Source organism: Rhea pennata, chromosome 3 (genome assembly GCF_028389875.1).
Source record: "Rhea pennata isolate bPtePen1 chromosome 3, bPtePen1.pri, whole genome shotgun sequence".
Lineage (NCBI taxonomy): Eukaryota > Metazoa > Chordata > Aves > Rheiformes > Rheidae > Rhea > Rhea pennata.
The window spans coordinates 5,239,945-5,311,634 of record NC_084665.1 but is presented as its reverse complement, the minus strand read 5'-3'; the positions used below and the strand labels follow the sequence as shown (position 1 = coordinate 5,311,634).

The window sequence follows — 71,690 nt, the reverse complement described above, 5'->3', positions numbered from 1 at the left end:
TTCCATGCATGCTCGGTTTACATTGGCTAACTGCATTCAGAAGCTACCGCTGAACGCTTTTACACACAGTGTAAGTCAAAGAAAACCAAGGCTTTAAATGTTTCTGTTCAATTATACTTTGAGCCAAATGCTCAAAGTATTTGGCTCAGATGGGAGCTTAAGACGGGAGACCGTGCTGCAAAATTTATATTTGAATTCTTTGGTCTCCAGATTTGAGGGATTATTCATGTCTTCACTTGGGATATAAGCCCTACCAGAGTTGAAATCAGACTGTTTCCAAAGTGGGCCAGATTTTCAACATGCTCTGCTCCCAGTAGTTTGTGTTGGTTTTAGTAGGCACAGACAGTCTGTGAGCTTCTTGGAAGCTTTGATTCTTCAGGAACAAGGGAGAGCATGAACCAACTTTAGAAATCTCTTCCTGGAATCTATTAGCTGAATATCTCCTTTGTTTCCTCTAAATCAGGAAATTAATCTTGAAATGAAGGAAGCCTTGAATGGGTAAAAACTATGTGGAGTAAAATCCTTTTGCTTAGCATAGTGTTATTTTTTTCTAAAAAAGAAAAAGTGAAAACAACCAAAAAACTGTCCCCGAATTACCTGATTATGTTTAGAATTGGCTGTGATAAAACCAATATATTTTTAAAAAACATAAGTTTATTGCCTACTCAGAAAGAGCCTTGAAATACTTCAGTATTGTGTGAGATAGTCTTTGTCTAAACATATTTCACAGAAATGCTTTTTCACAGCCAAGTTGTTAAAAATGTTATGCAATGCCTTCTTTTTGTGTCACAATTAGAAATGTTTGCCCCACCTTGAAAGAACATTTTGTACTAAATATTCATATGTTGTCCATGTGAATTTGCACTAACTTATATTATATATTCTCTCCCCGCTCCTTGACTAGCTTGAGAAGAAATAGGCGTAATATTGCTAAACCAGTTGAATGTAACATCTGCTTGAGGCACAGCATCTTTCTCGAGGGTTGTTTCAAGTAAATTGTTCAGCCTGAAGACCAAAGAGAGCGCCTGATTCACCCTTCTGCTCTGCCAGTCTCCCTCCCCTGTCACTCTCCTGAAGCGAGGCCGAGAGGGAAGCCTAGAGATTTTAACATGTGGGAGCAGCGTTGCGATTTTATCTTCCAAGACTTAAAACTGGTAGCGTTGTGGCAGCGTAACGTAGTATAGCCCTTGTGGCACGTGAGTTCGGAGGAGAGGTAGTGGGCATTTCAGAGCCAGGCAGGAGCCCAGGCTGTGGATGGGGTGGAGTTTCCCAAGGATGTGCATCTTACATGCTGCTAGCTGCCACTTTCTGCAACTCGGTATCAAAGCACACTGCAAACAACAGCACGACCAAAGCCTGGAAGGCATGAGCTGGCTCTATGTTCTTATCTTCCTTCTTTGAAAGTGGCTCCTAAGTAAATAACAGGAAAATTTAGAGGCAGCCATGCCGCTAAGGTATTCTCTCCTGCAGACAATCAAGCCGTGTGATGGACAGAGGGCCTGTCCTGCCGCTCGTTCCTGAGCCACAGCGCTGCTGTCATCGCTGAGGCTGGTTACAGGGACCTTTTTATACAGAAAACTACAGAACTGCAGTTCTGCTAAGCCCGTCAGTGGCAGCTCTAAGCAGCCTCCCTGGCCCCCATAGAACTGACACGGCAGCACGCAGAACGAGCATCAGGCTGAGGGCAGCCCTGTACGCTTACCACGGTAAGTGTAGCAATTAGGAGAAAAAGCTGTGTTTATGTCCACACAAATCTAGAAACAGTTAGTGACCTGAGCAAGTTTTATAACTGTGGGGTTTGTTCTGAGTTTCTCACGTGGACCAGAAAGCTTACAGGTAAAGGTCACTTTGCACTGAATGGTGTGTGGGGTCAGAACTAGTGCCCGCCCAAACAGGGAGAAGAAATGAGCTGCAGACGCCGTATCTGGCTTTGATACACCCTCCCGGCTCCGCCCAGCAATCACTGCTGTTAAGAACATGCACAATTACTATAACCGGGAGATTCAGCAGCGTGTGCAGCATCAAAATAATAACCTTGCACTTTGCCACAGGTCCTCCCTAGCTTCAGTTGCTAGGCTACTGGATCCATCTGTCAGCAGATAGATAGCTACATCAGGCTGCTTTTAAAGCCCGTAGTAAAACTCTCTTAGACTTCAATGGAAATGGGCCCACAGGAAAAGGGGCATTTCCAACCCTCCCTTTCCAGTCTATATTTTCAGCTGGGACCTACTTTGTGTCCATGCATTCATTCTCTTGAGTTCATTCTTAAGTATGACTAGAGGAATATTTCTGTCTGCATTACCTGTTTGAGTAGAGTCAACACGAAGTACAGTCTCTCCTTGTTGCAGTAACAGTGGATTCACAGTTAGCCAATGAAATGTTTTATGTTTGTTACCTTCTGATTTTAAAAAGTGAGGATGTGCACGATATGATGTGGCAATAATAATAATAATAATATGTATCATTCACCACAAATTTATTTTTATGTGTTGTGCCAATTTGATAATGAACTTTTAATAACAATAAAATGTGAAATCTTCACTAGGTGGTTCTGTCTTTTATCTAAATTGCTAATCATAATTACGCACCTTCTTTTTTTCTTTAACTTCTGGCCTCTTTTATCTTCTGACTTTTTTTCAGATATAGCTAACTCTTTTGCTCATAAAACTAGTATGAAATTTTGGAGTGAGATGTACAGCTTTATGCAAAACTACTTCTTGGTAGTAGAAAAATCAAACTTTATTAGAAGAAAGAATAGCTTCCTTGCTTACTCATGCAAGGTTCCCGCTGATATCACTGAGCAGCGTAAGCCTCGGGAGTTAACATGCACAGCTCTGACCGTAGGGCTGAGACATCAGGTTTTTTGACACGGACACCTGATCACTTCTGTGTCAGAAAAAGCAGCCTGTCCCTGCAGTGCAACTCGCACACAGTCCAGCTCACTCTGGTGGGACTAGGTTCATGAGCGAGGATTACATGGTGAGTAAAACCACAAAAACCAGCTCTAGAGATGTGGTGTTATGAGATCCAGCATTTCACTCTTGGACGTGATCCTGACTAAAGTTCACACTGACCTGAGCAAATACAAGGGGAATTTTCAAGGTCTCAGCTTCTTCTGCCTAAAGCTATCGGAAAAAATTCACGTGACCTCAAGTAGGAAAGGATTATGCCCAGCATCTGATTATAGTTATAAGAAATGAGTCAGGTTTCGGAGGCAAACCTCAAAATCTGAAATAGCAGAGGAACAAGATCTGAGTGTAGCTAGTTCTATTATTTTCTCCCCCAGTGAAATGGTAATGGGTCAGGTGCTCCCCACACAGTTCATTCTAGCTTTAACCCATCAGCATGGATCTGTGGCCATGCCTGCTCACAGTCAGCCTGAAATTACCCCTTTATTTACTCTGCACAAGCTAAACAAAGCCAAAACAGGGTATGTTAAGACATCTAGGGAACCCAAGCTAAAGAATAGTGTCAAGTAACCCAGATGCAAAGCAAAAACAAGAAAGACAGAGATAAATACACATGACAGCCAGAAATTTGTACAGCACTGACGTGGTGCAGAGCCAGCAGGAATTTCTCAGAGACTTTGATGGGCTTTAGACAAGGTTTTACATTTGAGGGCACTTCCAGTAGCCTCAGCATGGTCTACACAAGTGAGCCAAGGGCAGTCTCTAAAGGAAGGAGCCCTCCCACCATGTAGAGCAGCATCATACAACAAACTTCAGGCTTCAATAACCTCTTTGCAGAAGTGTGGCTCGGGGGGGAGGTGTTGCAGAGGTGCAAACTCACCTTGCCTTCCCTCAAACCTTCTTTGTGTCAGCTGCCTTGGGGGGGGTGTCTGTGCTCTGTGACCCCAAAAGCAGTTTGTATTTTGTTCCTGCATATAACTTTCAGCTGAACAGGAGGTGGCCTACTGCCCTACGGTCTTCTGATATTGCCTCCAGCGGGCAAAAACTTCCCTGGTTGAAAATCACCTTCGTTATACCTACCATAGATGACGAAGCTGTAGGTATGGATGCTCACAAACCACCCTCTCACTTAGCGATACAGTCCTCCGCAGAGCAAGCCCTGTTTGCTGTTTCTGGGTGTTGGATTTTACATTTGGCACATAATTTGAGCAGGAAGATAAATAATACCATACCCTCCTCACACCAAACCACTCTGAATTTTGTTTTAGAAGAGACGCAATCTAAGCATCGCTAAGGAGTGTGTCCCAAACAACTCTAGCATGCCCAGATATGTGGAATACAAGCCCCAAGCCGCCCCTGCTCGGTCAGCCCACACCTATTCACTATTTTCAGGCACAGGCACGTTAGAAACGCCTTTGCAGAAGGTTTGAAGCCTGGCTGTGCCTTGGCAGAGCACCCACCACGCATAAAGGCAGCACCTAGCTCCTGCTGGACAGCAGGGCAACAGTGGGGTAAGCGCCTGGAGGGATTTTCGAAAGGAGGAGTGTATACACCCAATATTGCTGTCTTGCAGCAATTCCCTAGTGGCTAACTCCCACAGAGGCCTGGGGAAAGCTCTCGTCTTGACCTGTAAAGTGTAGGCAAGCGTTTCGGGGGGAGGAAGGGAAGTGGTGGTACACGCAGAGCACCCCATGCAGGCACTTCTTTCCCATTCAGGTCAGTACTACGTACATACACCTCAGAGCTGGGCCTTATTTTGACGAACTGTTCCTGAGCTTGAAGCCAAGCCAAGGTTTTACTCACAGAAATACCATGAATACGACTCTTCGCTAATACTGCACTGGATCTTATTTTTACATGATGACTTAAACAACTCTTCTAAGAATAGCAGCTGGCTCTGAAACATCACTTGGCTCCAGCCGTCTCCAAAGGTTATACATTTCTCATCTCGTTCAGTTTTGAAATGTTGGTTTCCACACTGGTCTTTGCCAGACCAGGGCTGTAACGCCGGGTGGTCACCCTGCAAAAAGCCCTGAGAAAGACGTATCGTCCCGCAGCTCTGTCTCAGGTGCCTGAAGGAGCTCTGCGAGTCTCCCTTGGCAGGGAGACACAACGGCAATACAGAACTAACCCAACTCCAGGACTGCGATACGGGGCTTCCTCACGACTCTGAAAACCAGGAACAAAAGCTTGGTTTATGAGCAGAAACTTTCGCTGAAGCTGAAGAGCAAATTTCAGCAGCAGAGAAACGAGGAGGACTTCAGCATTAGTCTACCAGACGCTAATGGCAAAGAGCCGCTCTCCCGTGGTGCTGGGGGTGCAAGCAGACGTCGCTCGGAAGGAGCAGAGAGGTGGACCCTCGTGCTGCGGAGCTGGCTGTCACCAAGCGCTGGTGGAGACGCCGGGCTGGATGTGCTCAGTGGCTCTGTCAGCATCTAGCCCCTAAAGTCCTTGTGCAGGGAGAAGAGCCAGTGCTGACAGTAGTGTAATGTATGACAAGCTACGGTAGCAGCTCTGGCATTGCATGCTCAAAGAGGCACAGAGGATTCTTTCTTGGCTGCTCTCTAAGAAATTTTCTATTTAATGGGAAAGATATTCACTGCCTAGAAGAGATCCAGATCAGAACTAAGGAGAAAATATGACTCTCAGTAGAAGATACATTCTTGGCAAAGCAACAGACTATCACAGTCTCCATGGGAAAATGAAATATTTGAATTTAAAAATACAAGGGCTGTATAGAGGAGAGCAAGATTCCTTTTACACCCCAACTTTGGAAAAAAGGTACAAGGAACTGTAACAGCTAAAAACCAGAAGACGAGGGGCAAAGCTGGCGCAACTCTGGATTATTGCATGGGTGCAGTACACAGGTTCCCCCCCAACCCCCTTCATTCCCACTGCCTTTTCCGAATTGGGGCAGGTCCTCTCCACAAGCAAGAACTCTTGGTGGAAATCCCATAATCAGAAGAGTTCACCTGTGGATCCTGACCTCAAAGGTTTGGATGTCTTTGATGGACACAGACCAAGGTGTAATTGATTCAGCACCACCCACTGAAAAACTCTGAAGCACCAAGAAACTTTACAATTCATATTAAATCAGGAACACTCCTGGCCATTTCCAGCATTAATGTTGTCAATCTATGGACAGGGAAAGTGAAGAACAAGATGTAACAGGAGTTTCTCAGCAGTCAGTGCTGTAACTTGGAATATACCTATTTGTACACATCTAATGTCTCAGCACTGTGACTTTTGGCCAGAACATAAAAGCTCAAGCTCCTAGGCCCTCCCCTCACTGATCGGGCAAATGTTATTTTGGACCAGAATATTCACTGTTAATAAGGTTGAATAATGCCATACACTACAAATAGCTCATCTGAGCTCAGAGGGACTATTGTAACACAAAATCTTTTCGGAATAATGGTAAAAATTGAATTTGACACTCTTTTTTTTTTTTTTTTTTTTTTTTTTTTTTCAGCCTCCACTGACTCACAGTGCTTTCACTTGCAGTTTAAATAATGCAGAAGAGAAGCTGGAACATGGAAGATCACGTTTCTGAGCATGGAGTAGTTTGCTGCACCTTGCATTCAGAAGTTGGTGTGCATACGCATTTCCTTAGACAAAACACACCATTCGATCCATTGATTTCAGTGGAAGCACGCTGATTGATAGCAACGGAGCACCTGCCACAGGAGGGACCGCTTTAGGGCTCTCATACCAGACCTAACCTCTTCACGCTATTCAAAAGAGGCTCTCAAGCAAAACAACAGGATTTTAATTAGCCCATGGAAAGGGAAGCATGTGATCACTTTAATGCAATGTTCAGCTGAAGCTGCGATAATGCAGGCTACAAGATGATGTTTTTAAATGAAAGGGAAATCAGCTGCAATTATAATTGTTGTTGTTGTTTTTATGTATTGCCAGCCATATTGATTAGCTTCATCCTGCGTGCCACTGGCAACTAGGGAATGTGATACATTACCTCTTGCTGGTATTGGAGGACAGCAGAGATTAGTGTATTTTTAGAAATGGAGTCCCATAGTGTAATTGTAGCAATTGGATGATCACACACATGCATATTAAAATGCCAGCAGATGAATTCCTGGACAGTGCCAGGAACTGTTTTACTGTTTGGGGGAGGAGGAAAGGGCAGGACTGAACAGCTCAGAAATTCAACAACTGACAAGCATAGAGCTTTTACCTCTTAGGGTGTCCTCTGAAAACTGTGTGGTTCACTCTGGCCAGTGTGGAAGGGAAGTTGGTGAAAAGTAGAATGACGCTTTCCAGGTTGAAGAGAGGGTGCATCTGCCGATCACTGTGTCCATACCAGGTGTGGCCACAGACTTGTCAAGCCTCAGCTGCCTCTAAGCAGAGTTGGCTGGGATGTAACCAGGAGGCACCTGTGTGGAGCAGATGTGCAGCAGCATCTGTTGGGAACCCATATGTCTCATAAAGCATTTACAGGTCTTGTAAAGCAGAACAGGCCGTTTCAGACTGTCTGAGGATAGTATCAGCCAGGCCAGCAGCCCCATCATTGGGCTGGTTCAGGCAGAAGTTGTACACTACTCATCAAGGTCTTAATTTTTTTTTTGACTAAGAGCCGATCCAAGCCTCTCAAATGGAGCAGAACTTGAGTTCACTTGGCAGAGAACTAAACGCTGCACACTCGAAGCATCCAGCAACCATTCAGGTCGGTGTCAGAAGCCTTTCAGATGCCATCCACTTCCCATTCAGGTATCTCCCTTTACTTTTCAGCCACATCAGGACCCGGGCTCAGGTCATAAGACCCGATACATTTTGCAAAGGAAGTTCCTCTCTGTCCAAATTTAGCGTATGATTTCATTAAATGTCCTTTAATCCTATAATAGCTGGATGAGTAAAGAGCAGCCTCTAAACTACCTTCTCAGTATCATTTATCTTTTTATACTCTTTCACCGTGTTTATTATCACCTGCTTCAAGGTACACAGAGATTTTAACCTAATAGCCAAATACCAGACAGGAAGCTTTTCTAAAACATTATAGTACATTGCATCAATCCACATGATAAGAATTAGCAGTCACCAGAGTTGGAGTAAATTGAAGGTGGTGGTATATTGCCTAACATCCGATGCAAACGTAAGATTAAGGCCTACTCCAAGGGGCGTAGCATAGCATGAAATCTAAGTGTATAGACTTTGTGTATCAAGTTTTATCTTCATTTCAGAAAAGACTCTAATTACGCCTAAATGTATGCTTTCAAGCTTTCATACACCTGGCTTCACTGTAGCCCCCAAGTTAACTGCAGCCAGTGACCCCTACCATTTTGTTCCCTGCCCACAAGGGCTTTTAGACACCAAATCTACTCAGTTGTGGCACCAGACTGAACGGACCTTCGTCTCCTCAGCCTGTTCCCACCTGCCTCTGGCTAGCCTGCAAACATTTTTTGTCACTTCCTTTATGTTCAAGCCAGCTTTTTCCATCTGCAGTGTTGGAAGGAAGTAGCTAGATTTGGCCTCCAAGAACATACCACTCCACTGGCACTGTCTCGGTCTGGGGAGGACACGGCAGGAAGAGATGTCCCTCGCAGGTTCCAAGGCAACGCAAACCAGGTCTCAAATGAAAGGCCGCAGTTTTCGCTGCCAGAGGCTGCCACCCATCTGGAGCACCTAGTAGCTTTGCTTGCCGCCTTCTAAGCTGCTTGATTTAGGCATCGAGTAGATCCAAAGGGAAATTCTGGGTATCTTCACAGGTGAACTTCCATATACGGCCATGGAGCCACAGGCTGAAATGGCTGGCATGCAGATACATATCAGCATGCCAAAACTTCCACAGCAACATGTAACTATACACAAACACAATTACACATGCATTTATTGGGAGAAGACGGGAGAGTGACTCGAACGTGTGTCAACAGCTTCCCAGGGAGAGGATTTCAAAGAGCTATTTGGTGCAATAAAGACTGATGTTTAAGACACCATTTTCCACAAACACTGTTTTTTTGCTTATGCCAGCTGAGTGCCTACTTTAATGGGAAAACTAGAAGTCTCTTTGTGGGTGAGTGGTAGCTGAAACTGTGGGGTATTCACATCATTTACTGTAGCATCTAATTTCAGCTATGGTAACTGAGTCTGGTATCTGTGGGTTCCCTATATAGACAGTGGAAGGACAGACACTCCTCCAGAGGATAATTTATAAGAGCCAATTTTGATGCCCTGAATGGCCTTCCTGAGGACCTAACTCCAGTGTCTATAAAGAGACCTTCAGGACTCCTGCCTTCTAACAAACACCCGAATGTACATGCCTGATATCTTTCACATGGGTGTATATCCTGTAGTTGAGGCATTAAAAAAAACAAAAAAAAAGGAGGGGGGAGAGAGAGAGAGAGTGTGTGTGAGCTGGCACAACAGGCCAAAGATAGACAACTCCAGACATTTCCTTAAGCACCTGTTAATAGGAAGGAAACTACCATCCTGAGAGGGTAAAGAACTGCAACAGCTTCCACTGCTGAAGGCAGAGGGTTATGCATCACTCACACAACAAAAAAGACATTTGCAATTCTGCTTTCACAGGGGTTCAGCCATCCTGCCAGGCTTGGAAAGAGCTCTGAACAGAAAGCTCTGCAAGGAGAAAGACGCTTAGGATAGCAACTCTACTACATTCCTTTGCAGCACCCCACAGGTGACGCAAGCATCTTCTGCACGTAGGAGTAAGAAGCACAATACTCTATCACCCAGAACTGCCAAAGGATGTGGAAAGGGCTCTATAAACATGTGGCCTTTCTTTATTTTTAATAACTTCCAATGCTGCTTACAGCAGTTTCCTAGGAGCCAGATCCAAAGTAATTATTGGTTATGGGAACCTTCAATGGCTTTCACCTAGGGGCTGAGTTGCCAGAAATAGGTGGCAAGAGGAAAACACTGTCAGCCTCCCCTTCCACCAAAAGTAAAACCAGATAAAGCAGAATTGAATTTCGGGAATGCAAATTTAGCATTTTACTCAGACTGAACAGGCTAATTTTCATCCCTGTCCTTTTGAAGCCTTACACTGCATGTGAAAAAAGTCACAGAAGAACACCTCAGAAACTGAGCTACCAAACTCAGTGGCTGGTGGTTTCTTTGAAAAACAGCTCTAGTGATACCAACTTTTTCAATATTCAGCCCTCATTCCTTAGCAGACTCTACTCTTACTGCCAGATTCATCCTTGCTGGCACTCTGCTGATGTTACAGTAGCAGATGAATCTGGCCTGAGCTGTTCTGGGTCCCCAGTTTTGGGCACAACTTTAAATTCTGTCACTCCAAAACAGCTGAATGCCAGAGATGGGTGAAAGCTCACTGGATGCACAAAATTCATGAGTCAGTCCATCAGGTGTTTCGGAGTGCTTTACCGAAAGATATAAATAACAGGTATTAATTATTAAATGACTGCCCCTGGGGGATGAGACAGAAACAATGTGTTGGGCTCAGTCTCAGCTAGCACCAACGCTATGATGTATGTGAAAGTGTTCACCCTCCCATAACGCTGAAGCCTCTAACAAGGAGGGAGGAATGAGCAGAGCGCCGGGAAACAGAAAGGGAACGGGCCCGTGTTTCAGCACAGAGATAACAGCCTTCCAGCTGATTACTTAGCCTCAGTCTGGATGCATCCCACTGTGCGAATCTGCCAGCACACAGGGAAAAATCACGGGCACGAAACCCCTTGCTCAGCAGACACAGGACACAGGCTTTTCATTTTCTAAGACAATATTATTTTTATATGCAGTCTTAGCCAAATGCAGGAGCCCTGACGTGTTCTTACTCACTTCAATCTCTGTATCTGCTTTGTCCAACTAAACGCTGAGCAAAGATTTGGGGATAAAGGCTCTGTGAGGCCACAGAAATAGTGACTACAATACGTTAACACATTGTGTTAAATCGGAAAAATTCAAATACAAGACTTCCCATTCACATTTATTATTATTATTATTATTGCCTGTGGGATGCTGGACAGCAAGGCCTTCAGAGCTTAGAGATTCAGAGCCTGAATCTTTTTTCACTTCTGCCTATTTTATGCTCTTCATATCAGGATAGTCACTTTTGATACACCCCAGTGCCCAATGGAAATGAGGGAAAAATCCACTGATTCCCGATTGGGTTAGAACCAAACTACACCTTCCAGGAGCAAAGATCTGGGCAACTGTGGTCCTATTTAAACAGACTGAGAGCTCTCAGGATGTAAATTAAAGATAAAGCAAGTCAAAGAAGGAAATGTCAAAGAATGACTGGGACACAGTCCTCTGGGTTTTAGTTGCAGTTGGCTCTTCTGGCATATCTTGTGAAGGAATTTTACATGGGAGCAGTCCACTAGCTTTGGAAGACCAGGCACTTAAGTCTCAGAGAAAATATTCATGCAGACAAATAGTATTAATCACCAAAAAAGCAGGCATCACATTAATTTCCTTGTCCTTTGTAGGAAAAGTGTAAACACATGCATGCAGATGCACACAATTTTATTCTTGACCTTCAAAATATTTTTAATGCTAATGAGTCCAAAGCCTACGTGTATGTGCATTAGATAGATATCGCTGTAGTTGCTGCATTTTGCCAACAGAGCAATTTATCACTTATACTTCCCTGGGTGATCCCTCTCTTCTGGCAACTATTGCCTTGGTAAAAGGGATTCTGCTTCTTCATAGTCAAACGATACCAGTGCAATGAGAAATGCAAGGAGTACCTTCATGCACTGGAAAAGGGCATGCGGGGGCAACGTTTGCTTTCTGGCATGTGAAATGGCCAAACTCACCATCAAAGTATTTGATCAGCTAGAAACACTGGAATAAAATTGACGCTTAGAAGTCCCCACAAATGCTGTATATTTTCCACAGACTAGCACTAGCTGCCATAACTGCAGAGGTTATCTCCTACTTTTCATGGGACTCATTCATTCACCATCGTATTTATTCTAACCAAATTATAACTCCTAAGCAAGACTTGGAGACTTAACAGCAGAGCCGTACTGAGGGCCAGCGTTGGACCTGGGCCTCGCACAGCTCCAACCTTCTGCCATCTGCCTCCTTGTACCAGTTCCAGTGCAGGAGAAGAACGGGTCTTTCAGCTCAGGATGTAACAGTCCAGCCTCTGCTACATCAATCCAGGCCTGACACTTCTTGCACATGAAGCTTTCCTACGGGCAAGAACGAGCCTGGAGAAGCTCTAGAGATAAGCATATAATGCTGTGATGGTTCCTTCTAGGCAAACAGGAGAGAAAAATGCACCACAGGCACTTACTGCACTGGGCCCTGGGGCGTGCTTGTAACTGTGCGATGCTACCAGCATACACGTTAGCAAACAGAGCAATAATAAGGTAATATTGTTAAGAGGGAAGAAACCTATCTGCTCCATTCCTAAACTCAATTACAGGCATAATGATAACTTGCATAAAACAGAATCTGACTCAGGCGAAACTGGCCCAGCTCTGTAAAGGCAAACCAGCCCCAAGGCAAACCCGAGCACAGAATGGCTCGTTGTCACGCTTTGCAGAGGACTGGCATCTCTTTTATTTTTTTTTTTTCTTTTTCTAGGTAGCACAAAGTTGTCTGCAACTCCGACTGAGAAAGAGGCATTCTCCAGAGAAGCGTCCTAGCTAGTAACAGCATATAAATAGTCAGCCAAAATCAGAGATGTGTAAGTAACATCTGAAGGCTCAGGCAGTAGGGTAATTCAAGCATTTCTTGATGGTTCAGAACTGCAGAGTGGAAAAATCTTCTCAGTGTAACCTACTGTCACACTGCATCTGAAGACATTCATATAGAAAAAAAGAAGATACCCTTTGCAGCTGTGAAGCAGATGTACCATCCACCTGGAATTTGCCTATCAATCGGCAAGGGAGAAGAATAAGCCAGTTTATGGCAGCCACCCCAGCAGACCTGGTTTATGCTCTCCTCATTCCTGAAGTGACCCTGCAAAAGGACATCTGATAGAAATTGAGCTCAATCTGCACAGTTCAGATAAAATCATCCCAGAACGCATGGGAAGACTTGCTAGAGGGGGAGCAGTCACGTGTTAAAATGCCTGTATCGTTTTTGAACGAGAGCTGGTTCACATCCCACCCTCTCTGAATATGCAGGAGCAAGCCCCCAACTGGCGAGAGAAGTCCTTAATTTCTGCAGTGCTCCAGAAACTCCCTCCTGCCCCACCACACGACAGTATGCACAGCATGTCCATGCTCCTCAGAAAATCCAAGCTATTGCCAAGAGATTTTGCACCAGGAATTAGTGCTGCTCAGAGAAGTGTGAATGATCTTACAAGCTGCAACATCTCCCAAATGTGCTGCGTTGCCAGGGAGGCAACGGTTTGACTTTTGGTGATAGCTGCATACTAGGAAGGGTTGTGCCCCTTGGCTCTGCCACAGTGGAGAATTTGTTGGGAACTCTACTCAGTACGGGGTAAACTAGTGAGTTACTGAGACTATGCTCTTTGCCCAGGGGATTTCCTGCCAAAGGAGACAACAAGACCCTTTGCAGCAAAATATGGATAAATATGGACAAAATACGGGTTGTAGCCAAATTTGGATATAATTATATCTGCTCTACTCATATAACATTCCACAACTGGCCAATGGAACAATGCCATTTCCATGCAAACAGATTATAAATAGCAATCAGTCTTTCATTTAAATGCACCAAATTGCTACTGACTAAGCAGACAGCAAATACTGCCCGGTCTACATTATAAACAATTCCGTAAATGCAGGAAAATGAAGACAAAGTTACTCCTTTGAAGCACCTGACAATCTGCTTGCATTGGGAAGACAGGTCATGGCACTTCTGGTGCTGTTTGGAGCTGTTTCCCACTCATCAGCACTTCATAGGTGGATAAACAGGTGCGTGAGAATTCCTCAGGATCTACTTTAGATTTGATCTGTTGGGTCCTTCTATAGCCAGAGGTGACCATGGAGCCCAGCCTGGGTGCTCTGAATAGCCCTCTCGTGAGTATCATGCAAATCTACACTTCTTGTAGCTAGGTTAGCCCACATAAATCGATAATGTTTTATTCTACTTATTAATTTCAAAGGTTTAAAACCTGAAAAATGTTGGCCAAAATCACCACTAATGCACACTCCATGAATAAGATTAGAGAAGCAGCGGCTGTAGCCCATTTCTAAGACGCATATATACTTTCTTTAGCTAACACAGGCTGTATCTAGGCTGCATGGTGGCTGTAGAGATGCAGTGAATGACAAGGGGAAGTGCACCCTGCCGAAGGCTCCTGCAGGGCACATCAAGGACACCAGCTAAACCTGCAGGTATCCTTCGCACTTACAAGAGCAAAAGAGCTGGCTCAAAGACACACCACCCTTATCCCATCACTGAAGCCCAGAGTTAATCCTGATCCAGAAAGAGGATTCCTTCACCTAGATCCCGGGAATTCAAGCAGATGACTCGGCCCTTCCTTATCTCATCTTCAGCAGCTCTCCTCACTGACCTGATCCTGCCACTTTCAGGAGATCTTTGGCTGATCTTCCTCAGTGGAGCAGGTGGGAGAGGACATTAAAAGGCATGTTCAGCAATTCTAGCCTTCTGTCAGACTTGACTGAAATGAGTCAGCCAGCACCATTGCACAAGCTCCATCTTCCCACACAATCAAGAAATAAAATGCCCAGTGGCCAGCAGGATGTTTGTGCTTGCTAGTGGACTGACGATTTGCCCGGCTGTGTGTCACTAGCCCAACTCAAACCATCCATACCCCTTCGCACTTTGCAGGGAAGCATCTGCAGGAACCCACCATGCCGCCTGCCAGGCTTCGCACCACGCCTGGTCCGCCCTTGGTGACTCGGCAGTTTGGCTGAGCTCACGCAGTCCCATCTGAACAGCAGAAGGTGTCCTTCTCCCCAGGTCGAGCCTGCATGCTGCTGCTCAGCAAGTATCTTCACTTTTCCCATTTCCACTATATTTGACTGCTCGGATCTAGACAGCTGCAAGGCTTTAACTTCTGCCAGGATGGACAGAGAGCCAAGATCTTTCAGCCAAGATCTTTCTGCCTGTATTCAGGACTTATATCATGTTATGCCAAGTTACCTGTCTGGGCAGTTTCAGGAGGCATCTGAATTTCCCTGACCATGTTGACATATAGATGTGAGAAGACCTTGTGCAATTATACAACATTGCAGGTCTTACTAAATACAGGAATATTAATAAACACAAAAAAGAAAACCAATTGCAGAGGTAAACTGAAATGTTGCTAAACCTCCAAAGAAAACTCAACTGTGTTAAGATGCGAAAAGCCTTAAAATTAATGTTAGTAGAGATTATGGGCATGTGTTTTATCACCCCAAGTAGCTCTGTATGAGACCACTGTAACAGTACTCATCATATACACAGCACTTGCACCTGATCCGTGAAGGAGTTTGGTAGCTCTTGCCTCCTGTCTTCACAAAGAGGAGGTGAAGCACAAGGCAGAAGGAAGATAGCTATAGAAATCAACTCTTTGTCCAATAAATAAATTATGAACTGTAATATTAAAATGGAATAATGATCTTCAAACATTTTTAGCACTTTTCATCTTCAATATGAAAAACTCACAAGCCAGCCTCTTATATTTAAGCAAGTAATTTTGAATTGTTTTCTTATTGGCTTTCTGTATTTAGAGCTTTTATTGAACAAAAAAAGTCACACTGGCAAGCTTTGCTCTGCCACCAAGAGAGCTAGAAATCTTCTTGCTTTCCTGTTGACAGTTGAGATGATCCACTCCCAGAGGATGAGATTACATGAGAAGTATTGTCAGACCTGGGAGAAAATGGTAAGTGTTGCCAATACATCAATTCAGATGTCCATTTCTCAATAAACTGGTCATAGCTTTGTGGGCTGCTACACTTGTCAGCTGTTTTTTCTCCCTGCTTGGCTGAGTAACATAATTAAATTATGGCTGAAGTCAGATTGTTTTCAGTCTGCACTTCAAGTTTTCTGCTTCTCCCTCACACCTGAGGAAGTGCCAGCATCCCTGAAAGCTCCTAAGTTTTTACCAGCGGTATTGGTTTATCTATTGCCTCTTTTCACAAGCTTTGTTCTCTCCATCAAAATGTACATACACTAAAATAGATTCTGCGCGTGCTGCTGACAAGTTACATACAAAAGTATGTTGAGGCCGGGTGCACGCAAAGTGATACCTCACTCACTCACTAACTTCTGCCACTTTGAGGATACAGGGTAAACCATGGCAGGGAAAGTGGGACTGTTTTGGCCATCGTGAGCTGGTTAATCCACTGGGAAGCCCTCCTACAGCAAGAATGAGTGCCTACATGTTTGTTAGAGGCTGTAACCCAGCTGTGTGCACAGTTGAGACTCAGAAAGCAACTCCTCAGGAGGAAAAAAAAAACCCACCCCCCCCCCCAAAAAAAAAAAAAACACCAAATAGTGTCAGCAACCCCATCCTTGCATAAATAAACCTGAGCAAAGTCAAAGAACCTATGGACCTTTTGGATGCAGGAGGTTTCTAAGACCAACACAAACTAACTGTGGTTACATCTGTTTTGTGTAACTAAAGGAAGGTCTCTGTAGTTAACACATCCAGGATTGTTTAAGCAGTTGTGGGATTCTTAATGGCTTGTGATTCACAAGAGACTGGACTGTTGATGCAGTTATGCCTTACAGCTTTCAAATCTATGACTCTCTCAAAGATAACTAAGAAGATCTGTATAAAACAGTAAAAAAAAAATCGCAGCCCAAACAGCAGTTTTGAGTGTTGCAGGTTTAGTACTTTATGCCCTTGCAACTAAAACAGACGGAGACAGTGCCTTCCTTGAAGGGCTGGGGAAAGCAGAGACATTTTTGTGGGATCCCCAAAACAAGAGAAACACGTGCCTGGTTATTCTGCATGCCCAGAGGTCAACACTAATGGGAAGTAGCAGCAATGCAGAAGACACGAGCATTCAAGATGTTCAGAAGAATATCTCAGTGACTGAACAGCTGAGCAAGGAACTCCAGCCCCAGGTTCTTGGGCTGAGAGGTTCTCCTGGGTCCTTCACCTGGCACAGATGGGTGCTCTGAATTGCCTGCAGAAGAGCTGAGCTGTCTGCACCGATCGTGGATGAAGCTCAGGGACAGTAACCATTGTTCAGGGGGGCTGGGGGGAATTTCAACAGCTGCTCAGAGATCAGTTTTACCACCTTTTTGACGCTGAAGGATAGATCAGTAGTGGACTTCAGGAATTGGCAGCTCATTTCATTCTCTGCTTTGTTTAACTTAGGTCAACAGTAACTACACAATTTTCTTTCACTAACTGTTGCCTGTTTAGAAGCCAGAAGAAAATGTATATGAATTATTCAGCCAGCTTTGACAATACTCACCTTATGAAATCACAGTCAGAAGCAATTTTGATGTAAAGCTTTTCACGTTGATCAGTGAATTCAGTCAGACACTCTCTGCTTGATAATGCTGCTATTTCAGCTGTAACAGTCAGTAAAACTGCATTTATTTTGGAATTAAAAAAAAAAACTTCATAGAAATGTCAATTCAGTTTCATTTTAGGAGGCAAAAAAGTCAAAATTCTCTTAAGATAAAATGTGTTGGCTTGATTTCCTGTTTTAAGTTCACTTTTTACATTTCATTTCCATGGAAAAAGTTTAAACTACTTCATATTACATTGACAATAATACAAACTGACTAATGCTTTGGCATTAGTGAAATGAAATGATCTGACAGGTCCAAAGAACACTTTAAATTCATTCAATACATTATTTCAAATCTTCCAATGTCCAAAACAACTCCAAAAACAAAAAGAAGCAAACAGTACCAACAACCAAGCATTACAATTTCTCAGGAAACAGAATACCTAGTTTCTGATCAGTAGTGTTGCCGGACTCAGCAGAGAATGAAGTAAATTGCCTGAAGTTTAAAGATTTATCTTGATTACAACAAGCCTCTTCCCCACACACTGGGCAGCGAAGCCGGGAAAAGCCTGTGCTGACAGAAGCCATGCTATACTGTATATATTTTACAAGAGAACAGAACTGCACCATGCACTGCCAGCAATCTAATACTTTTCAGAAGATATTTTTTATTATACAGTATAAAACATAGTGTCACTTATACTATAGCTAACCATGTAGTGATTCCCCTATAACTGTACTGCAGGCTCCAAAAGGAGAAACAAAAAACAAAAAGAATGGTTTTCTTATAAATAGTTCATTTTCTTGAGAATTATGAATGACTGCATTTTATGAAAGATACGGCTGTAGATTATAACAACTACTCCCTGCCATCCTCAGTTCCCAAACCAGGAAGAGTCTCTGAACCACCAGACTGTACGATTTTTGGCAGACTTTCTGAATCACCTTGACTCAGACATCTTTTTTTTCCATTTGGGACTTCTTGGAAGGCTGCGCCCTCTCCTGACAGATTCAGATTTTGCACGAGTAACTGATAAAGCTTCTTGGCTGCAGCTAACTCAAGGTAAATCTGAATTTATAATTTACCAAGACCAGTTCCATGACTTAAAACCTCTGTTGTCCTATATGGATAGGGTTTTACATTGAGATCGATACCTTAAGATTACACTGTTTCTTCACCCTGATGCTCTGTAAGAAAAGAAATTGCTTGGAAGTACTTTTTTTTTTTTTTAATACATATTAAAAGTATATTTGTTTGAAGATTTACTGAACAACACTCTAGAAATCTTCAGATAATAGTGTCCCAAATCCATGTTATTCTAAAAAGGAAATTTTCAGGTGTTGAAGGTAGCTCCATTGAAATTAGGGCTGAAACCCACAGATTCTATGTCACGGAACAAATACTTAATATGATTAATTCTATTATAAAGAGTCATTCTGTCTTTACAATAAGTAACTGTAATCTCTTTCAGTCAGCAAAGCTTACACAGGAATGATTAAAAACCTCATACATCTTGTCAATCATTCACACTGTTTAAAAGAAGTGAAGATCACTTCACTTTTCAGGCAGAACACTCACCACTCATCTAATCCTGCATTCAAGTTATATGAATTTTACAGACCCACAACTACATACTGATTAAAACTTCTGGTCCTAGGAGCTACTGAACATCACTAAGAAAAAAAGAGAAGGAAATTTCCTTCTGGTCAGACTGTCAGATACCCTTTGGAGAGATTTTTTTTTTTTTTTAACCTTTTTTTTTTTTTTTTTTTTTTTTTTTTTTTTTTTTTGTAGTTTACAATATGACTCTCCTCCTCAAATCATCTGGGAATTTTACTCAAAGTTCCTTCTATTCTAGGGCCTAATTAGTGATGCTGTCAATCTTTCTGGCTCTCTTCCTGTGGCACACAGTTGTGCTTGTGACATTGATCTTTTCCACAGAAGGCTTTACATTTGTTTTAGAGTGCTGGAATTCAGATTACTGCCTGGGTTGTTTAGGGCACAGCATGTATGTTCAGTATATTCAATCACATCATTGCTACATTGGTGGTAAAAGATGAGACATCTATTGAAATAGTCCCTCTAATCCTATTATTTACAATGCTGTTATAAGACTGATTAACCTTTATGGCCACTGACCATTAACTAAACACAGCGGAAATGGTGAACGATTCCTCATAGTCTAGTAGCACAAATGAAATGTTTTGGGCCCCTGGAATTTAACAGCCACTACTAAATAGGAAGTAGTGATCTAGTATTTCTGTTGCTTTACAACAAAGTCTTTCATGCTTTTGCAGATTCTTTTCTTCACCCTTTCAATTTGTAAAGCACAATGTTCACGCTGAGCGAGGTAAAAGATCTTTGATTCCTAAACTGCCTGTCTTCCTGTCTCCCCATTGCTTCTTTCTGCCCTGCCAGGTCAGTGCAAGCTTTATGCTGCATTTCTGACGCTATGCTGAAAATAGAAGACAGCCACCAGGCGGCGAAATGTAATGTAATGTCACAGAGCCTTATTAATAGTCACACAGCTTTAAGAGTCACACAACCTCATTAACAGTCACCTGTGACTATTTTCAGCTATTGTAATGAGATTCCTAACGCAAATGAAACATTGTATTACAAATAATTTCCACATCCTTGTCAAAGACTTTATATTAAATCAGCAGATTCATTATTGCATTTTTATTCCAAAACCTATCTCAACCATGAGAAGTTGTACGTGTAACCACGTTCTAAGCCTTCGTCAGCAGAACTACTGTGTGTTCAAATATACACTTAAGTCTCTGTAGGAACAGATCTTTAATATTATACTTTGATTACTAACTGCTGTGTTCACTGCAGTCAAAGGACATATGTCTCATCTTAGGACATAATTTGCACATTATTTAAAACCATGCTACACATTTTTTTAATGTCTAATGTGCTTGGAGTTGTGGCAATATCTACCAATAGAGTGTAAACAGGTAACAGGAAAAAAAAAACAACCAAAAACCAGAAGTATTTGTATGCTGTTCTTTTATTTTTCAGCACTTACTGATTTTGCTGTGAATGTTCTTTAATTCATGAGGTCAAATCATTGCCTGCTTGAGTTTTCTTTGGGCAAAACAGCAAATAAGAGATATATACAACATTTGCACTCCCTGCATCGTCTCTTTGACGCATTTTTCAACTCCTCTCTATGGAGCTGGCACACTCAAGAAACCAATGAAGCTGTAAAATAACACTTTCAGGAAGCCAGTTCAACAACAGCATGATTTGACTGTTGTTGCACTTACATATTCAGCTAGAGCACATAAACACCTTCTCTATGAAGTGTAGACATGTACAAATCTCATTTTCCAGAAACAAATTTGTACCAAACTGCTCTTCGAAGATGGTAACACTGGAAGACCCTAATGCTTATTAACTGAGGCTTCAGCTTGATGCAGACAGGCCCTCAGGGATCCCACTCAGATTAAGTGGTTAGCAAACACAGATGGTCAGGAAATTTGCCCCCCAGTCATAAAGAGACATAAAAGGTGGAACAGCAATATGCAGTCCGTTCCAGAGAGGGATTTGGAAACAGGATTGTGGGATCACACATATGGGATCAACCCCCCCCCCAAGCAAGCTTCAGAGAGGCAAAACTTTGCAGTGAACATTACCTTCGTAGAAATGTCTTTACCATCAAGAGCGAGGAAAAAAAAAAAAAAAAAAAAAAAAAAAAAGATGAATTTCCTGACCATCCGAGCAGTAAGGCACAGGCAGGATTTGTTAGCTCCTGAAGATCTGAGTCCTCACGGACGTCGCATCCCGAACCATGGCTTGCAGCCACGCGGGCCCCTGCAGCCGCGCTCACCTCGCCCGCTTCCAGCCCCGCTGACGCCCTCGGCCGCCGGCCAGCCCCGAGCCGGGCCCGCGCTTGCCCTCGTTCCGCGTTTCCACGCCGGGCGCTCCTCCGCGGCGGCCTCGCCCTCGGCCCTCCCGCAGCGACCCCGCGCCGCTAGGTAAGGGCGCGGCCCCGGCAGGGCCCGCCGCACCGAAGGCGGCAGCCCCCGCTGCACCCCGGGGCACTCCCTGCGACACCCCCTGAACAAAAATCATTTGAATTACAAGCCTCTCGCGTCCCCCTTGTGTGGGGGCAGCAAACGCCGCACGCACCGGGGCTGCCCTACCCCCCCGCCCCCGCCCGCAGCCCGCCGCCAGCCCCCTCCCCGCACCGACTCGCGGCCCCAGGCGCGGGGGAGGCAGCGGCGCTCCGCGCCGGGGCACCGTTACGCCGCAGTAACGGCCGCCCGCCACCGGCGCCGCCGCCGGCTTGCCCTCATCCAACATGGCGGCCGCGGCGTCTCCGCCTCGCCCCAGACCCAAGATGGCGGCGCGGCCGCGGCGGAAGGCGCTTACCAGCACTCAAGATGGCCGCCGCTCTGGCGTCGGGGCCGCGCTCCTCGGTAGCCTCTCTTAGCGGGGGAAGCAGCTTCATGGCAGCTTTGCTCGTTTATTTATTCGTTTGTCCGCGGCCAGGCCTCCCCCTCCCCCTCCCTTCTCCCCGCCCCGGCCGCGGCTGGAAGTGACGCCGCTCCGGGGGCGGGGGCGGCGCGGTGCCTGCCGGGAGGCGCTGGGCCAAGTGGGCGGTGGCGGCGGGAGGGGGCCGGGCCGCAGCGACGCGGTTCCTGCCGCCGTGACATGGGTTCCCCCGCCATGGCGGTTGCTGCGGGAGGCCTCAGATAACCGCTCGCGCCCCCCTCCCCGTCCCCCTTCCCCTTCCTCCTGCTGCCGCCGCCGCCATGCCGGGCCGGGCCCCGCCGCTGCCGCCCGTCGCGCAGCCCGCAGGTAAGGCCCGCGCCCGCCGCCGGGCCTGCGCGGGGACGGGCCGCTGCGCCCGCCGCTGGGGCCTGCCCGGGGCGGCCCGCCGCTCCCCCCCGCCCGCCCTCCCTCCCTTCCACCGAGGCGGCGGGGGAGCAGCGGCCGGGAGCGGGAGGGCACGGGGACGGTGCCGAGCTCCGGCCCGCGGGCGGCCGCCGGTTGGGGCTGCGCTCGCCGCACCGCCGGCGGCCCCGGGGCTCGCTGCGGTCCGGGGTTGTTGCGGCGAGGTTTCTTTTTAGCAGGTGTCGCGGATGTCAGTCGCTAAGCACCTCTGGAAGCGGCACGCGCGAGCGAGAGGAGCTTCTGCTGCTTTTCTTTCTTTCTTTCTTTTTTCCTTTTAATCTTTTCTGCACTGGGATGCAGCTGCTGGAACGCTTCATCTTGCTAAGTACCGGTGCTCCCGTTCGCCATTGCGAGGGGCTACCTGATGAGCCAAAATAAGGGTTTTCCTTGCGAAGGTGATTTCTTAATAAAGGGTTAAAGCTCGGCGGGTGAGTGAGTTAGCTTCTTGCTGGTGGCTGCCCCTTTTCTCCAGCTTCTCTGCACAGAAATTGGGAACTTTCCGAAGTTTGGTGCTTCTGTTAAAGTAAACTTGCATTCATAAACGAACCAAGTTAGCAGAAGAAACCTCATTAATGAGAGCTGTACAGCGTTGGCTGCAAAAAGTTATTTGTTTTCTTGTCAGCTTTGCAGCCATTTCTTTAAAGCTGATTTCTTTAACCGTTGAATTTGTGGTACAGTGAATTTTCTGGTTGCTGCTTTTTGGTTTAACTGGGCTTGTCCTTAGAGGTTGAACTTCATTAAAAGTGCTTTTTTTCTTGTTTTGTTCTCTGGACCTATAAAATAGATGTGGAAACCAATTAGCCTACTTTAAGCATAAAAATTTTAGGTTTTTATTGTCAGCAGGTGCAGAAGTCTATATGCACACCTAATATGTAGATAACTTTTGTCTTAAAACTTACGTGTAGCAGTTCTTCCTGAAGCTGGAGAGGTATCTAGCGGAGGACAACATTACTGGTGGGAGATGAGAGGAAGAGATGAAGTAACTGTGGTTGCTCTGTGGGGTTTCTCTTTTTCAGTAAACATTCCTTTCGTATGTGTGAAAATAAACAGTATAAATGCAAGGGTATGAAAATGTAAATTCAAATGCTACTCAGCTATATAGTATAGAGATTTCAGAAAAGGTAAGGTGAATATGGAATTTCCATTCCACATGATGTTTGCATCATATACACATTATATGACCTTTTTAAGGTCATATGATAGTATGAACTCTGCCTTTGACTTCCTTAATTTGCTTCAGAATAAGCAGTTGAAGGCTCTGGGCTTGAATGCTTCAGTTTGGACTGTGTTTTTTTTTTTTGTTTTTTTTTTTTTTTCCTTTCCCTGGAATCATGGCTTCGTTTCACAGTGATTTTTCATAAATCTACAGAATTCAGAATTTTGTGGTGAATCAGCTGACTTTGTTTACATTTTTCCTATTAAGGCAAGTCTGTAATCTTATGTTTATACTTAAAAATCAAAAACTACTTTAGTAAATTACTAAGTTAATGTCAGCCTTTTAACACTGTAATTACATAAGAAAATTCATATTCTGAAACTAGAAGTACTTTCAAAAGACTTGTCTTTCACAGTGGTAATAATAGGCCAGCTTAGATGGACTTCAGTCAACTCTTTGCCCTTTCCTTTTGAAATATTTATAGAGTTCTCCTTACCGTTGCAAATATATAGTGATAGTGGGTGGAAAAGCTGTGATAAAGAAATTAATGCTAGATCTGCTTGTTTTTGCTACCCTCAACAGCATAATCATCTTTCAAATATTCATTATCTTTTTCTACAGAGTGTTCATTCTTTCTGTGCTATTGTAGTATCTGACAGCTTAAACCATGTCTTTGTGAATGCTTCAGTGCAGTGACATGATAACCTTTTCTTAGGGACTCAAAACATTCAACTTTTATCGGTAGTCCTAGGCAAAGTGTCTTTCTCAGATCCTATTCATCATTAAGTTTCAGAAATTGTGTTTATTAGTTTTATGTTTCCTTTGTGCAGAAAACACAATGTGTAAGCTGTTCTTGAGCATAAAAAAGACCTAACAGTGCCTTGTTTTAAAACTGAGTTTCATTTCTAGTAGACTTTCTTGGATTCTGATGTCTTTAGCATGTCTTTTTGAATTGGTCCTTCAAGGACTTTCTGTATTGGCACCAGTTGCAAGGTGACTTAGTGAATTTGCTTCTCTAAGGCAAATGTTTTAGATCTTTAAAATTCAAGAATCTTATTTTGGAACAGCCAGAAGGAAGGCACATTCTTTGCTTGCTTTAAGACCTTGTTTTGGAGTAGGTACCTGTAGGAAAGAAATGTAAGACCTTGAGTTCATATGTCTGTTGGAAGATGATGGAAAATAGATATCCCTCATGTATTTTTTTTTTTTAATATGAGATAGATGATGGATAATATAAGTTTGTTTGTGGTAAGTATGTTCAGTAGTTTTTGGATTTTTTTTTTTTTTTTTTTTACTTCATGTTTCTCACATGCTTGTTCTTTTTATGTTGAAGATAATGTTTGTTCATTTAAAAACAAGCAGGAGTTTGCAGTAGCGGAGGGAAAAGCTGAAGTTGCTCTGTATGTATAGCTGTATCCTTCTGTCAAGCTTTGTGAGAACCTTTCAAATAACAGTACACCTCTAGGCCATTGTAATTTGCTCTTTACTGTAGGATACATTAAGTTTTGATGGGTTTATGTGTAGTATAGAACATTCTGCTCTGTAAATAAACCTCTAAGAACAGTCAACCTTAGGCAATCTAGTTCTCATACTTTATAATCTAGCAGTTTTTCATCTTAATTTGGAACAGATTGCCAAATAACATTTTTCAAGGTGATGCACAGAAGCAATTTTTTCACTGAGTTGAAAGCTGTTTAAAAATTAATTTAAGAAATGATAATGAGTTTTATGTTACTTATGACATCTGTGTTTACACATTTTATGGATGTGTACTGTATGTTGGACACAGATACAGTATTCCATAAACCACATTTTAAGGCAGATGAGCTTTCTGAGTTGCATGTGCTTGTCTGTATGAAATAAATAAATTCTCTCATAACATTTTCCCCTATGTCTGTTTACAGATTTTAGATACAGACAGCATCTTTATCTGCAGCTTTTAAAGAAGTGAGTCCATTCATTCTGAGTGGTAACATTAAGCTTTTTGGTCATAGTAAATTTATAAAATAACCTGATTTTGTTTTGAGGAAGTGATGATATTCGTGGTTAAAAAGAATTTCATGAACTAGCACAACATTTAGGCTCATGTTTTTTAAACCTTCTTTCAATTCCTTTGCCTAACCTAAATAGGGAAAAGTGAAGTCATGCAGCTAGTGAAAGTATACATTTTATTTAAAATTTCTTTATGTAATCTAGCAAATAATGGACTGATGAGAGGAAGCACTGTTGAAGAGGTTTGAATCTTACATATCCTGAACTGTTAGGTAGAGGATGCCTACCATTTACTGACAACATGGCAGAGGTTTAGATGCCGGAGATAAGTGCCTGAATCCTGATGGATGTCTCCTGAGTTTTGTTACATTTAATGTTCTTTTTACAGTACAGCAGTTCCTGATAGGAGGTGTCTAGAGTATTTCATGTTTGCTGAAATCACGGTAATGTACAGTGGTATTGATTAATTCCAAATGTTATTTAATAAGAACTGAGGCTTATGATGATGTGTGTGTGTGTGTGTCTATAGATAGATAGATACATGCATTGGCCGTACTGGTACTGGAGAACATTTTTCCTCAACTCACATTTGTCCAGGCAAAAACAGTGTTCTAAAACTCCTGCTATGGGTAATGGAGCATCTGACTGTAGCAGCATTAGATTCAAAATAGAGAACATTGATTTTGATAAGACTTTGTGGAATAAACATTTTCTTGTGGTATCTTGGTTATCCGTAACTACTTCTGGAAAGAAAAGCAAGCTTAATAAACCAATTTAGGAACATAATCGATTTCAGCGTGGGCAGTGACTGTCTTTCTAGAATGGACTTTGTGTTTTAAAATAGCATTCTTGCAACCAGACTTCCCTCATTTACAACAGCCCTTCTAGAAATAAGTTCTAAGGTGCAGTGTGGAAAGACTGTAAATCCATTATCCATTGTTAATAAGTCAATTAAAAGGCAACATTATAACAGAAAAGGGCAGCTTTTCTGACTAGAAGCCAACATTTTGCTGTAATGGGGAATCTAAATCTGGTCCTTACTGAGGTGTTCTTAATATTTGTGTGAGGAATTCCCTTGCAGTAGAGCAGCTAAAACCTTCTTGGACAGAAGAGATACTAGCTGCTAATGACTGGAATCCATCTCCTTGGCCTTCAAGCTTTTTACTCTAAGGCATTTCGGTATCATTGTACTTGCTGTTGTCAAAGTCTTGATCGTGCCTTTCGTGGTTATTTAGTGTTTTCTTCTGAATCTTGTTAAGCAATGCGTTGCTTAACTCTCCTTTCAGAATAATGCGCAACTGAGAGGTTCTCTATTGTTTTGCTAATTTTACTTGCCTTAAATTAAAGGAAATACCTTCTCTGCGAAGAGCTTTTTCCTTTGAGTTTTCATGTCTCAAATGTTTCTTTATTTAGAGATATTCTTTCTTTGTGACCTCCCAATTTTTTAGGCCTTTTTTAAGAATCAAACGTGCTACTTCAAGTTTTGCCTTAGCAAATGCACAGGCAAGGAACTATTTATGCCTGCTTTTGTGTGTTGTAATTGCATTGTTCTCTTTGCTGCTACATCTTTGTTAGACTATTGCTATTCTGCAAAAACGAAACAAACAAGGATGTGAACTTTGTATAGGAAAGCAGATGTTATATACTGCAAGCAAATAGTAAAGTAGCCTGGTTTCACAGTAAATGTTTAGAAACCTAGATAGTGGCTTGAAGTCAACTACTACTTACATTTTTGCCAACATTACTGATTTCTGTTTTCCCTCTCTTGTTGAGTGTTTGTGTTCTGAATTAATTTGAGTTACATATTTAACTGCTTCTGACCTTAGAAAAAAGGTGTAAACTAAGAGCTGCTGTAAAAGAATGTAATCTGAACAATTTAATCAGCAGTGCTTTTTCTTTAAGATAAGTTGTTGATATGTACTCTATTGATTGATTAGGTTTATAGCATGTCTTTAACAGTGGTCTTACATCTGCATTATTGAAATTTGTTCATGAAATTCCTTCAGAACGAATGTCAAAATATGAATATAAAAACACATGTAAGCAAGAATTTATCTAGTATTTTTAGCTTTTTTTTTTTTTTTTTTTTTTTTTTTTTTTTTTTGGAAGATGAATATAAGATTGCAGAAAACTACATCCTGCACAGTTCTTTATGTTTTTTCCTGTGGAAGATGTTGGGCAACTGAATGTCATGAAGAATTAGTGGACATCTACTATCAGTCTCATATTGCAAACTGTTGCAATTCAAAAAGCCTTGCTGACACCTGTTGACATAAGTCTGGGGTTATAGCTAAAATAATCCAATATGAACAGTTAAACACTGTAAGATTCTTCACTCTGAGATGAAAACTCTACTGCTGGAAATCTGGGTTCCTATGTATTACACGTTACAGAAATAGCTGCTCTGTTATCTATGAATAGAAGGTGGTATCATTTCCCTCAAAGAAGACTCTTTATTGTGTGGACTGCTGAAAAATTGGTGTCTTCCATTTGTTTAAAATTTGCTTATTTCCAGAGTTTTTAAATGAACAGATAAATACAAAAGCCCTTGTTAACTTCTTAGCTCACATCTAAGTTTTGGAGTGAATTTCCTCAAAAGTGAGGAGGAAATTAGATGATCTGCATCTTGGTCACAGATTTGTTCAGAAGGTACTTTGAGAATAAACTCAGGTTTTGCAAATAAATGGTTATAATATGTTGGATCTAGGCTCAGTGTGCCTAGCAGTGTGACTGAGAATATTTGATTTGGATATGGAGTTCTGTATTACAAAAGATGAAGCCACAGTTACAATTCTTGTACTCTTAAGTTGTAGTCACAAGCCCATACAATTGATTATGCGCTTAGTTTTTATAGGTTTAACTAATTCAACTGATTTGAGATACAGATTTGAAAATCCAATCACAGCTTTGATGGTCTGTTACAATTAATGTTTGGTCCAGTTGTGGTAACTGATCTTGAAATCTGTCTGGAGCACACTGTTGTGGTACTGGACTGCTGTTGTGTGAATCATCTCTGTGATGTTCTAAAAGTGCTTTGAAATGAAAATCGAAAGAAGTTTCTTCTCCTTTGTGGTATAATTTGCACAAGTGAAAATTTTTAGATGGTAAGAGAGTTTTCCTACAGGTTTGATGGAGCTTTGACTGTCTGCTTCAGTCCTCTTGTAGCCTCTTCGTTATCAGTGTTCTGTGTTACTGCTGTTGTTTCTTATCTTCCTCTTATTTGTCTTACTGGAAAGAAAAGCAGTCTTCCCGATAACTTCTCTTTCAGTGGAATTGCTTGCTTCTCTCATATAATTTGCTTTAGTTGTTTTCTGAATGCTGCAATTTGTTTTTCTAGATTGCCCTTTCCCCTAAGAACTTTCTCAATTCTGCTGTTGCTTGAGTTATGTTTTATCCTCGGCTGAGGTGTAGATACCGATACAGTAGATGGTCAACAACAAAGACAATATAGTTCTTCTTGTGGAAGATAGTGTGTGGAAGTATGCCCAGTACAGGTTAAAGATTAACTTTTGTGATCTCTTTCTTCTCGTGATGTCAAGTGGTGGAGCAATGGTGGAGTATTTGAGTGTATTATCAAAAGGGGGCAAATGAGAAACAGCTTTCACAATCTGTGGATTAAAGTGATTTCTCCCCTCAAGTGATCTTGGCCTATATCGTGCATAACTTTAGCACTGTGCCCTCTCTAATCCTTATCCATAAAGGTATGGTATTGAGGCAGGCCACATTGCACTGAAATAGCTAGGGCCTCTTTGCTGAGCAAAAGAGCTGCAGTTGAACCAAGTACTTCTCAAGATTTTAGAAATCTTTAAGCTGTAGGAATCCAGTGTGAAATTACTCATTTTGTGAGTTCAGTAATACAACTGTACTTTAATATCATATTCTATGTGCAGAGCTGACTTTTTTTCCAGTTAGGAACAAATTTTAAGTTGTATCTTTCCATTCTGCATGACTCCTCATCAATAAAATTAAGGTTTTGGGGAGGGGGGGGGAGCTGGTTGCATGTCTACCTAGATTTTTTCCTTTTTATTTGATTATAATTGCTTGTGTGACTTGATGATTTTTCCAACTGTTTCTAAAGATGAAAAATCTGATATGTATCCATTAGGAGCTATTTAAAGTTGGTCTTTATTTCTCATGCTGCACTGAAAGCTTCAAGATTAGATCTTCTGGACTTGAGAAATCTCGCTTTCAAAATTAGCTTCCTGACTTTAACTTATGGCAGTGTGCAAGCATTTGACTTTTAGTCATATACTGTTTTATAGACTAATTGTTTGAGAGTAATTGAAATATTTAAAGGTTTTATTTGAGTTTCTGCCTCAAATTTCTGTGTATTTATCTGGGTGGGTTTTTTTCCTTTCCAACATGAATCAGCAGTCTGTAGAACTGTCATTTTTCTACTTTAAAATCTTTTCTTTCTTAAAAGTGGCTTTAGAGATATATGTTAGAAGGTTTGTGCATCTCTGCCTATTAAAGAATATGTAAGAGGTATGCTGGTTTTAATTTTGTGCTGCTGAAATAAGCTGTTCAAATTTTAGAACTTCTAATCAGATGATAGGAAATTACTGTTCAGGTTGCAGCAGCTTGAATCATAGTACTGGGGTTTGATCAAGGAGCTACTTATCCCACCTTCCAGTATTATTCCCAAGAGGCTGATTTTTAATTTAATTTTATTTTATATATCTATTGTTTTCCCCTTCTTTCTTTCCATCTATTTCATAGTTTCTGTTCAAGCTCCTTTTTCTTTTGAGATGATAGTTTATGTCCAGTCAGCATAATCCTTGAAATAGTGTTTTGGGGTTTTTTTTTGTTTCAAGAAATATTTTCTTGCCTTTGCAGTCTCATCAGCTGTTGTCACATGGGATAAGATAATAAATCTTGTGTCAGCTGAGATTTCCAAGTAGGTGTATCTGTTCTTGCAAATTTCTAAGAGGTTTAATACTAAATTTATGCTGTTGTCTACAGAGATTCAGCTGGAGATTCATGAACTCAAATTCAGTTACAAGGGAGGATTTGGTATAGCCAAATATGCCAATTCTTTTTTTCTTCAAAAGAAAAAAAAAATCAAAACCCTTCCCTTCTCCAGGACCAGTCAAGGAATTGGGAGGGGAGTGAATTCCTTTTCCATTGATGCATTGCTCCCTCCTACCAGACATATCATTGCATGTAACATATGGATCTTCCTCTGCAGTAAAATACTCAGAACACAGTTTGGATGTGTTTGGTGTTTAAGATTAATGTTGATGGCTGACAACAGGAGATCTGGGGAATTTGGATGTAAACGCTGGCTGCTTTGGTAGTTACAAGAAAGAAACTCTAGCATTGGGTTTAGTGGATTGAAAATCCAGAAGTGTAGAAGGCAAAGAGGTTGGAATAAGCTCAACAAGAACTCAAGGGCAGACTCCACAGTCATCGTGGAAAGGGGCTTTACATTCATGCATAACACGTACCAGCAGCAACTGAACTGCGGTGTGAGAGGGAATGTGCCCTGCAAGATGAGGCCTCCAAGGCAGAAAGTAAAGCTCGCCTCTCAACTACTTTGTTAAACAGTTGGTTCTGAGTTAGCCTGTGAAGCGAGTCAGTCATAGGTATGTTACAGACACCTTAAAGATAACAAACTTTTCTGGAGGATACCAAGAGTTGTTTGGCAGAAGAAAATTTGCCAGCTGCTCAAGTGCTGTGGCGTGTTTGCCTGCAAAGAACTGCAGTGCTTCGTTTCTTGCTGTTACACCCTTCATGTGGGATGCTGCTCAGGTGTTTATACAAAATAGTTTGTCAAAGGCTTTGGAACTGCTAGGGAACTTTTTTTTTTTTTTTTTTTTTTTAATATATATATAAAATATATATATATATTTGTTTTTAGAATCAGTATTCCAAAGTGTGCACTTATTCTAGCGAATAGAAATTCAAATACTTGCTAATAAGTTTAGGTATTTTCCTCTCTTTTTTCTTCTGTAGGTAAGATTAATTATGTTGTTACGATTTGTGTCAAGTGAAATGTAAAGAGCTGTGTTGCAATTCTCTTTTTAAGAAAGAGCTGCAAGGTGGAAGTACAAGCTGGTTAAGTGATATGTACAATTGGGAATATATAAACTATAGTATTTATTGCTGCATTTATTAAATGCAATATTGAAAAAAATCAAAACCATTTTTTATGGAAAAAAAATTTGTACCTTGACTGTTACTATAGTAATTTGGAATGCTAAAATGGAGTCCGTCATCTCTGTTTCTGTCTAGCCATGAGAATACTTTGTGTATGTGATTTAATGACTTGTGCTTAAATATTTGACATATAATTTCGCTCCATTCTGCTTTTGAAGATAAGTTTTGGTGGAGAAGTTTGTTCTGCACTGGGGTCTAATGGTGCTCATAACAGCATTTTCCAGCTGGTGGTTTGTAAGATAAATCAGGTGGGCAACAGCAGCTGTGGAGATGGTGCACATTGGCTCAGATAGGAGTTATGTGCGATCTCATAGAAGCCCAAGAATTGGAAAAAAGTGATTTAAGCAGTAGGACAGCAGATCGAAGGTAGCAATGATGGCAGCACTTCCTTCCTCCTATCCTTCACTGCTTCAAAGCTAAAGAAGCATCTGTAGAAGTCTTGGAGCTACTGTTGGAAGGTGGCTTAAGTACCTGACTTTCTTAAGGTGTAGACCATCAAATGGCATAAATTCTATTTCCTATCATCTGAGCACATAAATATCTGGGATAAGATGGTCCAGGCTATTTTATGAATCAGTGGTGACAGCAAATGGAGAACTACTGGATTAAAACTGTTGTTGTATAAGAGGTTAAGACATGTTTTGATTTCTTCTGACCTTTCAGCATGGTCTTCTGAGTGTATGATCATGCAGTAGTTCACAGGAGACTGTTCCTGGTAGATTCTTTGCAACTCTTAAAATAGAATTGATTTGAAAAAGGGTTTGAGTTCTTGCCATCACTTTTGTCATCTCCTGTTTCTCTGTTTCTTTCCACTCTTTTCTGCCTTACCTGTGCTATATCCAGTGAAAGCTGCTTCTGAAAATTAGTTGTCATAGGGTTCAGCTGAGCCTGTGATGGCATTTTGCCAGTCTTCTAATCTAAACTTCAGCTGATTTCTTTGTGGAGAAAGATCACAGTCTATGTCAAAGTGTTAAGAATTATGGTAAAGATTCTGCATATGTTTTACATAATGGTATCATAGGTTCCTTTCTCATATCTAATGTTGACACTAACCTCTCTAAATACATTTCTGAAGTAAAATGTGAATCTTTTAAAAGGTTAAATAGTTTGGCCCCACTAATTTATTTGCAAATGACGGCATTTATTTACAGGATATACAGTTCTAAAATTCTAATGTACTTTTTTTCCTTTTATAGATATGTATTAACTTCAAAGTGGAACTAACAATGGAACCAGATATTATTCGAATGTACTCCTCATCCCCTCCACCACTAGACAATGGAGCTGATGATGATGATGAAGATGAATTTGGAGAATTTGGAGGATTTTCTGGTGTAAGTCCTGCTGGTGTAGCTTTTGCTGATTTTGATACACCAGACTACAGCAATTCAAAGGAGGAGTTTATACCCACAAATCATTTTATCCCGCTTCATGACTATTCTGACAATGTAGCTAGCATTGCAACTTTCACCTCTGTGAAAAATGTTAAAGACTGTATCTCAGAACTTCCTAGTCTTACTAAAGAACTTTCTGATATGTCAGCTACTACTACCAGCAAAGAAAAATCTAAGTTTAGAACTTCAGGTACTGCTTTTAATATAAGTTTAGAAGATGTAAATGAACGAGAGGAACAAAGAGAGAGCACTGGGAAATTGGAGGGTTTTTCTTCTAATGTGGTTAGAACTGATACAGCAGTTGAGAGCCAGGAGGAGCAAATAGATGCTTGTAATGGTGAGAAACTTCCATGTCTAGAGATTCTAACAAATGGATTTGCAGCATTGGACCCCGCAAATCCTCAGGGAACAGAAGATCTAGACAGCATCAGTGATTTAAAGGGACTAAAGACTGTTAGCACCTGTAGTACTGAGCTAAATTTGAACTCGATACCTAGCTCAGGTGAAGACTTTGCAGATTTTGCTACATTCTCAAACAGAAAAACAATCCACTTGGAAGAAACAGGGCTTACAATATGCAGTGTTAATGAAAGAGACTCTCTAAACATTCAGGAAAACAGCATAATAAACAGAGTATCTGAAAGAACTAAAAGAATGGGATTCACTTCTAATAGGAACTACAAAAAAGAGGAAGATATTTGCACTTCAGAAATGAGTTCTGAGCAGGGTCCCACAGCACTAGAAGATAATGAATTCACAATTTCTAGTATGCCTCAAGCAACTAGAAGTTCAATATGCACTACTGAAAATGGGGAAAACAATGAAAGGAGAAAACAATGTGACATACAGAATGGCAAAGATTTTTCTAGGCATGATGATTTTTCTGAAACAGAGGACATCAAAGTTGATAAGTTTGAAAACCTAAGCAATGATCTTGCAGGAGAAAACTTGAGTGATTCTGAAGATACTAAGAATCGTGGAAGTAGTATTGAACTTGCAGCTTCCCTTGATACAAATGATGATTTTGGTGATTTTGGCTCAGTTAGTGCATCTCCCACTTTTAATAATGCTCAAGAATCGATAAATGTTTTGGCTTTACAAGGAACTTCTGAACAACCTGTGCATGTTAGTGAAACTACTGATGATTTTGGTGACTTCAGGGACACAAGTACTGTTTGTCAGCAGCCAGCAAAGTTAGATCAAGCTGAATTAAATCAGTCTGCTGACACTTCAGAATGTGATGCTACCAGTAAAATTTCTTGCTTAGACTTCCAGCATGCTACTAAGGTAGAAAACGGTAACAATAGTGAGTTTGGAGACTTTGATTCAGTGCCAAAACCTCAAGATGAGAGTGTTACTTTTCAGGACTCTGACGACTTTGCAGACTTTAGTTCAGCAGGCTGTAACCAGGCTACCGACTGGAATGCTTTTGAAGATGAACAAAAAGACAGCTGTTCCTGGGCTGCCTTTGGAGATGAGCAAGCTGGTGAATCTCATCACAGAAAAGAGACGTGGCAGTCGCACAGGGCAGGTGCATCAGCGAGAATTGATGGTCCGGTATTCTGCAAGACTGACAGTTTTGCTTTAGCATCTTCCGAAGGAACTAGCAGTAGGCAATCTCAAGAGCCAGCGCCTTCAGTACAGGTAAAGGTTTTTTTTGGTTCTGTTTATTCAGTATTGTTCTGCTCCTGTGCATACAGCTTTTCCTGGTTCCTGCTCTTGTGTACAAAGAATGTCTGTGTAGTTTGTTTGTCTTGAGGGAGAGATTTATTTTGTGGGTGAGATGGGCTGGCATGAAATAGTATGCAGTATTTGCATCTTTTGCACTGTTATTTCCTGCAGAAAAGTGGGCGGGTATGCGGGGACTTGTGTGCTTCTGTTTTGACAGTTATAGGTGCTTCTTTAGATGAAATAATTGAAGGACTCAGCCATCATTAAGCATTTCAGAGTGTGTGATATTTCTTTCTTTGCTTCATAGTTTACTTGCTGCTTTGGCTGTAACTTCATATAAATTCTTTGTGATCTGATGTTGCCTTTTTATAAAATAATAGTTTGATTGGAAGCAGGCATTATTGATTCCATATTTATTTATAAAAAATATATGTATATGATATATAAAAGCAAAATAAACTGCTTCCTTATAGCTGCTGCTGTATCTAAACTAGAATTTGAGGCAGGGTAAAGTAGACAGGGTAATTTCTTTCCTGCATACCCTTAGTTTTATGCCTTATTTGCTAAAGTGCACAACAATTCCTAATTAACTGACTAGCTCTTTGCCAGTCGTCTTCAAGATGTGTGCCTGTTTTCTTATTTGTGTATGTAAAAAAAATATACACGTGGATAGATACTCGCGCATGTGCATATAAGTACATATATGCATGTGTATATATATACACACACATTTGTATATGTATTTAATATTACACTTTCAAAATTCAGAACAGAAATTTGAAGGGAATTTTAAACTCAATACTTTGTAATCGTATCATCCCGGATGAGTAGTTCAGAGGACGCTCTGTCTTTCTGAAACATGTAGTGGCACCAGCAGTAAAGGGTGCTAATGTGTATCTAAAAGATACAGGTTTCTCCTGGCAACGAAAGAAAATGAGATAAGTCCCTTCTTATCAAGACCTTGTCTAGACTTGGAGACAGCCCTGCCTCATTCAGCTTGCTGTCAGTGACAGATGAAACGCCTGTTCAGAAGAAGGTTGCGGGAGCTGGGAGTTTGCAGGCACCGGCAGATGGAACGGAGCTTTTCCGACTTAGCATCGGCTTTTGTCACCTTAAAAGGTGTGAGCTTGAGCTCCTGATATTTCCTGCTTGCTGTCTCGTTTGGTGGCTGAAACACCAAACTTCAACGGTGCTTCACAAGACCCCAAAAAGGCATTTGTCTTGCAAGTGAACCTGCAGATGGATTTTTGCGCCTATGTGAAACCTTGCTTATTTGCAGGGATCACCTGAATGCGTGGTTCCATTTTCAAGATGAAAGCACAAACTTAATATTGTTACCTCCTTGGTTACTTGTTTGTGGGAGAGGAGAGTACCTGGGTCATTGATGCAACTAAGCTATATAGTTCCTGTTTCCACTTGAAAAAGACTACTGAATTTGAAAAAATTGGAGGGTATTGGGGGGGGTGGGGGGTGTCAGGAAGAGGTTGGTATGTATTCCAGTAGATCGTACTGGTAGGGAAAGACTGAATGTTCTAAAGATCTATTTTTACTTAGAAATTTCCAATATTTTTGTATCAGTCATAAATTTCAATTGAAAACCTCCTGAATTTAGGTGCTTATAAAAGCAGAACCTTCAGAGGTTCTGTAATCTTTTTTTTTTCCCAAGTCTACTTTAACAAAAGATAAGCCAAATTACGATGAAAGATCGTCAGTGATTTCTGATGAAGTCATACAGTGGTTTGGTTAGATTGTAAAATCAGTTTTTAGACTTCAATATTTCTTAATTCCTTCTAGTAATACTACCATCAGTTGAGATTGTTCAGGTATAAAGCTATGTTCTGCCTCTTCTGCTGGCAAGGAAGCACAGCTCAGAATGTCTTACTCAAATTAGCCATAGAGGAAGTGTAGCTGGTAAGTCTTCTCTGTTGCAATAGTTTACTTAGCCTTGCAACAGTTAGTAGCAACTAACTTTTTTTTTTTTTTTTTTTAATTATCCCCTAGAACAGTAGATAACACGTTTTCAAAACTTTTTGCACTCAGGAAGTACTTAAAGTTTTGGAGGGGTCTGTTGTAATCTTTTTACCCACTTTTAAAAAACAACTTCATTTTAATCTTAAAGTAGTAATTCTGTGTTTACTGCATAGAGCCATAGTTTAGTAAATAGCAGTTACAAACACCGTCTATCTTGTATTTTCTACATGTTGATGTAAGTTGAGTCAGCATCAGCCAAGAAATAGTCTTAGTACTTTGCATGCAAATTTCTAGGAAAATTAAACTCAAATTTTGATCAGTTTTATTGCTTTCACTTAAGAGAATGTCATTGAGGTAGAAACTTGAAGCACAGCGTTTTAAAGTGTTTGCTGATCTTTTATTTCCCATACATCAAAGTGAAGATCTGGAGCTATTTGAGGCAAAAGCAGGTATCTCTGCAGGCAAAATGAAGCTAGAGAGAGGTAAGCGAACAAAAAGTCTTTATTACCCTGGCCAGAGAGGGGTGAGGAGCAGTAGATCACTTTCTTTAATGTATAACAGCTTGGGGTTACTGCTAGAAATGCTGAGAAGCACTTGCTATAGCAGCTTAAAGGGAGCAGGGCATGCAAGAGAGGACTACAGCATGTATTAGACACTTGAGATGTGAAAATTGAGACCTCTGCACAGGCTAAAGGTGAACTGGCACAGTTTACAAGGTACAGTGTACACTTGGTCTGTACTGCTGAAGCTAGAGAAGTCATTCTAATGTGGTGGTATAATCATTTTGAAAGAATGGTATATAAACAAAATGACTCGATTTGTACTTCTTTACTTTTCAATAATGTTTTTTGTACAAATACTGCTTTTGTACACTTAGCCAGCAGCATTCCTGTTTAAATGTAGAAATGATGTATGCAGCAATTTTCATCCTTCGGAATGCAGCATGAAAGGAAGGTTATTTACCAGTAGCTCGAGTTCCTTTGCCAATATGGGCTTTTTATATTTTCTTTTGTGTTTTCTTAGTCCACCTATTTTGTTGTGAAGGAGGCAGCAAAGTTCTGTGCTTTCTGAATGTGGTCCTCATCATGAGGAGTATGTTAAGCAAACTATTCTAAAGATTCTGGAATTGGCATAATGCTTAATTTAAATTTACACTTCACTTGAGAATTTGTATTTGACTAATCATTCCAGTTTTACTTATAAAATGTGGAAAATAAAAGGGGAAAATAAGGTTCTTGTGGCTTTTTTTTTTCCTTATGCAGCAACATCCAACAGCAAAAGGTTCATTGCATATTTTCACCTTTGCCTTTGGTCTTAAAGACTCTCAGAATGCTGCTTGTGGTTTGAAGTGTGGAATTTGTAACATGCTGACCTTCACTGTACGGTACAGACTATTATTTGAACCCATATTAATCCTATTGTATACTTCAATCGTTTAACATCTAGCTGAAAATATGTAATTTGTTTCATTATAGCTGTATATTTGCATTTGATACAGATGTGTCTTTGTGTTCACTAAAACTACTTTAGGATCTAGTGGTGGATGAATTGGTTGCTCTAATAGGTCTTAGGTGAACCCGCATTGCGCCATATGCAACAATCCCATTTGTATGATCTACCCGGTCACACTAGTGATCTGAACATACTAGTTAGTTATGTTTCTACGATATACAAGGCTCACAGAAAAGCTTTCTTCCATGAGGTAGGGTTGAACATTCCTTAGCAGCGAGGAGAAAGTTATTCTGCCTTACAGTACATTAACAGTGAATTAATATTAGCTAATACTATAATACAGGGCTTAGCAAAGCACCTGAGCAGTTTTTACCTATGTTAACCATGTGGGTGGGTAAATACCACTGTGCCTCGCTATATTCAAGGAGTATAAGAGGGAAGTATTTAGAGAGGCAGACAAAATGAACATTGGTTTGGTTGGAAGGCCAAAACTCTCATCTGATTTAGCTGAGAGTTGACAAATCCTGGAAAGGGAGGAATGGAAAGCTGGAAGTTCCTTGAAGTGGATTTTAAAATCCTCCTTTTATCAGAGAGCCTCTAGCTCTTCAGATTATGTGTACGGTGTGGCTGATGTACACTTAATAAGCCACAAGTAAGCAGCAAGCCAAGGGGAAACGAAACAAAAAAACAGGGAATCGCTGTCGTGCAGAGAGTACTTTCTGCCTTGTGCAATGAATGAAGTGTCATCCTCTTGGAAAAAAGTAATTATGACCGTAAAGACTTCAGCCTCCCTGTTCACTGAGATAAGTTAAGATAGTGTTGGCCAAATTAAGTTCAGACAGTTGGATAACAGCTTGCAGTGTAAATATATTTGTCTAGAAGGGGTCTTGTTGAAGTTCATAGGACAGTTCTTGAGTACGTGCAGCTGTAGAACTGACAGAGCAGACTGTTAAAAGTAGCCCATGAAATTGCTGCGTTTCAGAAGAGGCTGGCTAAGGAGGTCTTGCATAAGAAGATAGTATAAGGGTGGCTTTTTCTGTGGTTGCACTAGCGTTTCTGTCTACCTACAGCAGAATCTTATTTTCTAGCTTGTTGATGCAAGTTTTGTCTACTTCCTTTCTACTTCCTCGCAGAGCCCAACCGAGAAATTCCTGCAGCAGCACTAGACGCTAAGGTGACATGCTGAGAAGGGTAATAAGCTTTGGCTAGGTCAGGGCCTGTTAAACTGCAGTTTGACAGAACAAGATTTGATACCTTCTTTAGTTGAGGGAAAATGGATGTGTGAGCCTTCCAGGAAAAAGGGAGACAGCTCCACATTCCTACACTTAGCTTTCCTGTGCGTTATTATTGTCCATCAAGCAGCAGAAGAGCAGGGAAGTCCTGTTCAGTGCTAACACTGTTAGTCCTGCTAACACTTTCAGAATGAGTTTACTCTGTTTCTCATTGCTTGCAGTGAGATCTTTTTTAGCTTTTGTGGCATCATGTTCGATGGTCTAACTAAATAACATTCTCTGGCTGACATATAAATCTCAGTTTAGGGCCAGTGTTTCCATTATAAATTATCTGCAATAATAAAAATGAAACAGTTTGCTTTTCTGCTTCTAAGAATCTTTGTGGCACTGCCTTAGCTGCTTTTCTTCAGGGGGTAGAGGGGGAAGAAAAACTGTCCCATTTGGATCATGAACGTTAAACTTTTTTGTTCTTTGTAAGCTTTGCTTCGTCTCTTTACTCAGGGTTTTTCTGCCTGCAGCTCTTCCATGGCTTGTATGAAGATGCTCTGTTTACCCAGCAGAGCCTGCACACTAGAGAAATAAATAAATTGTTGCTATGTGGAAGGCACAGTGATTCTTGGTCTAAGGAACCCCTAGACCTCTCCAAAGGAAAATTCTGCCCCTGCTTAACTGAGTGTGTGCTTTGTTTGTTTATACGCATTTAACTGTTCAGCTTTGTTCCTTGATAGCCTGAGCCCCATAGCTATGGAGACCCTCTGAAGCTGTGCTCATCTTGGTGAGTTTCAGTCACTTAAATCAGCTTCTCAGCTTAATTATGTTCATGGTAAGGTCAAAAAAAAAAAAAAAAAAGTGGTGGTGGGGAGAGTAAAGGTACAGAGGCAAACATGTTCATAAAAATATGTCTCAGTTGATGTTATAAAACTGAGCATAAGGCATTTCTCACTTCTCTATTTTGTTAAAATGGGCATAAAATACCTGTGTTAGAGCAGTGAGTGAATGATATAAGTAATTAAAATTTTCACTTTCTTTTCTTGGCTTCTGGCCCCTGCTCTTTGTTCTGCCATCTGTTGAGAGCCTTCGCTTAACTTCTGAATTGTAACTTGCTGATCATGTCCATACAGACTTTCTCCCTCCCTCTCCTAAATTATACATTTAGCATCTTATTTCCTTCTTATGCTCACTCTGTTTCCTTTCTTTTGTTCTTTCTGTCAGCTAAGACGTGAATATCTTAAGTGATCTCCATAATTTAACGTAACTTACATCCTGCTCATATTTATTCTTAAGGCTCTCTGTTGCTAGATTTTACTCGGTCACACCAGCCGATCCTCTGCCCGTCCCAGTTCTGTGTCTGCTGGGCTCAGCGCAGAGCTTGAAGGCTGCTGCCTCAAGGGCCCCTCGCACCGTGCAGCAGGGAAGAGGAGGGCTGGGGTGGGAGAAACGGACCGAGAAACAAGGCTGTCCCTGCCCGTGGGAAGTGGGGCAGGAGGGAGGGACAAAGTGCCGCTCCGCTCTTTACCTTCCAGCACGAGGAGAGTTTCGCTGGATTAACTTCTGTGTCCACTCCGCAGCTGAGGCAGTGAGGAGCATGGAGAGAAGTGGGGAGAAAGAGAGCCTTTCCCCTGCGCCCAGCGTTCCCCGCAACCGCACTCAGAGTGCATTACAGTAATCGCACTACGAAGGCTTCAAGTGATCTCGGCTGTCACCATAGCATAGCCCAAACATACTGTTTTTATAGCAAGCTTTAATATCTGTCCTTTTCCAAACTCTGAAGACAGAGAGTGAGCTGTCGCTGTTGAGTTCCCGCCAAGATGGCTGGAAGGATTGATCTAGTGCGCCACATTGTCAGCAAAGATCTATGGTGTGGAAGGCGTCTGTTGATTGTGTAGCCTTCTGATAAAGAGTAAGGGGTTTACAAGTTGTGTAAACCGGCTGTGTGGGATTTTTAGCTCTGAGGACTGGACGTCTCTCCCCTCTCACCCTATTTATACAGCCAAAGAGATAAAATTTAATCCTGGGCTTGTAATTCTCCTTTGATATTTTGATTATTTCAGATGGTGATTACCACAATATGTTAACTGTTTATCAGAAACTTTTTGCGGTTTCAGAAACTGAGTCTCTGAATTTATCCCTGTTTGGAGCAGCATAGCTAATTTTTAGAGTGGCAGCTGTGGGCTTTGTTCACATCTTCAGTAAGTGCCTTGAATTACTCGTCTCAAATTGCAGTGCAGATCACTTGGTTATCAAATACTTTTACTGCCATGAAAAGTTGGGAAAAGTGGGGGAGGGGTTTAAGCACAGTTGTCACTAAACCCAGGAAGAAAGCTTTTTCACAGTGGAGAAGGCATATTTCCTAATACGTCTTGGGGGGGAAAGGGGGTTGGAAATTTCCCCACTGTAACTTACATATGAGTGAATTTTTCCTCCCAAAAGACATGGCACTAGTGTGTGTGTAATAGAATTAGTATTTGCTGATGGTCTGAACAGTATATTCATATTTGTAGAAGATGAACTACTTTTACATATTTTAAACTTTTAGTTTTGGTAATGCCCTTTTTACCCAGGAGCTGTCAGGGCAGTATCTCATTACCAATTAGATGAACCAGTTCAGCTGCTTCCTTCAGAGAAATTACCACTGCCTGAGGGAGATGTCTGTGCACTCATCCCTATGTCCATTTGTACATATTGAATTCTTCCTATCTGCTGTAGAAACCATTCTTCTTTCTAACGTGTATAAATAAAGCCAAGCACTCCTGGAAATTAGAAAAGACATAAAAAGAAGTGTAAAGATTGCTTTAATTAAACTGTTCCTGAAATTTTGAATTTTGATACACAATTTTCTCTCTCCCTCTCTCCTCTCCCCCCCTTTTTTTTAAAGCACAAATTTGAATTTGAGTGCTGACAGATGCTCCTTGACTCTTTGAGACTTTCCCTTAACTCATTTATTACCTAGGTAAGCTAGATTTCTAGCAAGCTGTTTCAAAGTCGCCAGCACATTCTCAGATGTTGGTCTGGTTGAAGAAACCCGATGCCTTGCTATTGTCATGATACATTACCTTTCGTCTGCGTTTTCCTCTTCAATGGGGATATGCATTTCTGCTGTATTACAGAAATGAAGTAAGCTTTGCCCATTCATATAGTATAATGGCAACTGATGCATTGTAGGCAGCATTGGGATTTAAAATTGAAATAGAACATGCTTTTTACAAGTTTAAAAAGAACAATTCTGGAATATTGTGTAGTTTTACTTCTAAAAATTAGTATCTCAGTTTTGGTCAACAAAAACAAAGCAGTCTATACGTAATGTGAATCTTGCTTTGTGGCCAAAATAATTGGGCTTAGAACATGATTAAATGTAAAAGGATAGTGATACACTGTAAAATGTGAGTCATTAAAGTACAGTCAGAGAATATCAGAGACCTAATGATGAGGAAAAGAAAAAATGCTAGTCACGTGTGCCAGGTCCTTTGATAATATAATAATTATGGGATTTTGATGCAATGCTTTACAAACACCTAATGACTGAGGATGGTGGCTGCCCCTGCGTGGCCGGCCTTCCATTCACAGATAGGAAAACTGAAGAGCTGATGTTTTAAGCAAGCTAATTTTGCTGCTCTGTGCAGTTTGCAGCTGAATAGGGAGAAAGAGGCAGCAGACTTGGCTGGTGATTCCTGACTCATCAGCCTGCGGCCCGGGGCTCCGAGTCGGGGTCCCCTGCCAGCGGGTTGCGTGCCCCTGCGTCAGGCTTCCCGGGCTGCCCTCGCTCGTGGGCATGCTCCGTGCCTGCCTTAGCTGAGACGAGCAAAAAGGCAAGTTTTCAAATAAAAATTAAAATAAGAAACATTGTATGTAGCTCTTACGGCAGTGATAAAGGTACTCTGTGTGCCTGACCACTTGTTCCGACTCTTATCAGTCGGTCTAATTGAAATACGTAGCTTCCTCCTGCAGGCCGTCAGTCTGCGGCTAGGGCTCGCCGCTGCAGCGTTTCTCCCCGCCCCGGCTGGGAGGGCTCGCTCGTGCCCAGCTGCTCCAGGCTGCGGCCCGCACCTTTCTTGCCTCTAGCCCAGCTGTGCGGCTGCCGGAGGAGCTGCTTGTTGCGCTCCCTGGGGATCCCTTGCAGCTCTCTGCTCAACTGGGGCAGGTTTTGCCCCAGCGTGGATTCTGCAGTGATACCGATTCCCAGCTTCTCCCAACTTCAGCCAGGGCCCGGAGGAGCTCTTAGAGGAAGGCAGGCCGTCTTTCCTGGGCCTCGGATTCAGATTTTGAGATTACAGAGCTCGGTCGGTTGAAAACCAGCTTGCCAGGCTTCCTTGGCGGTGCAGCTGTGCTTGCACGGCCTCTGCCCGAGCGTAGGTTTGCACGTGTGGCCTTGCTGCTGGCGTGTGCAGCATCTCCGCGGGAGAGCTCTGCTGGCGTGGCTGCGGTACCCCGCCAGCACGCGGCGGGATGCTCCTGGGATTTACGCCTGCTGGCTCTCTCTGCCCCTTTCCCCAGTAGAAAAGCAGGTGCTGGAGCTGCTGGGTGCTGTCCCGAGTGGTGCAGCTGGGCATCCCAAAGGTGGCTGCTGAGGAAGTCCAAACTAGAAAGACAGAAGTGCTCATTTGGGGCCAGGCTTGCTTCTCCTTCCCCTAGCAAGGAGGGAGATTCAGGTGCTTCTGTGGGTTTTTTTTGTTTGTTTAATAAAGTGAAGCTTTTTTTTTTTTTCTTCTTTCTTCCCACAAGCATACTTTGCAATCAGTACTTTTTACATTACTGGTAAGAGATTGCTGGTTGCCTGTTTTTAACTGGCTGAACTACAGAAAACTTACGTTCTGTTTCACTGATATATGTTTGACGTCTGAGACAGTTCATGGAGCTATAATAAAGGTGAAATTCTGTGGCTGTGTGGAAATACAACGGGGAAGAAGGTAGAAAATCTATGAAAACTTTCTGTCAAAAAAAGATTTCTGATTTTTGGCAGCAGGGGGTGCTTTCTTTTGTTTTTTCTTCTTCAGTGTTAGATCCAGCAACACTTTACACTGCCAAGGTTCAAAGTGGTAAGAATTTGAGCATTCTCCAGTGTGTGTTGTGGAACTTAAAGTGCAGGAAGCCATCAGTACCATTATGTGCTCTTTATAACGCTGAGACCTTATCCTACCCAGTAGCAGTGATAGAGGCAGCGATGGACAGGAAATGGAAGAGGATATTTTCTGCGTTATGAAACTTAAAAACCCTTTCTGGCTTTCTCGGAAGGTGCCAGATGAAAGCCTCCTTTCTCCCAAGGGACACTAAGTGATGGTGATGTCAAGACAAGGTTGTAGCTGCTTTGAGAAGCAGGAAATGATTCTGTGAAATCCTGCTTAGTCTCTGAAACCCGTGGAATAATAGCCCTCCCCCCCAAACGTCTGGATGTTTGCAGTTAGATACTCCTGTCATGGGTTTATAATCCACAATAAGATGATAATAAGATAGTGGAAAGAAGGTCAGATGAGACTAATGCTGATAAAGTTGCAATTGCATAAATCACGCTGCAATCTAGCTGGCTTCATATTCAACTAAACTAAACTTGATAGGGTTTTTTGTTGTTGTTTTTATTTGACAAGGATAGAAACATTCCCAAGGCTGGGTTTTAACCCCTACAGAAGGATAGCATTCAGCATCAACTGGCTAATGGTGAATGGGAGGAAAGAGGAATCACTGGGAGAAAAGTGATTCTTCTATTTATATTTTAAAAATACGGGGAAAAAAATACACATAAGTAGGCTTTTGGGGAAAGAAATTAAGGCATTGCTACTTAAACGGCAACATTTTAGAATTCCTCTTTTTCTTCAGTTATGTTGGTCTGGGAAAGTTCTCTTTGAGAGCCAAATAAATCTTTCAAATATTTTTTGGTAAGCGATATATTTAAATGCCTTAATGTTAGTCAGGTATAATACAGAAGAGCTATCATCTGAACCATACGAAATGAAGCTGCGTTACAGTTTTCTTACATCTGAATCATATTGATGATGATAACTTTTTAGGAGGCGTGCAGTCTTTGAAAATATGATGAAAAAACATTGATAGTCCAGAGTCAGGATTACAGTGTGAGCATGTTGCACTTGAAGTGAAGTTTTGAGAGACCTTTAACTGCATGCATCTTCTAAGAAGTTGCAGCTGTGTTCTGAATCAACGTTGTGTCTTGAGTTTAGATTTAAGTGTATTGTCATTAAGTGAAATCAGGGTGTTTTCAGTTTGCAGTGTTCAACACCAGACGCATCTGGCATTTACTCAGATGCATCTTGAGTAAATATAACTCAGTATCTGTTGTACGTCTTTTTTGCTATTTCATAACAAAGGCTGAATCTGGTAAGAACTGTTTTGAACCCTTATGTAAATGCTCACTTGGCAGAGGGTAAAGACACTTACTGTTTCTCAGTAGCTGCAACTTGTATGTGGTGTATTAAGGGTCTTTTGATCCTCTGACACTTGCACGCCATGTGGTAAGTGAGGCTTTGTCTGAACTATACACTGTTTTCTATCTTTTAAATTTATTTTTAGAATTTTTACTCATTATTTTCTTTAAAGCAGTTAACAAATTTTAACACAAATATTTTCCTCTTTGATTTAGACAACATTGTTAAGTCGTCTGGAACGAATATTTGAAGTCTGTTTTCCTTCCATGCCTGTTCTTGAAATTGAAGAAGAAATAAGTTCCTTGAATCATTTGTTGGAAGCAGATGAAAAGCAAATGACAACTGAGGAGACCTTAGCAAATAGTGGGTAAGAAGCCACTAACGCAACAAACTTAAAATAAGTTAGAAATGTATAATTGTCAAAAACTTACATAGCAGAATTTCGACATGACCTTCAAGTATATTGAAAGACTATAGAGTAAAAATGAGGCATCTAGTTGAATGCTTATCTTTCAGTGATGACATATATCAGTAGTATTTCACACAGTCAGAAGCTTTTCATCTTTTTAGTGATGTCTATATGAATTAGTTGATTAGAATGTGGCTTATTACTTGCTATAAATTGCTGTTTTTATTTGTGTGATGATCAAGTCTAAGTAGGCCTTGTTATGTCTGCTGTGGACATCGTTTTCCAATTATAAGTCTGAAAAATAATTGTTCCGAGAATCCTGTGCAGTTTTAATTCCCTTGAGTATTATGTTTGGGCATAAGTTTAATTGGAATGTGTAATACGTCACTCCTAGTAAAAACTAGTAGAATATTTGTTCAAAGCTGCTAAGTTGTTCTTGTTGATAACTTAATTTATGATGGGTTGTATAGGGAACTGATGGACGTGTGGACAGAGCTGCAGGATATCCATGATGCATATGGACTGAGATACCAGTGGGGTGGCTCCCACAGCAACAAAAAGCTTTTGTGCTCCTTGGGAATCGACACAAGAAATATTGTGAGTCTGTCAATAAAACTTGTTTTCTCTATAATTGAGCTGCTTTAAATGCAGAACTGTGCACGTGTTTTTGTGTCAATGCTCATCTCTTAATAGCATAGCTGCACTGAAAATGGGTTTTCATGACAGACTGTTTTACCATTTTTTTTGTACACTGTGTTAATATTAAAAGGTGCATTAAACACTTGTGTTAAATCTGTCATATATTTATTCTATGATAATAATCTTAAACAAATTTTATAAAACTTTGATTTTTTTTCTTTAATCAGCTCTTTACAGGCAACAAGAAACAGCCTGTTATAGTACCCATGTATGCAGCGGGACTGGTAAGCTTTTTCGTTGTTATTTTTGTATTATAATTCCCATGACAATAACAGTAATACTGAAACATCTTAAATGACATTAAGCACCAGGGGTGCTGAAAGGTATCTGTATAAGTTTATTATATCATAGGAAACAGTTGAAACACTAAAAAAAGAAAAAAGAAAGAAAACTGCATGTAAGAGATTTTAGTATTTTTTCAATGGAAAAAGTATTGATTTATTCATTTAATAAAGTAGGCTAGCTAGTCCAATCTTAGCTTGAGACATATTTTAAAAAATGAAGAATGAATCAGAGCAGTATATTAATGTGTATGGATTGCTGAAATTCTTCTTTTAACTGTTAAATACAAGTTACAGATTTAAGAAAGTCAACTAAAAATTGACAAGAGTTACTTAAACTAGAAGATTAAATAGTTGTCAAAAATGCTAATGGAATATTAAAGTGAATCAAGCCATCAGTCCACATCAGCAGCTGCAGGAAGGCCTGACATTAAGACCAGATGTTTCAAAGGAAGTTTGAAGAAAATCCCTGCTAGACATTTGTGGATTTCTTTGGAAAATGTGTAGGAAGTTTTCTCAGCACACTCAAGCTTTATTCAACTGTTTATCTGATAGACTGTTTATTAATTACTGATTGTATCTCAATATTCCGAGATCAAGAGAGAAGGATGGTAATGTTTTGCAGTGTTATTGGCATATCAATCTGTAAATTACCAACGTATATATGGCTGTGTTTGCATATCCATGTATATGTTCGTACAGGAACCGAAGTTCTGTAGGGTTTCTGTCTGCTCCACCTCTTCTTCCCCCCTCCTGCATCCAGTAAAAGCTATTTTACTATAATAGGCTATTCATGCATACAAGAAACGTAGTATGCACAGTATTGTTCGCTTGCCCCAAGTACTTATTAAAAATAGCAAGTGTAATTTAGACTTTTACAGACTGTAAAGGAGACCCGAGTAACCTAACACGGTGAGATCGACTATTTTCACTTAAGCCCATAATTAATGATTCCCATTTAGCGTCTCTGTATAATGACTATAGCAGTAAAAACATTCAAAAGATAAGATTGCTGTTTTTGCTAGTCTGAGCAAAACTGATACGTTCTGTTTCTGGAAACTTGTTTTTTGTTGTGTGGGGTTTCTTTTAATATGGTCATTCACAAATTGAAAGTAAAAAGACTGCAGTTTTATGTTTTAAATTGACACAATGTCTAGGTTATTGATACAGTATCTAGGTTAATTTTTTAGAGTGACTTCTAGAGTCAATTTCTAAAGCAGTTGTTTTCTGATATCAAGGTCAACTCATGCACTTTGGGTATAAGCATGGTATTCTGATAAACACAGAGATAAAACATCTCTTACTAATTGCTAATTTTTTTCATGTAATATGTATTTGGGAGCAAGTTTATACTGTACACAGTGTGTGCAGGTTTTTTCCTAAACAAATTGTTGTTGCTGATCAATCACTTCCTAAAGTGCTTTTGTACTTAGGCACACAATAAGCTGCATAGAGGTGATGTTAGGAGCAAAGTGACTTGCTGCTTTCTCTTGCGATACTGCTTTATCTGTTTCTCTTCTGTCCAAAAGAATTGATTTACTCTGCTAAATTTCGGGCTCCTTAGCATGTCATAGAAATCCTTGACTGTGGAACAGCTAATCTTGGTGGCTAATTTCCTGAAATTAATTTAAAATGTGCTTGTAACAAATTCAGTGGTTTTGTTTCGGGATTTTCTTTGGTCATATATCATTGTTCAGTGTTTCAGCATTGCATGTCTTGGTGCAAAATTTTGTCTATCTATCTATATATTTTTTTTTCCACCCTCACTTTTATGCAGGATTATAGAAGGTTTCAGATATCTTTGATATTACTGTTCGGCTTTGAACAGTTTTTGTAAAATTTAAAACATGACTTTATTAGTCTTCCTAAAGCTTTTTAATGCATTTGTTTCCATGGCAATGGTTACAGATCTTAGTATCATTCTACAAACTGATAATTTGACTTGCATCTTCTGAATTACCTAATTGTAAAAATGGAGTGAATGCACTTGTACCTGTCTGATGTGCCACTTGATACTTCTGCAACAGTCTGCACACATTTGGGTGGGGAAAAATGTCCCCTTATCAAGTAACTATTTCCTCCAGCTTAAGTTACGTTCTTGAAAGTTGAAAGCAAGCTCCAGCTAAGAGCTTGAGTTTCTGTTACTGACACTAAAATGTTTCTAAGGCTTCATGAAAGCCTAAGGAACCAGAAGAGACCTTTGATTCTGTTTCTTCCCCCCAGCTCCTCATGTCCCTCTGCACCTCTCACTGAATATGTCCTAGGGAGGTATGATTACCCCCAAGCCACTAGCCGAGGATTGTACTACTACTACAGCATCTTCTCTTTCCTGGTGTCTGCAGTTCTTGGTGTGTGTATATATATATATTTGTGTGTGTGCATGTGTATGATTTTTATTTTTTTAGGGTATGTTAGAACCTACCAAGGAACCTTTGAAACCCATATCTGCAGCAGAAAAAATAGCTTCGATAGGACAGACACCTCCTGTATCACCAGAGATGAACACATGTACACCTGACCAGTTCCAGGTAAAAAATAAACAGAAAGAAAAAGGGGGAAAAGAAAGAATGAGAGAAAACAGGATGACTTGCCTCTTCCTTCATATTTTAAAGATATAGATGGTATGTTCAAAGGCACCGGTACGCAAAGAACAGGTGTTTGTAGTGTCTGATTGAATCTCTGCTCTTGGATCTATTTTTCACGTGTGACTGGAAGGAAGTCTCCATGCTAAGACTGTGGCAGTTGGTGAACAACAGGGAGACCAGCATTTATTAAGAGTCCTGATGATCTCTGTTGCTCTAAAGCAAGTTGCTTTAAAACCAGTGGCCTGTGAGTGGGTTGCTTCCTCAACTTTGAGATGTAACTTCAGAATTGTCCTTCCCCAGGCTAAGGTACTTCCATCTCCTCTTCCCCCACCTCCCCTAAAATTTATCATAGGAAACCATTCTAGTTGTTGGACTGCATCTGTTTTTTTAGATGATTGTTTATGTATATACTTCTGTGTTCTTTTCTGTTTTTCCTTTTCCTTTTGCTCCAAGTGGCATAGAAAGCAGCCTGGCTATCTGGAAGGAGATTCTGGGTATGATCCGTACAAGCAGAGGGACCTGCCTTTTTGATTGCCTGAGTTCTGCTGGCACTTTATACCAAAGTGCTTTCTTGAATGATTATCCACTGAACAGTCCAGTCACTTGGGTAGTTTCTCTGTCTAAGTGTGATACAAAATGAGTTCAGAGTTTGATTTTGAGTTCTGAGTTCTGTGTTTTCTGATAATCTGATAGTAGACCACATAAATGGCCTGTGTGTTAAAATGCACCTAGCTGGCAATTAGTTAGTGGGATATGCTTAGACATTCTAATTTTCAGCATGCCACCACAGTGGTGCTCAGCATATGCTTGGAGAAAGAGATTCTGCTGTGTCCCTCCTTAGCACAGGCCTTTTTTTGGTGAGCTCAGCATCTTCAGGTACCTGTTACGCTTGTGACTGCTGAATGAAGGCATTCCAGAAGGAATTACCCTGGTGCCAGGTTTTTCTGAGCTTAGTGATCTCCGTGAGCATTTTGCTCTGCCATATTACAGAGCTGTAACTGTGACAGGCTTGTACCAGAGGAGAATTTTTTTTTTCCGTTGTCAGCACTGTGGAATAGCACTGACTATGTCAGTTTGGTCAGAATTTTGAATGTTTTGTCGTAATGTATATCTTTGCTGATATATCCTGTTCTGCTTCTCACAAATCCTACAGTGAAACTAAGCATCTGAGCTGTGTATTGGAAGAAGTAAGGAGCTGAAGAAATCACTTATGCAGCTTCTGTATTTGTGCAGAGTTGGAAAATTTTACTGGCTCGTGCAGAATTCAGGATCCCCTCTTTTACAGGGGGGAACAGAGAGCAAACCTCGTAGTGTAGAGAGCTGTGAGAGCCTCAACTAGCAACGTCTCTGAGGTGTGCTGTTTTCTTAGTTGCCTGGCAGTCCTTCTGCTGACTGCTGAAAGAAAGTACCTCTACTTATGAAATCTTTTACTTTTTCTCCTCTAATTAAGAATGTTTTATACTTCTGGGTATCCCTTTAACAGGATATCCTGTTATTTGTCGGAGTTTGATAATTTTGTCCCCAGCTTACTGGCCTGACAAACTCAGTTCAATAGCTGTTCATATGAAAAGCTTGCATGCTATCAATCTGCACTGCTGGCTGCCTGCCTTAGATTTTTTTTTTTCGAAAAAGACAAGCACTAAAATAAGTTTTGGGGAAAGAGAGCTGTTAAATTCTAGCTAGCAAGAATGCTAAGAGACATGGCTGCAGTTAAGTGGAATCTCGAAATCTTATGGGCATGGACAGTCAGCAAATGTCCACCTTGGAGACCTTGTTTCTTTGATGTCGGTATCTTCTGCTTTGTGGCTTCTGCTATTTTTTGAGAGAATCCATCTTTTATGTCACATTGGGCAGACTACCTCCTGGGAATATTCCAGACTGGAGCAGTATTGAGAAGATGTGCTCAAACTTCGATAAACATTTTATTAGGAACTGTGCTGCTGATAATTACGAAATGGAAATATAGGCAATTTTAATGGGCACTGAAACTTTTTATTCCAAACACAGGTAATTTTCATACAGCTGTATGTATCTTTAAGCTTAGCTAAGCAGTTAGGCATTAACTGGGTTGAATTTCTCAATTCCTCCATTTTCCAATGATGAAGATGAGTCATTCTGGTATTCAGAGATTTCAGAATATTGGCTTTTCTATTGGAAGAATAGATCCTGGTTCAGAGATCCCTATGCTGTGCTTAAGGGAGAAGAGTTCTGCTTTGAACACTTGATGTTTGTGGGACTTGTTTACACAGTCAGTGTCTGTCTGTGCATGCGACTTCCTGCTGATGGAGTGAGATTTTGGAAGTAAGAAATTGTGATGATGCAGAAGTTGGAATTGGAAAAGCATTTGTAGAAACTCAGAAATGATTTCTCAATTTCTTGGTTGTAGGGGAAAGGAAGATGATACACAGAGATTTAAGTAGAGAGTAAAAGAAATAAGAAAAATTAGAAGAAAGCAGATTATCTGCAATGATTTATCCTAGATGTTATATAAACTGAATTTTTGGAAGGGTCTCGTTTTTTGCCAAGGATCTCATTGCATTAATCAGGCTATGGAAATACAGTGGACAAATCTGTATCTGGGCTACTTAAACTGCAAGTACAAGCTTTTTGTTTTTTTGGAAATAATTATTTTTTCTTCTCAAGAAAGTTAAGTTACTGATCTATCACAGTAGCTGTTAGTATAATGGTGGGTTTTTTTAGGCTCATTCTGTTTTATACTCGAAGGTGATGTCTAAATTTTTCTTTGATTCATTATTTATATTAACAGGTGTGTGGAGGGGGTTATTTCTCTGTTCCTCTGTGTTCCTAACTATAAAGCAGTAAACCGAATACAAAATAATCCCCTGAACACTATTTCTTTTATCTAAGAGAATGGTACCTAGAAGACTTCTCAAGTCTGAAGTACAAAGCCCTACCAAGGCGTATTAGGTACGAGAGAGAATGGCTGCTCAAAGAAGCAACCTTTTGATTGCAAAACTCCTGAGACAGGTACCCTTTTCTTCTGTTTCACAGCATCTAGTACAGTGGGCTTCTAATCCATGACCAAGTTTCCAGGCAGTGCAGTTAAAATGCAGTATAGTGCTTGTCAAAAAAGTTGCTATTTGGAGTTAGTGTTGACTGATTTCTCTTGATTTCATACTGTTCTCTCGTTAAGAGTATCGTTTTTTAAATACACATTTAATATGAATACACACACATAAATATGCACACCCCCCCCCCTCTTCTCTCTGATTTTGTTGTAAAAAGTTGCCCAGATATCCATCTGCTCTTTTGGTGTTGTTTCAAAGCATCTTCTCTCTATTCAGGACTATCTTTCTTTGATGGATTCTACTGGTAGCTTTGTCCCAGTATGTAGAGTAACTTTGGGTTTTCTTCTCTGCTTTGTTTTGCCTAGTAAGTTTAATATTGGAGTAGAGATCTACAGTGACCGAGAACTTCCCAGAAGAAAAACAGCAGTAATTTTTTTTCTGCAGGTACCTATTACAGCAATTCCATGTGCTTATAAACCCCTGAACTAGAGATCAGGTAATGGCAGAATATGTGTTTTATACTTTCTGACTATTATGGACTGAATCTTAATTAAACCTCATGGGGTGAGGGTTTTTAAAAACAATTTTAATTGCATAAGAGGCCATCAGGACTTCTAACAATGACAGGTGCAAACTGCCGTATAGTTGGCCACCAGCCAAGGCTCCATCATGGAACTGCTCTCCAGTTTTACACATGAGAAAGATCCAAGAATATATGGTGCTTTATTGACAGTAACAGTTACAGGTAAGAAATATTACAGAACTTATTATTCTGGCAAATGTAATAAGGCAGCTTAAAGGTGGTGTCTGAGAAAAATGCATTTCAGAGCTCTTGTAATTTTGCCAACCAGTGCACACCGTGAATTGTATGAATTGCTTCTGTGTAAGCCTTTTTTGGAAAGTCATGCTTGGAGTGCTCATTTGTGGGACCTATATATGTATATAGGTAATATACTTGAATTGCAAGCCTTTTTTTTTTTTTTTTTTTTTGTCCCCACAGCCTTAAGAAGCTCCATTGGCATGGAGACGAACTTCTGCATTTTAGCCTTTTGGATTAAAGGAGCTCTTACATAATAGCATTCTAAAATTACTGTGTGAAAATATCTCTCACTTGTGTCAGAAAGTGAAATATGATGCAGGAAGATCAGCAGGCATTTTAGTTCCCTCTTTCTCACTTCCTTAGCATTCTGAGTAGTACTCTGACAGCTAAATATGCTTTCTTCTTTTCTGTACCCTGTCCTATAATCTAAAATGGAGGGAGGAGTGAGAGGTCTGTTCTGATTCTCAATATTCTTCTAAATAGAGCACTTAAAACATGTTATTAAAATAGTAGTTGTAAATGCAGTATCCTAACAACCTTGCAATCTCTGAAAGACAAAATGTTACGTTCCCATATGCAGTACATGTTTCCATTGCCTGAGATTTCAAGGCTGTGTTTGAATGTCCCAGTGTAGTTCTGTTAGGGCCAAGGTCAGTAGAACCAGAAAACTCTTCCTTTCTGTTTGAGTTTTGTCTTTACCTCCTGCTTTCGTTTTGTCTGCTTTTGTGAAGACCAGGGCTTGCCAACATGCTGTACAGATTAGGTCAGAATTTCTTGCCACCTCCTTTTTTGCAATTTCTAGTGTTTCAAGTAAGCGGAATGGCCTCATTCTACAGAGTAGAAAAGTATATTTACTGATTTGGGGTTATTTTCCCCATTTTAGGAGGAATTGAACGCATCCTTTGCCATCTCCTTGGTAAATTTGAGAATTAAAGGGAAAATCTCGGCCAGTCATTGGTACCACCTTTTCCATGCAACTCTGTCACACTCATCAGTCCTAACTCAAAAATCTGCTGAGACAAAAACATTATGGGTGCTCTGCCCAGTCACTTGGCATAGGTGGGAAGCTAGTTTGACCTTGAACTCATTTTGCTCACTGTAGAAAACTAAATTATCAGACTAGCCTTCTTTTCTTTGTGAAAGATCCTTTTAATGTTAATATATTTCAGGTATGACAAACTCTAAACAACCTGCTGATCATAGTGATCATTACTTCATCAAATACAGCTTCTGCACTAGTAACGTTATTACTCTGTGCAAGTCATTTGAGTGCCAGTAATTTCATTACCAAAACAAAATGAAGAATAAACATCAACTCCTTAAGCCCATGGAGTGAATACTGTTGTAGTTATACTCCTCTGTAACAGAAATATTTCTAGCTCATTAGGTAGGAAAGATTTCTCTAGGCAAGGCTTTTACTGTAAGTAAATACAGAAGCCTCCAACTCCCTTTATTTTTCTTTCTACAAACATCTATTACGTAGCCTTTTACAGTCTGCCTAACTGTACAAACAGGTAACTCAGATTTCTGGAGTCTTGATTCATGAATCTGCTTATTTTTTCAGTGCTTGATAGCTGTAACTTTTAAAAGTAAACTCAGTAGCCTGGCTTTCTACAAAAACAAGCAGAATGTACATCTCAGCCACTGAAGCCTGACAGCTAGAGTGATGGGTTTTCAGTAACGTTACTGAGAGCTTCGGTTTGCTGGTTTCCCGTAATGAGCGTGACTGTTCTGCTAGTTTGATCAAACTTGTGGAGTCAAAGGCACGTCCTTTCCCAGTGCTTCTTGCTTCACAGTTGACTTCAGTGGGGAGAGAACTGAAGTGAAACGGACTGAAGTAGGAAGATCTACTTATTCCGCTTATTTTTGATACTGTCCGATTGGTTTGTTTGCTGAGAATACAAGGGGACAGCACTTGCAAGTTGCACTCTACCTGAACGTATATTCCTTGTAAAACATGGTCCCTGTTGCTTGCTTGATTTATGTGTATGTGTGCAAAAGGCTGAACAAGAAGAAATGAAAAGGCATGGATGGGCTCCCACAAGGAGTCAGTGTTTCCGAGCTCATTTTGTTCATTTTACCACTGATTTGTTTATATATGGAAATGAGTTAATCAGTAAAGGATAATAATTTGCAGGATTTTTTAAGACAAGTTTGTTTAGTAAGACAAGTTTAGTTTGGCCTTTATCTGTAGGGCCGAACTGAGAAAAAGAAAAAGAATTATGGTCTCTTTTGTGATAAATAACTACTTCTGTAGATAGGTAAAAGCATGGATGTGTAGACAGTTTTCACTAATTACTCTAAAATTGGCCTCTGAATTGCATATATACAGCTTCTTATGCAAAATGCCATGTCATCCATGAAAAAAATACAAGCTTAACTTTCAACTGTCTTAATTTTTTTATCCAATTCATATGATTTAGTTAATTTACACTTTTTCTTTAAATTAGAAGTTACCTAATCTGTACTATCTGGAATTTAGTGAGACTTCATGTAGTAAAACAAATCTGCTTTGAATCTTTAGCACATATTATGAAAATATTCACCCCCTAAAGGCTTGGGACTTGCTCATTCAGTTATCTTTTTTAGTATTTCGGCACTAAAGAATCTGTTGTTTGAACTGCTTTGCATTGTTGTAACCTGAACTGACTATAAAATCTGATTTCTGACTTTTCAACTCTAGGAATCTCTACCACCTGTCCAGTTTGACTGGAGTAGCAGTGGCCTTACTAACCCTTTAGATGGTACGTCTCTCCGTAGAGCCTCTAGCACCAGAGCTAGAGATAAGAAAGCTACAAAGTTCAGACAAACATCTCTCTGCTGATTACTTTTTTTAAATATATATGCACACATATATATAAAAAGATTATTTCTTACTCCTAACTTTGGAAATTCAGGCTTTCTTTCTGATTAACTGAGCCCCTATGTGAAGTATTATGTGGTCTTAAAAATAATGCTCTAGTATTTTTAGATTCTTGCCATACGCTAATGACACGCAGCTGCAGTATTAACACTTCATTATATATAACTGTGGATCATAATGAAACTCTGAATAAAAGAGCATTTTAGATTAACAAATTTTACTTCTTAAAAGTATTTTTCACCATGAACTATCTCTTTAGACACCCTTTGAATGACAAACTTGTCGATAATGGCTATTTCAAAGCACAATATTTTAACCAAAACCTATTTGCAAAAGATACACTTCTTGACCTGAAAGTTTTCAGATTTACAGATATTTTATATTTCAAAAATATGACTTCATCTGTTACCACTTTTGCTTAACTCGAAGCTAATTTTAGCTAATATATTAGATCTAAGAGGTAGCTACAAGCTTATTTGTATCTATAAGTGTATATAGTTATTGCATTAAAAAATCTTCACCTGTGTCTATTTTAATAGAGAAGTGAATTTGCCACCATCTCCAGTCTCAGAAATGTAAGCTTATGCAAAGGAAATAAAAAAAAAAGTTTTGAAAATTCATTTGGTTGACAGACTAGAAAAGTGTAAAGACAGTGACACCTGTAAGAGGAGCCTGCTAACAACAGTTAATTTGTAATGTGTAAGTGACTCAAAGCAGGCCAAAATTAACTCCAGCTCTTACTCCACTGGTATTGCTTCACGGTGGTGTTCAAAACACGTAGGATGGAACAGTTTGGATAGCAATATCATGGTGCTGAAGGAAAGCCTGGATGGACCCTTTTGCTGTTGTCTGGTGTCTTACTACTTCAGTCAAATCATCATGCTTCATTTTGAACAAACAACTTTTTAAAAAAATGTATCTTGGTTTGATTTCTGTTTTAGTACTAAAGGGGAACAGTATAATTTACCAGTGGGGAACTAGATGTAATAGTGGCATTTGTTACCATGCATTTACAATGTTTTAAGATAATGGTAATGAATCACTTAAAGCTGATAAATGAAACTTGGTAGTTTCTGGGGTTCTTTGTTATTTGGGGACCTGCTAAGTCTTCCTGGTAAAAGAATGACTTTGAATTTTAAGGAGGGGAGAAAAAGCCCGTTATAGTTCAATTACCAACTGACCTGTATATTGTTTCCCTTTAACTGGTCACATCTTTCTATCTGGGTCTTGCTGGTTCTCTTTAATTTTTAGATTGAAATAAATATTTATATTTTAAAGTTACTAGTGTTGATTTCCTTGCTGCATTGTACATAAGGAAATGTGCACTGAATTAAGTTGTTAACATTTTAGAAGGTACAAACTAATACTGTAAGAATTGTTTTCATGTCAATTTTTAAATTGTGTACTGAGTACTAATTACAACTTGCATGTTCAAGTGTGTGTCTTACCCCTTTTTACACATAAACCCCTCCCTTGGCTTACCTTCTATATGGCTGCCTACCAACACGGTCACTGAATTTCAAGCTAGTGGAGGTTCCACTCTTCTGAACCTTGATTTCTTTGGGCCCGTGGATGACAGTAGCTCTAGCAGCACCACCACAATCCCAGGTCAGCAGAGTGTTAAAACCACAACTGTAATATTATAACAACTTACTAAAAAGCATGAGCACATCACTTGACTTTCCTATAAACAAGGAGAAATTTTACATTGTTTCCTAAAATGTCTTTCTGCTGCCTTTTTCTTTTAATCTCTGTTCTGTTTTCTGATGTTTTGTATCAAGTGCGAAGTATTTAAAAGGTACTGTCAGCTCTGTATTGTCACATGTTGAATGAATGGCTCTTAATGCTCTTGCAAATAAGTTGTTAAAACACTTGTTTCAAATGAAAAAATTTGAAAGTTAATGTTTCTAAGTACTTGAGAATAATTGGCAAATGTAGATGGAGGTGACTATTCCAAAAAAATAGGATTCTTCCTACTTTCATTTAATAATTCTATAAATTGGAGACACTCAATTATTTGGGAGTTGTGTGTGAATATAAAGGTGTGAGGCTTAATGTATCACAGATCAGCTGGTATTTGCTGCTACAAGGGAGCTGTAATTCTTTTCTTTGTGAAAGTGCTCATGTTAGTGATACAGTGAAAAAAGTGTTTTAACAACATTCATAATAGAAAACAAGGATAGTTGCATGTTTGTGTGGCATTAGAAGTTTATGTACGTTAATTTTAAAACTAAAGCTTTTTATCTGCAATTTGCTGTTGAAAAGGAGATGAAAATACCACTTTCTCCTTTCAATAAAATATGAAAGTAATTGAATTCATTTATCATATGGTTTTGACATGCTTTGCGTATTTTGTGTAAGCATGTGAAAACCTACACTCTGAATAAATTGCTGCAGGAATTTCAGGGAATATTTTGGTGAGTAATTCCAGTGCATATAAGTAGATAAGATACATATCTTTTCAGTACAATGGCTGACTACAATTGGGAAGCAATGACATTCACTTCCCTAACAGGAGGGTGGTTTGTGATTTTAATTTAAGGAAAAAAAAAATCTCTCTAAAAGTTTGATTTCTTACTTCTCGTATTTTAGTTTTTTTAAAAATGCTTTTTAATTTTGAAATCTGGTCATTAAAGGCAACTGTATGGCATTGCATTCCAAATGTACTTTTGTTTTCACCTTTGACAAATATTGCCAGATGAAAGATCACAGATTAGCTGTGAAAGTGGTAGGTAGCAAAGTCAGGGTGCTTGAGTCTTACAGATGGATTATAAAAATCCTTTTAGAAGTGTGCAAGTTTATCAACAGAGTAGCAGCAAATCATCAAAACCCAGTACCTGTATTCTGCTACTGCTCATACAGTTGGGTGTGTTCTTGTATCCTGCTGCTGTGCACACTTGAAGTGATTGCTTAAGAGATACTCTGTTTTCCTTTATTGCACTTTGTTGTTTCATCAAGTACAGGTATAACCACCTCTTTTGGTATGCCATATAGTGCCTGTTCTTATGTTTTTAGTTTTTTTTTTTTGTTTTTTTTTTTTTTCCCTTCCTGACTTGTTTCTGGGAAAGTCATTTGTTCCTTGGCTTGCAGCTCGTGTGTTTGTGTGTGTGTGTTTAGGAGCTTTGTGTGGGATTTGTTTGGCTAACTTTCTTCAATATCTCATTAAGGTTTTGCAGTGCTTTCCTTAGCTATTCTCTGATCATTTGAATAAAATGGAGAATATGCAACTCTAATAAAAAAGCAAAGTGAACTTTTAATTACTGTAATTGAAATACAAATTATTAGATCTTTTGGCTTCAAGAAGAAATTTTATAAGTAGTAGAAGTTTGTTCTTTCTCTGAAGACCTTAGTTTTACTTGTTCTAGGTCTATACTGTATTCTTCACAGTCTAATCTTATCAGTAGCCAAAATAGCTTTTTATAAAACATTGCATTCGAAGTCATTAACAGGGAGTGGCTCAGTTCCCGTATGTTCAGACAGACTTAGTGTGTTGTTTTATTTTTTGTGTTGATAATTTAGCTGAGTTAAATGTAGCTGAATTAAAGGGTATCTCTAACAGAACTGGAAATTGAGCAGTGACATAAATCATGTTCCAGTGAAAATGAATTGAGGACCTTAAATGTGAATATTGCAGTGGTTTAACTTGTGAGGTTGCATTTTATGTTTGTTGCAGAGTTGCATGTCAAAGGATTCCTTAATTTGTACCTTAATGGGATTTCACAGGCTTCTGCAAGTCAAAGTGTATTTTTTCAAGTCTTCCTCTCCCTGTTTGAAAGTGGATATTCTATGGAATAGTTGGGCTTTTTTCTATTTCCATGTTCTGTAAACATCTGACAATACTAAAAAAAACATGGTATCCTGGTCTCACCACAGTACATCTTTCCATGTGGTGCGTGAAACTGGGTGCAACTTAATTTTGTGACTCCAGAGTAAACTGTGGGCTAAAAGGGAAGCTGATTTTTTTTTCTAATGAACCTCTATTAAATGAAGCATTTTCCCCCCTCTGCAGCTTAACCAGATTATTTTCTTAATTTCTCTTTTTGATTGGCTTAGTTTCCTAACAACGAAGGATATTTAACTTGTGCAGCAGTGATGAATGGTCAGGACGCTGCTTGGGAAGAGTCTATGCTAAGCACGTGTGAGGTTTATTAACCTCACCTGTTTGCATACACCATATTGAATTATTGGAGGAAAAAGGAAGGATGATAGGTGCAGGGATTTTTCTGATTTGTTAACTTCATGTTATGGAATACGTCTAAAAACGTCTTGAACCAAGGAAGTAGACCGGGTAAAGTCATCAACGTGTCAGGTTATAAATACTACTTTTTATATTGGCTAGCTACATGGTACTGTTGTGTCCAGATATTTGCAATGTTTTTTCTGCTGTAATATGAAATGGTTCTGTATTGTCCAAATTTGCTGACATCAATGTTACACTTTGTTTAGAATGCAGGAGTCCGTAAAATAAGATACTTCTGTAATCTGGGTTCAAAAATTCTACCCTGTTTTTGAAAAATATCTGTAATTGTGGATGAAGTATATGTGAAGTGTATTAAACCCATGTAGCATAAAATAGCTAAAATTATAACTAGAAGAACATCACCAATTTAAAGTGCTTCAGAGGAACAAGATGTGGTTTAGCATTTTTTCCTCGATATGTTTTAGTAATTCTAATTTCTAGGTACTAACAACAAATTAGAGATAATACCTGGAAATTCTAGAGTTAATGCACTTCCTACTGAGATACAGTGCTTTGTTTTAAACAGGCAGAATTTCACCCTTATCTGTGATTTTCTTGATGAAGTTTCAGTTGCTTGCATTGTTTTCAGAATTATGTCTGCTAAAATTTGGAATTCATTTGCAAATTAAATGATGTCAGAATTCAGTATCTGACCTAAGATATCTGAAGCTAAGAAAATCAAGGCTGAAACATCCAGATATTTGGTGTTCTATAAATACTTGGAAGGTGGAATGGGAGCACAGACCAAAAGCTTTGGTAGCATTTAAAGTATTATGTAACTTTTTAAATGCCATTCCATATGCATGGGGTTTTTTAACACTAGTTTTCCTCACTTTGAATAGGATTCTAAGCCAACTGCTTATACAAAGCAAGGTATTAAACTCATTAAAATACATGCCAATATAGCATATAATTTCTAATTAGAGCCAATCAGTCTTAACGTGCAGTTTTCTTTTAATAGAAACTGTTGAGTCAAAACTAATTAAGACAGTCAGTTTTACACAGTTGATATTCTTGCAGGTATAACCCAATTTTGTAAAATTTACTCTTAGGCTGAGACCCTGTATGCCTGTCTTAAGCCAATGCATGTGATTTTTCTGTGGTGCAGCTATAAAAGCTGCTGTGAAAAGGATGGGGAGAGGACTTTGTTTTAGAAACACAGACATGTCCCTTCATTTTTTTTTCACATATCTTGAAATTTTAAGTGATTCAGATGTTTACAGAAAACAGAGTCTGTAGCAAGTTGGTCTGTGGCTAATTGTGGATATACTTGCCTCCAACCATTGCTGATTATTGTTTTATACTTCAAGGTGTGGATCCAGAGTTGTATGAATTGACAACCTCAAAACTGGAAACTTCCAATACGAGCAACAGAGTGACAGATGCATTTGCAAGACTCATGTCCACTGTAGAGAAGGCAAGCTCATCCACAAGGTAAAGAATGTTTGCTACTTCTTTTTAACACTAAGGGTGGCTCAAAATGTGAGAAGGAAATGGGGCATTTTAGGTCACAAGTTCTTGAATGAAGAAAAGGTTTATGTTTCAGACATAAATAAAAAGTTGCACATTACAAATAAGAAATTCACAGTACTATAGTTCCTATTTCTAATTATCACCAAACTCTAAAATAAACTGAGAAGCAGTTTGTGAGGTAACAGGAAAAAAAAAAGCAGGACGCAAACTTAAAAAAAGTTAGAGCCAAGGGCTGAATTGAAGGAGACCTTCTGAAGAAAAAAGAAGGAAAGAAAGAAAAGTTTTCTGAGAATGGAAGAATAAACTGAACTAAACTGAATGTAGTTGAAGCTCCTAGGACTTTGACAGAAAACCCTTTTAATTTCCTTTACCTAATTTATCAATATGGAAAGTTCCACAAGTAAAATGGTAAACACTGACTTCTAAAAAGCAGCGTTTGTCCCTTTTCATGTAGTTCTGGTGCCTGGCAAGACTTCAATGAAATGTGAGGTTCACTTCTGTGTCATTACAAGCCATTTCGTAAGCAGTAAGCATGAAGTTTGTGCAGTTAGTTTGGGGTGTCCTGTCTGCTTCACGGATCTCCTCTGAAGTTCTTCTAGATGCATTTTTTCTGTAGGTAGAGTTTATATGCAGGCTTCAGATGTCAGATATCTTCCTCGAAATCTGGCCTGTTTAATGAGGCCGGAATACTCTCTCCATTTATAAAGTTGTATTTTGAGGGGGTTATTTTTTGAATTTGTGTGTTAGCAGTAGGATCCTGGACTGTCTTAGCTGTGCCCATTGGAGAATCAGAGAGCCACAGTAGAATGCTCCTATTGTTGAGGAAATGCCTATTCCATAGTTATTTATAAATACAGTTACTTTTCAATTAATAAACAGAAACATATCCTCATTCTGAGGAAATTTTAGATTTGTTCAACCCTCTAAAATTGAACAGATGTGCTTCTGTACAGGATAGCACTTTAAAAGACATGGTTGAAGAGGGTTTCGGTGTATATGATGATCTGTGATAATTGGGCGTGCTAGGCTTTCTCTAAATAGCTAAAACTAGAATTCACAAGAGCTCTTTCAAAACATGTTCTATGGGAAAACTATCTTCCTGCTTTTCCTGCAGTGCGAATGATCAAAGTTAATACTGAATAAAAGAACAGTTAACAGGCCATGAAATTTCAACTGAGAACCAGTAGAGGGAACTCCACACCTCAATGCAGATTTGATTTCTTGGCTTTTGCTTGGCTTTTTTGCTATCCAGAGGGTGCCTGAAGCTTTACACTCTTTCTGAAAATGCGCTGGTGAAAAAGTTTAACTTCCACTAGTTAAAAAACATAGTTACACTTGATTTTTTTTAATATATTCTATGTCTAAAAAGTAACCAAAATTCATAGCAGGCCATACAAAATCCAGATATATATTTATTCGGATTATATTTTCTTTATGTCCATTCATAGATTTGTGCCTGCTTACCTGGCAGACCTTTGAGAAATCTTAGCTTGCATTTTATTTACAAATGAGCAAAGAAGTCTGCTTTACTCAAAAAAGTGTTCACCTCCATTTTCCTGTATTTTGGGGTATTTTTGGTATGAGTATTTTTAATACTTCGCCTGTTGCTCTTTAAAGCTTTGATTTGCTCTGTTAAGGCTCTCAGTCCAAAGGTATCAAAGTTCTTCTCCCAGTCTTGAGCCAGTTGAATAGTGATGTGAGGAGGTTCTAGTTCTTGCACTATAGCAGGCTATAGGGAATGCTGGGGACTTTAGACTTAACTATTGAGTTCAGATACACATAGACTAGCTGTTTTAAAGCACCCGTTTTCAATGTTAAGTAAATTTTGGAAGTTTTCTGTTAACTCTGAATTTTAAAAATTATGAATGTGGTTTTTTTTTTTTCCCCTCTTTTCCCATTTCTTTCTCCCGGGGAGGAGGGAAGCAATCTGTTTTTCAGTTTTTCAAAGTAGAAGCCTTCAGAGATACGAGAGGGCCTCAGCAGTATGCCGGATACCCCGCAGTGTGTTACTGTTTTTTTTTAACACAATTATGGTTTTTATTCTTTTGTAAAGAACTGGAGCCTTTAAAATAGAAGTGGCTGGATACAGCCAATGCAAAGATGATATTACATAATCACAGAATGACTAAGGTTGGAAGGGACCTCAGGAGATCATCTAGTCCAACCTCCCTGCTGAAGCAGGGTCACCTAGAACGTGGTAGACAGGGTTGTGTCCAGGTGGGTTTTGAATATCTCCGGAGAAGGAGACTCCACAACCTCTCTGGGCAACCTCTTCCAGTACTCCGTACTTGTACACATTGGCAAGATCCCCCCTCAGTCTTCTCTTCCTCAGGCTGAAGAGGCCCAGCTGTTCCTCGCAGCCGTTCCTCATAGGGCAGATGCTCCAGCCCTCTGATCATCTTTGCAGCCCTACGCTGCACTCTCTCCGGTAGCTCCATGTCTCTCTTGTACTGGGGAGCCCAGAACTGAACGCAGGACTCGAGATGAAGCCTCCCCAGGGCTGAGTAGAGGGGCAGGATCACCTCCCTCCACCTGCTGGCAACGATCTTCCCAATGCACCCCAGGAGACCATTGGTTTTCTTGGCCACAAGGACACATTGCTGGCTCATAGTCAACTTGCTGTCCACCAGCACTCCCATGTTCTTCTTTGCAGAGCTGCTTTCCAGCAGAGCTGCTTTCCAGCAGATCAGCCCCCGACCTTTACTGGTACATGGAGTTATTTCTCCCTAGGTGCAGGACCCTGCACTTGCCCTTGTTGAACCTCATGAGGTTCCTCTCCACCCAGCTCTCCAGCCTGTCCAGGTCTTTGAATGGCAGCACGGCCCTCAGGTGTGTCAGCCACTCCTTCCAGCTTGGTATCATCAGCAAACTTGCTGAGGAGGTGCTCCGTCCCCTCATCCAGGTCATTGATGAAGAAGTGGAACAAGATGGGAGCCCGTCCTGAGCCCTGGAGGACACCACTAGCCATGGGCCTCCAGCTGGATTCTGCACCACTGATAACAACCCTCTGAGCTCTGCCTTTCAGCCAGTTTATTCATTTGCCAGCCTGGAAATACAGATTTTTAGCTATCCGTAATAACTGCTTGGGCCAAGATGTAGCTAGTGGCTTCACACCTTTCTGATGGCAACTTCTGTTGCACTAAGACTGTCCCTTATTTGTCTGCAGGTCATCTGAACTCAGGATCCCTGAGGGTAAAGTTACAAGCAAAAATATCATTGTTTAGCCGTAGGAGGCCATGTGAAGAGTTGTGTGTGTTTGAAGTAGCTCCATATTTTGCTCACAAACTGCTAGGTAGCAGCTGGAAAGCAAATGTTGAGAGAGGAGCAGAAGAAAATTTAAGAAATTTCCCAGCTTGGGTGTAAAATCTTAAAAGTAACAGTAAATGGTGAAGGTCAGCAATCCAGTATAGCACTTCACTTGAGAGATTCTGCAGTCTTGCCTAATTCCATAGAATTGGCAAAGATCAAAGTTTATCTGCTGTCTCTTTGAAGGAAAGCGGAGTGCTGATACATTTCCAAGAAATGGTCGAAAACCTAATTTAAACTGTAAATATTCCTTGTGGGCAGTGTTGGATGGAGCAGGCTAACTCTTAATTACAGAGTGATTTTTTTTTTGATGTGCATAACTGTAATTAACTCATTGCTTTTAGAGCCTGATTTCTTTTTTTTTTTTCTTTTTCTTTCTTTTTTTTTTGGTACTGTTCACAAAACTCTTTGCAAACATAGGAGATCACTGAAGTCCTGAAAGGTTGAGTGCTGCAGGAAAAAATTAGAATGTAAACCAGAACAGTTGGGTGTCAAGGCATTCCTTGTTTCTTGCTAAATTTTCTCCCAGCAACCATCCTACTGTGCGTCTGGCCAATTTCTTGTAGCTAGGTGTACACATACCTTTAAAAAGCAAATTTTGTGTCAGCAGGTAGAGGGATTGGCATAACTGTTTTGGGAAAGATATTCCCTCTGTCTGGAGCACCTTGGGAGGAAATGTAGGGTAGCATAAGAGAAGTGATGGATGGAGCAAAGTGTTCTGCAGGAGGCAGTTCCAAAACGTGAAGGATGCAGGCTCCTGTTTTGAGCCAGGACCAGGTCCTTGCATGTTTTAGAAATTAGAGCTGTATTTCCAAAGCAAGTGAAGGTAGCACAGCTAAACAAACCCACAGTTTTCGCATTCGAGTGTCAGTTCTGTGAGCTGAAGGTAGCTAGAAATTAAGAATGCCTGAGCAGGAGAAGCTCTGCAATGGCCCCTCTCGAAGCAGGGTTTAGCAGAAGATACTCTTGACTGTGGGAACATCTTTAGCAAAATTGGTGACTGGAATTAACATGACTCATGTTATTTCTTTTGCTTCCCTCAAAATGGTCCTTGTCACCACACACAGTTATTAGGGAATTTGGTAAGTTTTAAGGGTAAAAACAGCTTGGAGTGATGATAATAATGCTTTGTCTTAAGTTTAGGGACTAGTGAGCAATTCTTCAGAGTTGTCTTGGTAATATTTGCTACCAAAGGTGCTGAGTGGTCTGTTATCCAGGATAAATGTGTGCAGGGTCCAATTTTATTTGTTCTGGAGGAACCTGCACCTCTCTGTAGCGAAGTGGAGACATTAGCCAATCCCCTTCCCTTTTGCACTGGGAAGATTTTAAAAAGTTTTGAGCCTCATTACCAAGTGGTTGTATCCATAGCTGTAGGTCACAGCTAAATAACTTTTGCTGTGTAAGCATATTGACCTGTTCTCCATCAGATGCTTTTTACAGAGCACATTAAGTAGATAGATTATTGAACAGGGTCTCCAAGCTAGGAAGGGAGCATCTGACTGTGCTCACTGGTGTGCAGGATCTGTGGTGGGGTTGCAGATGCTAGCTAGTATGGCAAGAGCCGGAGCGTCATCCTGTGATAAATACCCTCTGTACGCCCACTGAACGAAACGCAGCGTTGCCTCTGGGCCCCAGCAGTGCCATTCCTTAGCATGACACAGTTGAGCAGAGGAGGAAGAGGCATATAAATAACCAGGAGTGTGTGAGCTCCGTCTTGGTGCCTGGTGACAATTGCAGGAACTCCTTCTAAGGCAGATCTCCGAATCGGCCCGCTTCCTTTGGCTTCCTCTGTCAAACACTCCTTTGTTAGCTGTGACTGTAAGTCCTTGATCGCCAGGAGTTTGTACCTTTAAGAGGCTTGTGGTAAGTGATTACTAATAGTGGCACCAGATACTGATAACACAGTGGTGGGTGACAACCGCATTTCAGCAGCTGAGATAGTCCTCTTCAAGTGCAAACAGAGCTGCCTGTGAAGTTGTTAGAAAAGGAGGCACATATTGGCTCTCCGCTTCTTTCTTCAGTAAATCCAGCACACAGCTTTGTTTATCCTCCAGAATTTGGTAATCTGCCTAGTCAGTGGCTCATGAAATTCCACTGCAGCAGCGAAAAGAAAATACTGTTATTCTCATGAAGGAAAGTCAGATTTAGTATCTAGGCTGCCTCATCTAAAGATCTTTCATCAAGTGGAAATTTCAAGTAGCAAACAGAAGTGATAGTTCAGTGTCAACATGATGAGCAGTGATGTCAAGGATGAGTTTGAATCCTACTTCACTTTTTTTTCTTTCCTTTTTTCTTTTTTTTCTTTTCCTTCTGCTCTCTTTTTCTCTCTTTTACCCTAGCCAAGAAATTCTAAGACTGCTGCTGAAGCAAAACACATAGCCCCTTGCTTTTTCCTGATTCCTGGTTAGCTAAAGGAGCAATCCTGGTGGGCGCTGACAAGAAGACCTGAGTACATGCTGTTGTACATGATCAGTGTGGAGGTTGCCCTGTCGTGAGCTCAGTTTAAAGCCTCTGACTAAGACAAGAAATAAGAAATTTCTGAAACATTCTAGAACGAGGCAGTTTATTGGTTGAAGCCTTTTGTCTCAGCTTTTTGCCCCCAAAAAGGGGGAGCTTATTTAGCTAGAATTTCTAATGTCATTGCAGAGGGTAGCACATGCCATTTTGGAGCTGGAATAATTGGAGAATATTCAGTTTTTCTAGTAATAGCCAGTGTTCTTCAAGATAAGCTATGAGTATGAAAAGCTTGGGTGTTTGGGGGTCTTTGGTAATAGCTTGTGCCAGATTTCATTTTATTTAAGAAATACGAGTTTTTTGCGTAGTAGTACAAACTAAGGGACATGGGATGCAGGCATCTTTATCGATTTGTGTTCAGTAATTGCTGTAAAGGATGCAAAAGGAAAAGTAAACAATGATTCTCAAACTGGTGAGTGTTTCAGTTTGGCAGCACGTACTACTGCACTTTCAAGCAAAAAGCTACAAGTCGTGAGCCACTTTTTGCTGATGATAAGACCTGGGGGGGAAGGTAAAAAGGTTTTGTGGATCATTGGTGTAGAACAGTATAGTGTATAATCTAAAGAAGGTTGTGTCAGAAATATAATGCGAGTACCTTCTCTTTTTGTCTTAAAAGTACTAAACTAAGCACTTAAAGCACTTTCAAGGTGTTCCATGCTATAATGAAGGACTGTAAATGACTTGGGTATTTTAGAAGTAATACTTCTGTTGTCTTACGCTCTTCAAGTGAGTAGTCCCAGAATGGTGTGTTGGAACATGCCAAAAAAAAATCTAAATAGGAAATCATTTTTCCTCATTGCAAGAATATTCAGAAACAGTTTACTGATTTTCCATGTTAACATTTTGTTGGTAGGCAGGTAGGTACTATAGCATTTGAATAGTTTACACAGAAGTAGCTGTCAGTGGGAGACAAACTGGCAGAACCTTGCTTCCATCAGGGATTCTTTCAGTAATCTATAGGATATCAGGTACTGGACTAATGTACCTTTTTTCTTTTCTTCTCAACAGGAAGCCTAAAAAGGAAGAACATCTTAGTGAAGAGGCTGCCAAGGTGATTTCTAGCCTTCCTGACTTAACTTTCATGCATGCCAAGGTGTTGATGTTCCCAGCCACATTAACACCTTCAACAAGCTGCCAAGAAAAGGTAGACTAAAGTGATGTGAATTGGACATTTTCTATTGATTTCTTTTTTCTTCCCTCTGTGGGTCATAAAAAGCAATCTTGCTTTAATTAAAAAAAATTCAAGTTCAGATGATTTGTTGGTAAGCAGCACTAGAAAGGTATACATAGTAATGTATATTTATTTACATACTGGAGTCCTAAATTTATATTAGAGAAAAATGTAAATAATTGGGGGTGAATCTTTTTGAAGATCTATTCTTTTTGTTGTGCTGGGGTGTATACATTTATGTCTTTGTGAAATACACTGGTGGTGTCCTTCTTACAAAACTTTAAAAACTTAAAAAAAAATAAAAAAGAAAACCAAAAAAATAAATCCTAGAAACACATAAAGAAAACTTCAATCTTCACAGTCTGTGAAGCTCCCTTTAAAGGTTTTCAGATTGCATTGAGCATCTTTCTTTCTTGCGTATATTAAAACACTTGTTGCTGAGAAAAAACAGAAGGTTATATTGTTCCTTTGTGGATTTTCAGTTGTTGTTTCTTTAAAACCCAGTAATTTCTTTTCTGTTCCAGCTACCTTAAGGTGTATTTTTCTTTTGTTCCTCCTTCTCTTTCCTCCCCCTCTGGCTGATTGGTTGGTTGATCAATTTTTATGTTCTTAAACTTCAACAGTATGGCTCTGTCCACAATATAGCCTTTTGAAAGGTATGTTGTTAGTAACTTCTCGTTCCGGTTATGGATCACTGTCTAAACACTTGATTTCTGGAGTCATTAGGAGGTTGTCTGCATTCAATCAGTTTGATTTGGAAAAGAAGGACCAAAACTATATGAATGTCTTATAATGAAATTTACCTGTTAATTTTTGTTTTGTTGTACCACTATTCCTATGTTTGATTTTGCACAGTGTAAAATGACATAATCATAGATTGCTATGGTTTTAGGCTGTATATACAGTAAAAACTATGGGTTGTAAATGTTTGGGGAAATTCCTATGGAAAAAAGAGAGCTATGTAGAAGAACCTCTAAAAAGGTCAATGTGCATGCCCAAGGTCTTTTGAGATTTAAGTGTGTAAATTTTCTTTTAGCTTACACGAAATAAAATAATTTAAAAGATACATATATATGTGCATATAGTCTGCTATCTTTTTATAGAGAATGTGTACGTAAGTCATGTTACTGTTGACGGTAAAACTGATGCACACTGTATTAACAGCAGAATCTTCTGATTTATATTGCACAGTGCCAGAAAATACGGCTATCTGAGTTCTGCACAAGGAGAAGTCAGACCTCTCTTCAATTGTCCTGTCTTTTTGAATATGTTATGATACAGTCTTTTATTTCTGCCTCTGACTTGCCTTCTGGATTATAGGGCCTTATGGCTCAAGACACATTGGTATTTTGTGTTAGCGGCTTCTTCAGAGTAATTGGCAATACTGAACTGTGTTTAAAAAAAAAAGATTAAGGTGAGAAAGGATAAATGGTTTTGCATAGTTCCCTGTTAGAGCTAAAAATGTTTATGTATTGTACACTTTAAATTTCCTAATGTGTTAGTTTGTACTGTAGCTCTTCCAGCAACATCTCTTCAGTGCATATGGGTGGACTGTCTGCGGGTAAGGCATGCTCTGAGTGCTGATGTTTCTTCAGGATGCTTTGCACGAGCATAGACTCTCCATGTCTAACCTTAACTGTGTGCACAGCTACTTAAGTGTTCAGTAGTCACTGCCAGTTCATCAGGTAAGACCTAGTTCTGACAAATTTCCAATATATTCCTTATCTCCTCTTTGAGTTCTTGGTTGTCTGTCAGCACTTGGGTCAGCAAAGATCGGGTTCAAGTTCAGTATCGTTAGCTGAGGAGCTGAAATGTTGTCCTAGGCAATCCTCTTGAAAGATGCTCGAGATTAGTGCTGCTGTTCCACCTTTGTGAAGACAAGTGTTTCAGTGAGCGGGGGCTACTCAGAACATAAAGAGCAGCTCCCACTGTTGTGATAAAGAAGTTTGTAAAACCTAAACTTGTTTTCTTTGCTTTTTGATTAGTGCTGCAGCATACAATGCTGTGGCATAAAACTATACCCTTTTGTAGTTGAAAGGGTTTATGCAAAAGCCATCTGCTTTACCATCTATCCCTCCAAAATTTAGAATCGCTGCTTCTGCAATTTCATTACAGCACTGTCTTCATGCCTGTTTCACCTCAAAATTATCTTCAGTGATCTCACGGGTTTATTGTAGTGTTTTTCAGTGCAACTTATATGTGATTTAGTTCTGGTAGTGGGTTGCTGTGGGTTAAAATGAGTCCTTTTGTTATCAGAGCTGTAGCATGTCCCTGAGAGGCAGAGTAGTGGTACAGTCACTGTGCAGAGCTGTGGCTGTTGTTTCAAGGAGAATACATTTGGGAGCTGACTTCATGATCCTTGTCTGGCAGCAAGTGGACTAAAGTAGTAAGGAGAGATGGGGGTAGAAGTGCCAGCTGCAAGTTGATCTTTAGTCTCCTCACAATTGCCTCTAGAGGCAGCTGCCCATTTGTCTTCCAAGTCTCCAAATGCAGTACTTGTGGCTCACAAACACGGGGGAGGGAGGAGAAATGGCAGGGGAAAAGGAGGTTTCTACTGAGGCTGATGCCACAAGTCTTGTCAACTCTGGGATGGACAGACAGGCTCTTCTGCCTCTCTCCTGGCAGCTTTCTTCTTACACAGAAAGTTTTGTCCAGCAGGTCTGGCTTCTTAGGGATATCTTTCCATGCTCTTCCTATTGATGCAGCATCTCCTGTCTAATTTAATCTTGCCAGTAAGTTTATGGGCAG

At 40.3% G+C, this 71,690-nt stretch overlaps 1 protein-coding gene and 1 long non-coding RNA gene across 8 annotated transcripts; one reads left to right on the top strand and one right to left on the bottom strand.

Moving 5' to 3' along the window:
- Nucleotides 1-20,244: 20,244 nt before the first annotated feature.
- On the bottom strand, nt 20,245-21,925 carry LOC134138164 (uncharacterized). Its single transcript, XR_009957818.1, has 3 exons — nt 21,630-21,925; nt 20,891-21,314; nt 20,245-20,456 (listed from the first exon to the last, which is right to left on the bottom strand). It is a non-coding gene; the product is annotated as an uncharacterized LOC134138164 (long non-coding RNA).
- Nucleotides 21,868-70,008, top strand: AFTPH (aftiphilin). 7 transcript variants are annotated; one of them, XR_009957814.1, is made up of 10 exons: nt 21,868-22,058; nt 32,658-34,499; nt 45,768-45,919; nt 46,432-46,558; nt 46,828-46,884; nt 49,347-49,469; nt 52,395-52,514; nt 53,000-53,051; nt 53,183-53,300; nt 56,059-56,119. XR_009957814.1 is itself a non-coding variant. In XM_062571427.1 (10 exons), the coding sequence occupies exons 2-10, from the start codon at nt 32,688-32,690 to the stop codon at nt 68,922-68,924; spliced, it is 2,685 nt and encodes an 894-aa protein (XP_062427411.1). In that variant the 5' UTR covers nt 21,868-22,058; nt 32,658-32,687; the 3' UTR covers nt 68,925-70,008. The 7 variants fall into 7 exon arrangements, 3 of the variants coding, with proteins under 3 accessions (XP_062427411.1, XP_062427412.1, XP_062427413.1); XM_062571427.1 differs by lacking the exons at nt 52,395-52,514; nt 53,000-53,051; nt 53,183-53,300 and adding exons at nt 57,763-57,846; nt 61,789-61,912; nt 68,780-70,008; XR_009957813.1 differs by having other exon boundaries at nt 53,000-53,300.
- The last annotated feature ends 1,682 nt before the right edge of the window (nt 70,009-71,690 follow it).

Bases quoted from the DNA above. Each gene is read 5' to 3' on its own strand.
- AFTPH (XM_062571427.1), top strand. From the start codon at position 32,688: ATGGAACCAGATATTATTCGAATGTACTCCTCATCCCCTCCACCACTA. The intron at 45,920-46,431 runs GTAAGAAGCCAC...TGGGTTGTATAG, and splicing joins GAGACCTTAGCAAATAGTGG to GGAACTGATGGACGTGTGGA. The intron at 57,847-61,788 runs GTCAGCAGAGTG...TTATACTTCAAG, and splicing joins CAGCACCACCACAATCCCAG to GTGTGGATCCAGAGTTGTAT.